The 63,257-nt window shown below is 33.8% G+C and overlaps 3 protein-coding genes, 1 long non-coding RNA gene and 1 pseudogene across 6 annotated transcripts; 3 read left to right on the top strand and 2 right to left on the bottom strand.

The window, feature by feature from the left end:
- The first annotated feature begins 6,957 nt into the window (after nucleotides 1–6,957).
- On the top strand, nucleotides 6,958–18,910 carry LOC132617907 (uncharacterized; annotated as a pseudogene).
- A 3,372-nt stretch (nucleotides 18,911–22,282) lies between these two features.
- Nucleotides 22,283–22,893, top strand: LOC132620194 (uncharacterized). The gene is made up of 2 exons (XM_060334886.1): nucleotides 22,283–22,288; nucleotides 22,525–22,893. The coding sequence occupies exons 1-2, from the start codon at nucleotides 22,283–22,285 to the stop codon at nucleotides 22,891–22,893; spliced, it is 375 nt and encodes a 124-aa protein (XP_060190869.1).
- Nucleotides 22,894–23,270: 377 nt separating this feature from the next.
- Nucleotides 23,271–31,258, bottom strand: LOC132618147 (sulfite exporter TauE/SafE family protein 2-like). The gene is made up of 8 exons (XM_060333210.1): nucleotides 30,879–31,258; nucleotides 29,620–30,051; nucleotides 28,669–28,803; nucleotides 28,193–28,342; nucleotides 24,873–27,161; nucleotides 24,726–24,783; nucleotides 24,432–24,644; nucleotides 23,271–23,629 (listed from the first exon to the last, which is right to left on the bottom strand). The coding sequence occupies exons 1-5, from the start codon at nucleotides 31,221–31,223 to the stop codon at nucleotides 26,853–26,855; spliced, it is 1,371 nt and encodes a 456-aa protein (XP_060189193.1). The 5' UTR covers nucleotides 31,224–31,258; the 3' UTR covers nucleotides 23,271–23,629; nucleotides 24,432–24,644; nucleotides 24,726–24,783; nucleotides 24,873–26,852.
- Nucleotides 31,259–46,482: 15,224 nt separating this feature from the next.
- On the bottom strand, nucleotides 46,483–57,058 carry LOC132617153 (cysteine-rich receptor-like protein kinase 10). Of its 3 annotated transcripts, none has more exons than XM_060332100.1 (8): nucleotides 56,521–57,058; nucleotides 55,798–56,208; nucleotides 55,055–55,192; nucleotides 54,840–54,961; nucleotides 54,058–54,268; nucleotides 53,151–53,379; nucleotides 52,205–52,355; nucleotides 46,483–47,103 (listed from the first exon to the last, which is right to left on the bottom strand). In XM_060332100.1, the coding sequence occupies exons 1-8, from the start codon at nucleotides 56,939–56,941 to the stop codon at nucleotides 46,771–46,773; spliced, it is 2,016 nt and encodes a 671-aa protein (XP_060188083.1). In that variant the 5' UTR covers nucleotides 56,942–57,058; the 3' UTR covers nucleotides 46,483–46,770. The 3 variants fall into 3 exon arrangements, with proteins under 3 accessions (XP_060188083.1, XP_060188082.1, XP_060188081.1); XM_060332099.1 differs by having other exon boundaries at nucleotides 53,151–53,385; nucleotides 54,840–54,955; nucleotides 56,521–57,056; XM_060332098.1 differs by having other exon boundaries at nucleotides 53,151–53,385; nucleotides 56,521–57,054.
- An 891-nt stretch (nucleotides 57,059–57,949) lies between these two features.
- LOC132617158 (uncharacterized) lies at nucleotides 57,950–60,906 on the top strand. The gene is made up of 3 exons (XR_009573639.1): nucleotides 57,950–58,282; nucleotides 59,229–59,279; nucleotides 60,631–60,906. It is a non-coding gene; the product is annotated as an uncharacterized LOC132617158 (long non-coding RNA).
- Nucleotides 60,907–63,257: the final 2,351 nt, after the last annotated feature.

The following is a 63,257-nucleotide window of genomic DNA, read 5'->3' as shown; positions in this document are numbered from 1 at the left end:
CTATTGTAACTATTGTGGCAACTATGGACACAAGAAGGTGGAGTGTCGAAAGCTTAAACGGGAGCAGCCTCAAACTAACCAGAGTTCGAGCAAGGAAGATGGTGAGACCATGGTCACCGTGTCACCAGACATTGCACTTGTTACATGCGGAGAGGAAGCATGCCTACACGTGGGCACAAATGATATTGAGTGGGTGATTGATACTGCTGCATCATTCCATGCCACTCCACACCGGGATTTGTTCAGTACTTATAAATCTGGAGACCACGGCGTTGTGAAGATGGGCAACACCAGTTTCTCGAGCATTGTTGGCATTGGTGATGTGCACATAAAAACCAGCAATGGAAGCTCACTTGTGTTAAAAGAGGTTCGTCATGTTCCGGATCTGAGATTGAATCTGATCTCAGGAGTAGCTCTGGATCGACAGGGGTATGGAAATCTGTTCAAGGATGGTACGTGGAAGCTGTCCAAAGGCTCTATGGTTATTGCTAGAGGACATATTTGTGGTACTCTTTACAAAACCAATGTAAAGTTGTATCGACCGAGTCTCAATGCAGTTGAAGAAGAGACATCGCCAAATTTGTGGCATAGACGATTGGGCCACATGAGTCTGAAGGGATTGACGACTCTTGCAAAGAAAGAAGCCATCTCAATAGATAAGACGTAACTTTGGATCCCTGTGATCACTGTTTATTCAGGAAACAACATAGAGTTTCTTTCAGTTCCACCAGAAAGAATAGTTCCGAGTTGCTGAGCCTTGTCCACTCTGACGTGTGTGGACCCATTGAAGAAGAATCTCTTGGTGGTAGCAAATACTTCGTGACATTCATCGACGATGCATCACGGAAGGTTTGGGCTTATTGTCTCAAATCGAAGGATCAAGTATTCGATCGTTTCAATACATTCCATGCTATGGTAGAAAGGGAGACTGGAAAGAAGCTGAAATGCCTCCAATCCGACAATGGAGGCGAGTACACTTCCCGGGAGTTTTTGGCATATTGTGCTGAACATGGGATCAGACATGAGAAAACGGTGCCACGAACACCACAACATAACGGTGTAGTTGAAAGAATGAACCGCACTATTGTTGAGAAAATCCGATGCATGCTCAGTATGGCTAAACTGCCAAAGCCATTCTGGGGCGAAGCTGTTCTGACAGCTTGTTATCTTATAAACAGGTCACCTTCAGTCCCATTAAACTTTGAAGTTCCAGAAAAGATATGGTCTGGGAAAGATATTTCATATTCTCACTTGAAAGTGTTCGGCTGCAAGGCATTTGTGCATGTATCCAAGGAGTTGAGGCAGAAGCTTGATCTCAGATCAACTCCGTGTATCTTTATCGGCTATAGAGATCAAGAGTTCGGATACAGGCTGTGGGATCCCGAAATGAAGAAAGTGATTCGAAGTAGAGACGTCGTGTTCTATGAAAACCAGTTTCATGAGTGTGCTCCAACAGTCAACAAGCAATGAAGTTATCATGCTCCAGATGATGTCCCTGAATCACCACACATTCCTCTCAACAACGAGGAACTTCATGATAATGTCCATGATGAACAAGAAAACATTGATCCGGCAGATGTTGATGATGATCAAAACGAAGAAATTCTTGAGCAGGGGGAGCCTTCACCCCAAGACGCAGCTGGAAATAATCAAGTTCGACATTCTGCACGAGGGTTAATCCCTCAAAGGTCATACTCGCCAACAGAATGGATCCTTCTTACCAGCGAGGGGGAGCCAGAGAGCTTTCAAGAAGCTCAATCTCATCGTGAAAAAATCCAATTGGTGACAGGCCATGGAGGAAGAAATGAATTCTTTACAAAAGAATAAAACATATGAGTTGGTGAAACTTCCTCCGGGAAAGAAGGCCTTGAAGAACAAATGGGTTTTCAAGCTCAAGAAAGATGCTAGCGGAAATATCGTGAAGTACAAGGCAAGGCTCGTAGTCAAAGGTTTCCAACAGAAGGATGGAATCGACTTTGATGAGATTTTTTTGACGGTTGTGAAGATGATGTCTATCCGAGTGGTTCTCGGATTGGTGGCAAGTATGGATCTTGAACTTGAGCAGATGGACGTGAAAACAGCTTTTCTGCATGGTGATTTGGAGGAATAAATATACATGGAGCAGCCCGATGGTTTCCGAATCCCAAAGAAAGAGCATCTTGTTTGCAAGTTAAGGAAGAGTCTCTACGGTCTCAAACAAGCCCCAAGGCAATGGTACAAAAAGTTCGACTCATTCATGCTGAAACATCAATACAAAAGAACAACTGCAAATCATTGTGTGTACTTGAAGAAGTTCCCCGATGGAAAATTTATCATCTTTCTGCTCTATGTGGATGATATGCTGATAGTAGGCCAGGATGCAACTATGATCAACAACTTGAAGAAAGATTTGTATAAGTTCTTTGATATGAACGACTTAGGCCCTGCACAACATATCTTGGGCATGAAAATCATTCGTGATCGAAAGGCAAAGAAGTTGTTCTTGTCACAAGAGGAATACGTTGAACGCGTGATCAAAAGGTTCAACATGAAAAATACCAAGCCTGTTGGTACTCCACTAGCAAATCACTTCAAGTTGAGCAAGGAAAGTTGTCCTTCTTCCAAAGAAGAAAAGAAGAAGATGAAAGCAGTGCCCTACTCTTCAGCAGTTGGAAGTTTGATGTATGCAATGGTGTGCACAAGGCCAGACATTGCTCATGTTGTCGGTGTTGTGAGCAGACCTATCAAATCCAGGAAGAAAACATTGGGAAGCTGTCAAGTGGATACTACGATACCTGAAGGGTACATCCAGACTATGTTTGTGCTATGGGGGAGCTAAGCCGATTTTGGAAGGTTACACTGATGATGACATGGCAGGAGATTATGATAGCAGGAAATCAACTTCGAGTTATATATTCACATTTGCAGGGGGAGCTGTGTCATGGAAATCCAAGTTACAAAAGTGTGTAGCACTATCAACCACAGAAGCCGAATACATTGTCGCAGTTGAAGCTGGGAAAGAGCTTATGTGGCTGAAACGTTTCCTTCAAGAACTGGGTTTCCAACAAGAAGAATACACAATTCATTGTGATAGTCAAAGCGCTATGGATCTCAGCAAAAACTCGAGGTACCACTCACGCACAAAACATATTGACGTTCGATATCACTGGCTCAGAGAAGCAGTCGAGCAACATGAACTGAAGCTCTCCAAGATCAACACAAACGACAATCCTGCAGACATGCTGACCAAGGTGGTACCGAGAGACAAGTTCGAATTGTGCAAAGAACTTGTCGGCATACACTCAAACTAAAAGCCAGTGTACCCTCCTTCAGGTGTATGGGACTGGAGAGGGAGATTTGTTGGGTCCATCCCATAATTTGAGGAAGGAAACATCTCCCTCATTTTAAGAAAGAAAACAAGGAAGAAAGCATTTCCCTTCTTTTGAGGAGAAAACATATTCCTTGTTTTAAGGAAGAAAACATCTTCCTTGTATGTGGCAAATTGTCAAGTGCTTGCTTGAGTCACAAATGACATCAATAGGTTCATTTCATCCCTATAAATAGGGAAACCTTCTATCATTTGTAGCATCACCAAGAGCAAGAGAGAAAAACAGTAAGGAAAACACTTGAGTGAGATATAGGTATTAAGTTTAGGATTGGTTTTTTGTAATAGTTGAGTGTGAGAGTTGCTCCTCCTATTGTAATTCTGTTCCGGTTATGAATAGAAGACTTTTCCAATCCTAACATTGTTGAAGGTCTCATAGAGCCTACAACCATGCATGGAGTTATTTCAGGTATTTAATTCGAGTTGCAATAACTTAGAAAATGGTGGTGACTTTTAACCTGAATAGACCAATAATTGCAGATTAGTATGAAATCAAATAGTAACCTCAATTGACATCATAAACATGCTTTGTTAAGATCCACTATAGCCAAATTTTGATTTACATATGGAAGGATGTCCACGGTAACTTTTGTGTTGGAAAATCAGTTTCATACCTCTCTACTTTTGCATTTGGATCTTCTTGCAGGATGGGCATGAAGACAGAGATAATACAAACAAAGCACCGTTGATATGACTGTATTTGTGAGTTTCTTTTAACTATTCTGAATTTGTTTGATTGATGTTAAACATTTTGAAATTTTCCTGTTAGAGAGACTTAAATGCCAGTACAAAATATAGAGAACTCTGGTGCTCTTTATTCTTATCTTCAATTTTATTTTATATAATATTAAATGGAGTGACATGGACGGTGATGCAGATGTGGTGTGACCCCGAACTGACAGGTTCTTCTTGGTACTGCATCGCTGTCGAAGTTGAGTGAGATAACACACTAACAAGTAACAAGTCTAGTAAAATAAATCATTATTATTAATGTAGAAAATAATTTTTTTAATAGTTATGTAAGAAAAGGTACATGATATTATGTTCCAACATAATTACTCATACCTAATGCATAACGAACCAGAACAAAAAAAAGTTATATATCATCATTTTTTATTTATTAAAGTAGGAAGTATTTATACTACTTGTCTTCTTAGAATTAGTTAAAAGTGCTTATTTTTTATGTCATCATTCTAAGCACTAACATGCTTTGTGAGTATGAACTGTAATTTTGTATGAGAAATACATTAAACTTGGTGACCAGAAGGGCCTGCAACATTCCGTGATTGATGCGGCTTAATTACTTTTCTTCCCACTGTACCATGCTAATGTTATCACCATCTGTGCTTTCTGGAATTTGTTTGATTGCAAGTCTAGATTCTTTTTAAACAAATTGATCCTTGATCAAATGCAAACTAAAATTCAAAGGGTGGTAAATATACTGACGATGAAGCTAAAAGCTTCATATTGATGACTGGATGTTGTAGGAGATAGATTATAGAGAAATTAAAGAGAATATGCTCGCACTTCACGTTGTTAGTGACATTTGCTTTCATTTTAGATTTTATAGTAGTGAGTTCAACAAAAAAAATCATAACAACGTGAAGTGCGAGCATATTCACTAGTATGTGTTGAGGCCTATTTTTTTGGGGCCTAAAACAAGGGCTTTAATTACCTTGGCATTGAGACTATCCTGGGCTAAACATGTCTTACTGGAAAAGACACTAGTATATTTTAGTAATAGTGGTACCGTGCTAACTCTCATGCATGCTAAATAGTTCGCTGTGATATGCATATCTTACATGCATCGATCAGATGTCTCCATTCATCATATATTATTCCTATCAGTCAATAAGGACAGATTTATCTCATTCTTACGACGCAAGACGACAAGAGTAGATCTCACCCTATCTATCAAGGGAGGACAAGTTTAAACTATTTCATATAGTTCATATGTAAATTTGGACATTTACTCTTGAATAATTACACTCTGAGCTCTTACTCGAAACGAAAATTTATCTTCATCCATTTCTTAACAATTCAAAAGGCACATAAAAATTCAACAAGTCGATCAATATATTGTTAGATAACTAACTTATGAAGAAATAGTTTCTATGCTGGCCGATTTATAAACTAATAACATAAATAACAAGTTTACAAATTGCAATTTCCAATAATTACACAAAAATAATGAATCACGTTGTGCAAGTACTCTTCATATTCATTAGTGATAAAACGATAAACACCGATCTCCTTTCCAAAGCTTTCCATGGCCCCCACAAAATCCAGCAGACTATTACACACAATTAGGACCCCTTATTGATCACGAACTCTAAAATCCAGCGAATTGCAATCTTCAATCTCTGTAAATTATTCTTTTTTTTTTGCAGTGAAGTCTAACAATTTGATCCATGGTTTCAATTTGTATGTAAAAATATTTTAATATATATAAATAATATATTCAAAACCCAACAAGCTACACTTTGTAAAATCGAAAAACTTAAAATTCTAGCTATGCATTTTCACCTTATAATAAATTAGATGAAGACAACAAAGGTCATTCTCAGTTGAGCACTCCCTTGTGATATCCTTCATAAAGAAGTATTTACGAGTTACGACAGTAGCTAGAGTTTCACTTTAAAAAATTTCGAACTTCAGACTCTTAAATGGAGTCTTAATTGTAGGGAATTTTGAACTCTGTATAATGTGATGAAGTTTCACTTGTAAAAGCTTCGAATTCTAATAGATTATCTTGGAATTTTGTTGTGTTTTAAGAAGGACATTTTTGTCCAATCACTTTTGAGATGATCGACTAAATTTTTATTATTGGTATAATAGTGGCTATTCTATTACCCATTTCACCCGTAAAGCAATAATAGAGAGTAAGCTGAAGTTGTTAGAACAATTCTTGTTTGTCATGTGTCTATATCTGTATCCTTTTCTCCTTATCTCCCTTCTCGATTCTTCTAAATTAATCTCAATTATTTATGTTAATTACATATTATGGTGAACGAATTCTGAATAAAGTTCAATATATCTTTCATCCACATGCAATTTAATTAGAGCTGCCCCACCACTACAAGAAAAACTATATTTGGCAACAAACCATAAATTGATTATTGTTGCAAAAAGTACTTTTGGCAAAAAAAAAAAAAATGTTGCATAAACTTCTCCCAACGGCTGTTATTGCAACAACGTGCAACAACTTATTTTTTGTTTGTTGCCAAAAGTACTTTTTACAACAATAATCAATACTATGGCAACAAAAAAATCATTTGCCAACAATAAAACTAAGTTGTTGCCGAATATAAAAAATTTTGTTGCGATTTCTATACTTTCTTGTAGTGCACAATGATATGTACTTTGATTATACATTATCATCTTAGATGGCATAACTTCTAAATTTTTTTATGTCCCACGACATTATATTCAATAGAATGGGGAATAGCCAACCATTCACAAAGTTATCAACAAGTCTCAATACTTGCTAATTTAGGCCTATAAATACAACCTTCCATGAAGGAAGGAAAGCATCAATATTTACACAAATTCTTCTATTTTACATCTTTGAGCCAAATTAAAGTAGCATTAAGATGGCCTCATTTAAGCAAAGCTTTTCTCTTGATTGCTCTCTTTGTTGCAATTTCAGGTTCAAAACATTATCACTCTTCTCTCCTTTTATAGTAGTAAAAATTATGCATGCAAGAGATATCTATCAATACAACAATATGCATACAGTCAAACAACCTCTGGTCATCCTTTATACATTTCACTATAATATTCAAATTCTTTTTTGGAACTGATTTTCATGTTGTGTTATATTATATGTTCTCTCTAGCAGCATTTCGTTATAGCAGTCAAGAACAAATGACGCCCTTATAGAGATGTTTAATTGTATATAGTTATGAATTCTTAGCTACAGATGTAAAATTTGTGGCTAGCGAATACTTGAAGCCACAAAAATTACAACTCCATGGCTACTTAGGGGTGTTTGATTCGCGGACTAAGTTATCCCGAGATTATAGTCCTGAGATTATAATATATCCTTGGACTAATTTATTCCACCTTCTAGGTGAGATAAAATAACACCAAGTTTGATGGGATAAGGTAGGATATCGCAGGATTAAGTTTGGGTAAAATTTGTATTTTGTTTAGTTGAAGGTATAAATTTATCCTGGGATTAGTTATAAACCAAACAAATTATAAATTTACTTCTAAACTTAATCATGAGATATCCCACAGTTCTGTAAAATTTCTTAGCCCCAAAAACTAAATAATGAGTGAAGCTAATTAATTCCTCATTGTTCCTATAGTTGCCAAGTGTCGTGGCAGTAGTTATCAAAACAACTACAAAAATATTGCAATGGAACTCCATAGCATAATGATAAGTTTTTTGCGACATTGTTAAAAGTTACGGTAGCAATACTAACCTTTTGGCCACTATAAAATATTTTAATATAAAATTATTATTCTAATACTCATAATGTTTTGCAATGTGCAGTTAATCTCTCTCAAGTAATGGCATTACGAGAGTTACCAGTTGATGTTGCAGAGATGAAAGAAAAATTACTTCCACTTGGTGACATTATAACTTGCTTTAAATATTGCAATGTCGAAAGTGATTGCGGTGATGGTGTTGAGTTTAAAGTCCACAAATGCATTAAGTGAGGGACTTTAAAGGTGAAGTATGAATTGGGAAATGGATGGAAACAAAAGTGGAGGGAAATGAAAAGTTGAAAAATAACCACTCAAGTAAGCACTTCTCCCACATTGATGGTTGAAAGTGTTATCTGTGTGCTTATATTAAGCAACACATTCTCTAGCTCATAAAGGGTTGAGATGAGGACCACTTGCGCTGTCGTCGCTCGGATTCGGATTTGATTGATAATGTTTTTGGACCAAATTTATTTTATTTCCATTTTCGTTATTTAATATTTCCAATCCTGACATTAATTAATTCACGCGGAATTTAACTTAATTAATTAAATTCGCGGAATTAATTTTTCCAACAATATTAATTTTTTTTTCCAACGGAATTATTTCCCAACAGACATAACGATGACCAACGATCATCTCCTTCACCGAACAGGCAATTTCACACATGTTCAAATCAAAATAGCAGGCTATAAATTTTCAGAGGATTCGCCTCATTTTTCAAATACTGAAACGAAAAACTGAGATTTTTTTGCTTTCTAAAAGGAAAAAATAGATTTTCCCCCTCATACTGCATTGTTTTTAAAACTAGAAATCAGTAATTGTCGTGTGATTGCTACCATTCGTTGAGTTCGCTGAAATTCTACAATTTTCATTGCCAGTATTACAGAATAGAATTTCGTTCTATCCTGGGAAGAATAAAATCCAAAACATCAGCAATTGTGAGGGGATTAAATTTTTTAAGGAAACACAGTTTTCTGTGGGCTCGTAATAAACATATTGTTCTTTAGTTTCTGTAAACAGATTATAATTTGATTAACAGGAATCACAAACTTAAAGAATTTAATAATTATATTTCTGTTTCATCTAATATTCTGTTCTGGTTGGAGGCTAAAATCCTCGGATTTTCTACTCCAGTAATCTACTCGATTTGAAGATATAAAAACTTCATCGAGATTATTACTTTGTGTGTTCGATTAGAAGAATATAAAAACTTCATCGACATTATTACTTTGTGCGTTCTATTTATTGATTTTTTTTCTGTTTTGTTGTCAAACAGAAAATGGTTGATATCACTGCCGATAACGCTACTGGTTCTGGTGCAACGACCGTCGCCTCTTCCAGTCGCAGCACAATTGTCCCTGCAATGGCTGCGGCAGAGAAGCTTGGAAATTTTTCTGGCATCGACTTTAAACGCTGGCAACAGAAAATGTTCTTCTACTTAACAACTCTCAGTTTGCAAAAAATTATTACTGAGGAAGTTCCTGTTCTACCAGAAAAGACTCCGAACAACGAGCGTTTTATCGTGACGGAGGCATGGAATCATTCTAAATTTTTGTGTAAAAACTATATTCTCAATGGGCTAGATGATGGTCTATATAATGTCTATAGTGGCTATAAGACGTCTAAGGAATTATGGAATGCTTTGGACAAGAAATATAAGACCGAGGATGCTGGGTTGAAGAAGTTTGTTACTGCGAAGTTCTTGGACTTTAAAATGGTAGATAATAAATCTGCCATGTCGCAGGTGCAGGAACTACAAGTGATTACACATGATCTGCTTGCGGAATGAATGGTAGTCAATGAAGCTTTTCAGGTTGCGGCCTTTATTGAAAAATTACCTCCTTTGTGGAAGATTTTAAAAACTACTTAAAGCACAAACATAAGGAAATGACATTAGAAGATCTAATTGTCCGGCTTAGAATTGAGGAAGACAACAGATCTGCTGAGAAGAAGGAGAATGGCAAACAAGCAATAATGGGGGAAAATATCGTTGAAATTGCTCCTACAAGTTCAAAGAAAAGGAAGCGGGCTTCTGAAGGGAAGAAGGTTCCAAGCAAAAAGAAATTCAAAGGAAGTTACTACAATTGCGGCAAATTTGGACACATGGCTTCAGACTGTGGTGCTCCGGAAAATGATAAGGAGAAGAAAAAAGGTCAAGCCAACATGGCAAAAAAGAATGAAGAAATGGACAATTTATGTGCCATGTTGTCAGAATGCAACTTGGTAGGTAACCTGCGAGAGTGGTGGATAGACTCGAGCGCTGATCTCCACGTATGTTCTAACAAGGAATTCTTTTCTTCTTATGATGCAGCTGGCCCCAACGAGACGATCTTCATGGCCAATTCTGCTACTCCCAAAATTGAGGTAACATGCAACATTGCCTTGAAGATGACGTCTGGAAAGATTGTGACGCTCAAGAATGTCCTTCATTGCCTTTAAATGTATTTTTATTTTTGATAAGGTTGTTGTTAGTAAAAACGATATGTATGTTGGAAAGGGCTACCTCACAAAGGGCCTTTTCAAACTCAATGTAATCTCAGTTGATATGAATAAAATTTCTCCTTCATCTTATTTACTTGAGTCAAATAGTTTATGGCATGCGCGTTCGGGACATGTTAATTATAAAACCTTGCGAAAAATGATTAACTTGGAAATGCTTCCTAAGTTTGAATGCAATAAGTCCAAATGTCAAGTATGTGTTGAATCCAAGTATGCTAAGCATCCTTATAAGTCTATTGAAAGGAATTCCAGTCCTTTAGACTTAATTTGTACCGACATTTGTGACATGAAGTCAACACCATCACGCGGTGGGAAAAAGTACTTTATAGCTTTTATTGACGATAGCACTCAATATTGCTATGTGTATTTACTTAATAGCAAAGATAAAGCTATTAATGCATTTAAACAATACAAAAATGAAGTCGAAACACAATTGAACAAGAAAATCAAAATGATTAGAAGTGATAGGGGTGGAGAATATGAATCTCCCTTTGAAGAAATATGCTTAGAATATGAAATTATTCATCAAACTACTGCCCCATACACCCCACAATCCAATGGAATTGGGAAAGAAAGAATCGAACATTGAAGGAAATGATGAATGCCTTATTGATAAGTTTTGGTTTACCGCAAAAGTTGTGGGGGGAAGCTATCCTTACAGTAAGCCGAATACTCAACCGAGTGCCCCATAGCAAAACAAAGTCCATTCCATATGAAAAATGGAAAAGTAGAAAGTCTAGCTTAAAATATTTCAAAGTGTGGGGGTGTTTAGCCAAGGTGCAAGTTCCTAAGCCCAAAAGGGTAAAAATTGGACTAAAAACCATTGATTGTGTTTTTATAGGATACACCACTAACAATAAAGCGTATCGTTTTCTGGATCATAAATCAGAAAACCCCGACATTCATGTTAATGCGGTAATGGAATCTGATAATGATGAATTTTTTTAGAATATTTATTCGTATAAAATAGAATGTGAGTCATCTGGTGAAAGACCTAAATGACCTCAGGAAGAAACAAAGGAAAATATGCCTAACGAAGAGAATCCAAGACGTAGCAAACGTCAAAGAACATCGACTTCCTTTAGTCTAGATTTTTTGACATTCTTAGTAGAGAATGAGCCCCAAACTTTGGAATACTTGGGAATTAGTTGATCTTCCTCCGGGAAACAAATCTTTAGGCTCCAAATGGATTTTCAAGAAGAAAATGAAAGATGATGGCACGATTGATAAATATAAGGCAAGACTCGTTGTCAAAGAAGGTACTTGAAAAAATCAAGTAATTGGAGTTTAAAGTAGCAAAAACTCCGATTGACATAAACCTTGCTTTTATAAAGAATCAAGGTCAAATCAAATCCCAGTTGGACTATGCTCGAGCGTTGCGAAGTTTGATGTATATAATGAATTGTACTGTCACGCGCCGAACCTGGGCCTGGACGTAACACGACACCCGATGCCTGACTGCATGTGACCGAGCGAACCAACTAGCTGGCTAAATCAACATGTGATATCAAAAACATAACTGAATGAGGAAATAACTAAACACATGCTGATATACTAAAGGTATGACTGAAATCATAATGCAGAAATACTTAGACAATCTGAAATATATCTGAAAGTAGCCAACATAGCTAAACCAAAACAACTGAACGACTAAGTATAACTGTCTACAAGGCTAACATAACAAATATCTGACTATCTGAACTGTGTCTATGAAGCCTCTAAGAGTACTGAATAATAGAGCTGTCTATAAACTGAAATAACTGGATAGCTGACAACGCCCCGAAGGAATTTGGGGCTCACCAGTAGCTGATACGTGCACTCCTAAATAGCTGAGTCGTCAACCTGTATATCGTTGCCTGCATCGCAAGATGCAGGCCCCCAAGCAATAAAAAGGGACATCAGTACATTTGAATTGTACTAGTACGTAAAGCAACTGAAGCAATAAAATACTGGAACTGAAACTGAAATTGAACTAAACAGGAAAGCAAGAAGCTGAAGTACTCCCTGTTCTGGATGAAGAATCACCTGTAAAACTGTAAATATAACTGTGTCCTAGGGCCCAAATAATGTGCACAAACACTGTGGCCTCTGGCCCAAGCAATACGTATGCATAAACTGTGGCCTAGGGCCCAAAAATACAGATACAGGTGTTCAACATTAACAATTTACAAAACTGAGACTTGCTATAGCTGATAGCATGATAACTGTTTCTGATTATGGGACTCATGCAAATAACTGGTTATACACTGACTGAGACTCATGTGATAACAATGCATAAGTGTGTAAAGATTACATGCTGAGTTCATGATGTTCAAAGTGACAACCATGAACGAATTCTGTAACTGCAACCCTAGAAGATAACAATTCTATATCATATCATGAAAACTAGGGCTAAACTGTATTCTGAGTCAAATTACTGACAAGTATGAAGAATGAGACGTAGGGAGAATCATGAACATTCCCTAACGTAGATAGTTAGCCTCACATACCTTAATTCTAGCCTTTGAGCGTAATACAATGTTCGTCAACCCTTTCAACTTTGATCCATAACAACACAAGTCAAAGGGATTCTATATTAGCAATAATATTCATGCTTTGGTCATCTAAGCATTTTATCAAACACTTAGTGGGCATAAAGCTCCACAATCTCCATTAATGGTGTTTCTTCACCCAATTCCCATTCTATTACTTCTAGGTGATTCTACAATCTCAATTAGATGTAATTAACATCATTCTCCATCACCCATATCATTATAACAATCTCAAGTCAATAATTCAAAACCCTACTATAATTCGTGTAATTCTCTTTACTAAACTCATTTACTATTCTCCCAAGAACTCATCAATTCACTATTATGAATGATTAGAGTATAGAAACATTACCTTTTTGACGTTCAATCCTCTTGAATTCAAGTTCTAGGGTTTCCACACCCAACAATAATGTTCCACTCACAACTCTATTGATTAAAAGGGTTTACTCAAGTTAGAAAGAGATTAGGGACTTGAAGTCAACCTAGAATCATGATAACACTTACCTTGTATGGTTCTTGAGTCTTGGGACTTGTTCTTATTGACTTTAGGGTAATATTTCGTGAATGGGGTGCTGGGGAAATAAACCCCAAACCATAAAAATAATACCGACTTTTTGACCCGAATCGGACCAGATTCTCGCTGGGTCCATGATGCGGGACCATTGCTCAATGTTCTGCAGCTCAATACTCAGACTTGCGCGATCGGCCCGCGATGCGGGGACATCACACGCACCCCACGCGCCATAAATAGTGACAGGTGTCGGTTCTGCACAGTGTTCGGTAAAATGGACATAACTTCTTGTACAGAGCTCTGTTTGGGCTCCACAATATACTGTTGGAAAGATATTTCAAAGGGATACAACTTTCATGTTTTAAGTTTCCTCAAATTCCCAACGGATGTTCACCAAATTTGACTGAAAGACAGACATAACGAAAATTTAGTTGATTCTATCGAATTTTAAGTGCCTTACTATTAGCCATATTGAGACGATCATATCTCCTTGCTCCGATCTCTGATTGGATTGGTCCTTATATTGTTAGAAAGGTATTTCTACATACTACAACTTTCATTAAGGGTACTTTCCCAAATTCCCAACTAATCAAGGAGTTATCACTGCCCGAAGTAGGCCTATCAACCATTTTCGCAAAACGTTCAAATCTTTAGTTTTTCCACTAAAAATCTAATGATATGAGTCTAACCTTAGTTCCAAGATACAGGGTGTTACATTATCTCCCCCTTGGGATCATTCGTCCTCGAATGATGGATTCTGATAAAGAGTGACTGCCGAGACATGTGCACACTAACTGACATGAGCACATGAAAACTGGAATGAAAAGGGTATGAACTGAATTATCTGTTGAACTGGACAACTACTAAGCTGACTGTCTAACATGCTGAATACTGATAATGTAGAAAATGTAGAAGGAACGATCTGAGAGGGGAAGGTACAATACCTTCACCAGTTTCTGCTGATTCTTCAAAGAGATAGGGATAGCTGGACTTCATGGCTTCTTCTGTTTCCCATGTAGCCTTTTCATCTTTCTAACTTCGCCACAAAACCTTTACTAGGGCTACCTCCTCAGTCCTTAACTTGCGACATGGCGATCAAGGATTTTCACTGGTACTTCTTCATAAGTCAAATTATTATTGACTGTTATGCTATCAGTCGGGACAACCAATGACGGGTCTCCTACACACTTTCTCAACATGGACACATGAAACACTAGATGCACAATAATCAAGTCATGTGGAAACTCAAGCTCATAAGCCAATTGACCAACCTTTCGTTGGATTCTGTATGGTCCATTATGGAGGGACTATGCTTCCCCTTCTCTCATGCCACCCTTCATAGGTGAGAGCTTAAGAAATACCCAGTCATTAACTTCAACCTCTAAATCTCTCTATCTCACATTTGTGTAAAACTTCTGGCAATTCTGAGCCATTTTCAAACGCTTCTAAATCAACTTGACCTTCTCTATAGCCTGATAGACCAAATCTGGTCCTAACAACTCTGCTTTCCCAACTTTAAACTAATCAATCGGTGATCTACACCTTCGCTCAAAAAGGGTTTCAAACGGTGCCATCCCAATTACCTTGAAATCAAGGACACAAGCTTACTGAACTGAATGAATACAAGATTACTAAACTGTTGAGATACTAAACTGAATGTCTATTGAACTGACTGGAGACTTAGCTGACTGAATACTGAGCTAACTGAATACTGGATTAACTGAATACTGAGCTGACTGAATACTGGATTAACTGAATACTGAGCTGACTGAATACTGGATTAACTGAATATAGAACTAGCACACTAACTGAGTACTGGACTGGCATGAATGCATGAGTACTGGACTGACATCTGAGTACTAAGTTGACATGAATATTATAACATGAGATCTGAATAGCGTATCTGTCTGATCATTGGTCTGCGGTTGAAAAGTTGTGCTGAGTTTAACCCTCGTACCCAATCCTTTCTGAAATGATCTCTAGAAGTTTGTTATGAACTGGGCACCACAATCTGAAATGATGGACGCTGGGTCCCATGAAGTCGAAAAATTTCTCGAATAACAACTTGGCATAGTTTGGTGCTGAATCTGTCATCTTAACGGGCAAAAAGTGTGTCGACTTCATAAGTCTGTCCATAATCACCCAAATCGGAACGTGTCTCCCGATTGAATGAGGTAACCCATTATAAAGTCCATATTTATCATCGCCCATTCTCAAAACAGGAATATTTATATTCTGAGACAAGTCGCAGGGCCTCTAGGATTCAGCTTTCACTTGCAAAAATTTGGGCCACTTAGCCACAAACCCCTGCCACATTTTGGAATTATAATCCTCTGACATAATCCGCTCTCTGAGTCCATCTACATCTAGAATGTATAATTTGCCTCGGTATCTCATGGTACCGCCATCTCCCCCTTGTTCAAAAGCTGACGTTTTATGTTCGTGAATCCCCTTTTTCATCTGCAGCAAGTAGGAATCACCAAACTGCTTCTCTCTAATTATGATGACTAAGGAGGAATAAGCCACGTCCTGGGCAACAACTCCACCCACTTCGGAGTCCGAAAGTCGAATTCCTAGCTTGGATAAGCGGTGAACTTTTTTCACTATAGTTCTCTTGTTTGCCTAAATCATGAGCTGTATTTCCCATACTTGATTTCTTTTTTCTGAGATACTTCCTAAAATACTCATAGTACTGTTGTGCGCTAAGTCTTTGACTAGCACCTTAAAGATTAGAGTCTCATGCAATGGCACTACCATTGTGACACATTACTGGGCATGATCTTATAGCTTTTCTGTGATCGGCTAATCGATAGTAATTGAAATTGACACAATTCAATCGACAATCATTCTACTCACTTCGGGTTTCTTCTAAATTAAGGTATATTGTTTGTGAAGACTATCTCATTATGCCAACCTAACTGAACTGAGGTTCTTCATATCTCATGCTAACCCTTTGGGTCTTCAGTTATCTCACTGGACTTACTGACTCTTTATGCATCTCCCCCTTTGACCAAGGCTAATGTCTTATACTTGCAAATTCTTCTATTTTGTTAGGATCCAATTAACTTTCTTTATCTTTTGTAATTCCTTTGTACTCTACAACACTGATGACTTTTTTTTTACTCACATCTGAGCAATTTCTCATGGGGAAAAACTAAATTTACTTACATGAACGGGTTGCTACTGTATTCATAACTGGCATACTCCATCTTAACGACTTAACTCTACTCACACTGTAAATCTTAGGACAACCCCTTTTGACAACTCTTAAAGGCTATTCTTCTGTAGTTTGCTCTCTTACGGCTTAACTGATTTCTTCTTCCACTAATCACTCTACTCTGAACTTAACTTAAGCCATTGGTTTCTAACACACATTCGGATGTATCCGAACTGTCACCCACTTAAGATGTTCATCTAATTATGGAAATCAAATCATACTTCTACTAGTTCTGCTGATATTGCTAATGCATTGTATCTACTCAAAACTTACTTACTATTTTTCTGTTAATCACCTGCTAGCTTCATATTTTCTTATTTTGCTCTGAATAACCTAAGTTATTTCTAACTCTCCCTCATCATGTGACGCTATTCTATGGTTATATACTATCTTTTCTGAACTATGGATCACACTTAACAAACTGTCATCTATCTTATACGAAAGATTAGAACAACTAAACCCAAACTTTCAATACACTTCAAAATGGAAGATATTCCGTTTTGGCCTAAACCAGCGGCACCTATATGCATACATTGTGATAATCAAGCTGCAATAGGAAGGGCTGGAAGCGTTATGTACAACGGAAAATCTCGTAAGTTATGACGAAGACATAACACCGTTAGACAATTACTCTTTAGTGGAATTATCACAATTAACTATGTAAAGTTAAAGGACAATATGTCGGATCCACTTACGAAAGGCCTAACTAGAGAGGCGTTGATAAATCATCAAAGGGAATGGGATTATAGCCAAGAACAAGTAATGATAATGGTAACTCCACCTAGGTCACTGGAAATCCCAAGATATAGGTTCAAGGAGATCAAACAAAGTCATGAATGACGGTTCAACATTGTCGTCAAGCTCAATCCATTCTCATAATAAGACAATGTTCAGGAACAAGGATAAAGCTCAAAGGCTTTTTGATGGTTTCTAAGTTTGATATGGAGTATATCAAATCTTGTATCTACAAGATGACACATTTAGGAATCACCTATGTGAGTGTGAAGTGGAAGCCGCTTTAAGGCGAATTAGAGTAAGGCCAGTTCTCTACACACTCATGAAAGCAGGCGGTGCTTAAGGCTGAAACGAACACAACAATGACACAACAATGAGAACCCAGAATGGTTAAGGGTTAAGTGTGTGACATATGTTGTCTAGATATACATTAAAGCTCGACGGTTCAAAGATATCAAATCTATCAATTGATCAAGTATATCTGATGTATGTTCACTACGGAAAGTTCAAAGGGAAACCTACTTACCCAGATGCGGTTAATCCTTACTTGTAATCACACAAGATTTTTTTTCATGCATGTTTTATGTATAGCCATTCCCCATTCAAGTCCACAATGCATTAAGTGAGGGACTTTAAAGTTGAAGTATGAATTGGGAAATGGAGGGAAACAAAAGTGGAGGGAAATGAAAGGTTGAAAAATAACTTTTCAAGTGAGCACTTCTCCCACATTAGTGGTTGAAATTGTTATGTGTGTGCTTATATTAAGCAACACATTCTCTAGCTCATAAAGGGTTGAGAAGAGGACCACCCCTCGCGCCGTCGTCGTCGCTCGGCTTCGGATTTGGATTTGGTCAAATGATCTGATTGATTGATAATCTTTTTTGACCAAATTTATTTTATTTCCATTTTTGTTATTTAATATTTTCAATCCTGACATTAATTAATTCACGCGGAATTTATCTTAATTAATTAAATTCGTGGAAGTAATTTTTCCAACGGAATTAATTTTTTTTTCCAACGGAATTATTTCCCAACAGACATAACGATGACCAACGGTCATCTCCTTCACCGAACAGGCACTTTCACACCTGTTCAGATCAAAATAGCAGGCTATAAATTTTCAAAGGCTTCGCCTCATTTTTCAAACACTGAAACGAAAAACTGAGAAATTTTTGCTTTCTGAAAAAAAAAAAAAAAAAAAAAAAAAAAAAACAGATATTCTTCCCCCTCATGTTGCATTTTCTTCAAAACCAGAAATCAATAAGTGTCGTGTGATTGCTACCATTTGTTGAGTTCGCTGAAATTCTGCAATTTCCATTGCTGGTATTGCAGAATAGAATTTCGTTCTATCCTAGAAAGAATTAATCCAAACCTTCGCCAACTGTGGGGGGATTAAATTCTTTAAGGAAACACAATTTTCTGTGGGCTCGAAATAAACATTTCTTTAGTTTCTATAAACAGATTATAATTTGATTAACAGGAATCACATATGGTTGGCTCTGTTCAAACTGTGTTCCATCTGCGGTTGAAGGGTTGGATCTCAATGTGACAAACACACTGTTACTGGTGAAGGTTATTTTGGAACTCTCCTTCGAGCGAAGCGAAACAAAATATAGATCATTATTGAATGAAATGAATATAGATCATTATTGAATGAAATGTACTATTTAAATGCTTGATATAAATAATATTGTGTTACCTACTAGTTGTCCAAGTTTGTGTAAGAAAGTAAATGAGTAACTTCCTTTTGGGAACTATTATACTAGGTTACAACTTAAATGATTGCATGCAGTGTATCTTGATGTTGTCATCCTTTATGTAATTCATTGTGAAATATATTTTCTCTATTAAAGTGGTGTGAAACTAAAATGCGAGACATTTTTACTGTATATGTCACGCGCCCAAACTGGAGTGAGACGTAAAGTAAATGACACTCAACCTGCATTATCTGTTGAGTAGACCCTGTTTTTACTGGCTGAAAATCACTACCGAGTTACCATATCAATAAAGGCCTAACTAAGTTTTTGAGGAATATATTCAGCTAATAGGTATAAAAAGTCTAATGTAATAACATCGTGAAATTAAATCCACCGACAAATCTTGCTGCAAAATATAGATTGCTCTGAATGTTGCTTCAATGAATGAACTATTAAATGCTTTATATATCTTCGTGTTTATTCAAGCATTTTAAATAATGTTGTTTTTCTTATTACTCGTCCAATTTCTTAGTACTCGTCCAAGTTTGTGTAAGAAAATAAATAACCAAGTTTTCCTTTTGGAAAACTACTATAATAGGTTACAACTTAAATGTTTGCAGTGTTTCTTGAGGTTGTGATCATCCTTTATGTAATTTATTGTGAAATATATTTTCTCTATTTGCTAGCTCTATTATAGTTGGAGGGAACAGAGATCACAGTATTTGGCTAATGGCTAATGTTTTAACTCAACTCGATATTTTCATACAAAAGATATTGTTGAAAAGATAAGTAAGTAAACAAATGTGTGCTTTCTTAAACAACTTAAACTTTTATACTATTCAGTCACACTTTTTAACTTGGTAACAAGCAGATAGAGGTTCTGATTCGAGTCTCACCGACCCGATATCAAAAGAAAGATCAATAGTTTTAAAGATATTACAATCATTTTAATAGAAAAAGTGATTATCAATTCTAAAATCACTAATAACTTATTATCAGTTTCAGCAATTCTATGCAAACACATAATTGTTTATTCAAACAACTTCAACTTGAACACCAGAAAGTACTTTTCAGCTACATTTAATCAGTTAGCACAAACATACTCTATATATATATATATAACCTACAGCAAGCTCGCCATGCATACAGGAAAAATAGAGTGAGCTAAAGCTCATGAGTGAGGCTTATGACTTATGAGTGTGTGAGAATGCAACTTCAAATATAATGTTATATATACATATTTCTCCTCTGTTTCAATATATGTGTCTTAGTTTGACTGGACACGAAGTTTAAGAAAATAAAAAAAATCTTTTGAATTTTATGGTTTTAAACAAAAGTTGTGAGGTAGTTGGTACGACGGAGGACAATTCCAAAGAAAGATTTTATCGGAAAAAAAAATTCACATCATTTTCAAGGTTATTGCGTGTAATTTCCTGATAACTTTCTATTTTTGTACTTTCTGAAAATAAATAAGAAGTTGGGCCTTTCTGAAAATGGGCTAATATTGTCGAAAGCCCAAGTTCTTCCATACTTCACTATAAGACACTATACTTGTGCTTTCTTGGGTCCAAATAGTCTCAGGTCTATCAATTTAACCAATTCCTCTTTCAATTTAGGCAAACTTACAGGAATGACTACCTTATTATAGGTGCTTACCATTAGTAACTATCATTTTATTTATTACATTTCGTAGCTACCTTTTTAGTTAATTACCATATGTATTGCGTGTAGTTACGGTGTAGTAAATAGGCTCAGAAGCTGTATCTTTAAAAACAGATCCCTTAAGAATAGGCATTTAATTTGGTCTTAAATGGGAAAATATAATTCATAATAATATCTTTCATAATCTGCTCCACAAATTTAGCTTCCATTTCCATATTCTTCACGATTCTCCTTCTCTCCACCCTTCTTTTTCAAATGCAACGTAAAAATCAATATCTAATATCTGGCAATCTGCAATTGTTCTAAAAATAAAAAAATACAAGAAGCTCAAAACCCATAATTATCAGCAAGCAACGGGAGTAAGGAAATCCTAAGGTTACATCTACAGATTAGCTAATACAGAAATGCCTATCTTACAACTATCCTATTGAGGCCACTATCTGCATACCTTCAGCTAACAGTATACCTTCTCACTTACATGTCTATACAGAGGACAACGTGCAAATCAGAACAATTAACAAGCTTGTATCGGTAGCAAATCTTTCTACTTGACTCGTAAATCAAGCATCACTGTCATCACCTTCGGATTTTTCTGCATCGTCATCACCTTCCGATTTTTCTGCATCGCCATCACCCTGTGGTTCCTCATCATCTTCTTCCTCATCACTCATGCTATTTGTTGTGTTGTTGTTTTCCCATCCCAAATATATGAATACATACGATATCTCTATATGTATTTTTGTATTTGAGACAGTGTATTGTATATCTCTTATGTTTGTCACGAGTGTTAATATATTTGGCATACTATATAGAATGGATTGTTGTATATATAATTCTGTAGGTATTTATGTATTTGGTAGACTATTTCATGTGTTCATTATCATATGTACTAGTGTATTTGAAAGTATGTGCGTATTTGATGAACACATTTTCTGCTTGAAATATGTTTCAGATATATACATATATGTCTGTGTGTATTTATGTATCTGAGATAGTGTTTTCATAACCTATCTCAGATACATAAATATTAATGTATTTGGCATACTATATAGAATGGATTGCTATATATATAATTCTATAGGTATTTATGTATTTGGTAGACTGTTTCATGTGTTCATTATCATATGTACTAGTGTATTTGAAAGTATGTGCGTATTTGATGAACACATTTTCAGCTTGAAATATGTTTCAGATATATACATATATGTCTGTGTGTATTTATGTATCTGAGATAGTGTTTTCATAAGCTATCTCAGATACATAAATGTTAATGTATTTGGCATACTGTATAGAATGGATTGCTGTATATATAATTCTGTAGGTATTTATGTATTTGGTAGACTGTTTCATGTGTTCATTATCATGTGTACTAGTATATTTGAAAGTATGTGCGTATTTGATAAACACAATTTCTGCTTGAAATATGTTTCAGATATACATCTGTGTGTATTTATGTATCTGAGATAGTGTTTTCATAAGCTATCTCAGATACATGACTTTCTCGAAGAAGTTAGAAGGATGTCAGGGAGATGGAATTAAAATAACCGGAGAAATGGAACTTACACATTCACTACACTCGGTAAAAAGTTTCAGGAGATGCTATCAATCAACGAGTATCTATGTCTACGAATGACGGTATGTTTCAATTTAATGCTTATTATAATTTATTTGACAAACTTGTACTTGTACTTGTACTAATCTGGTGTTTCTACACATTATATAGATGTGTGTTTGGTATCCATGAACAATTAGTATTAATGTAAATTATATGATTCTTTGAAAATTGATATGTATTTGTTTAATGGTTTGTTCATTTATTTTAAAATTCTGATTGGTTCAATAACAAATACATGTAATATTTACTTTTTCAGGTAGAACCGTCAACCGAATTCGTGTACACAGTACATGATAGAGGAAGGCGATTCATTCTTAATTTGAATTGCAAAACTTGCAGTTGTCGTATGTTTCAACCAGATGAAATCCCCTGCCCGCATGCATGGGCTGTCATTAAAAAGGAAAATCTGGTTGCTAATGATTATTGCTCTGATTTGTTCAAATCGGAGACCGCGTTGAAGACATATGATGTACCTGTGGATTCTTTACCAGACGAGCGTGAATGGAACATTCCCAAAAACATCTTGAAGGATGTGATTTTTCCACCAAAATACAAAAGACCGCCTGGTAGGCCAAAGAAGAGGCCTACCCATACAAGAGACCGCCTGGTGTTCATGTATTTTTAACACAAAAAAAGGCAACCCATGTTCCGGTTAGAAAATGGTGTTGTCTATTCAACCTCATAACACTGCATATGTTGTATAAAAACGTACGTATTGTTTCTGAAACTGATGAAGTTGGTTTATGTTTTGTATTTTTTTTTATTGAAATCATATAGTTGTGTTGGTCATGTCAAATACGCAAGATGTGTTTATTAAACTAAAACAAAAATAAATAAACTTTACTAAAACATACGTATTTTGTGAACCTGGTAAATTAAACATACATATTTTGTGAACCTGGTGAATAAATGTATTTGTAGATTCATGATGTCACATTTTACTGTATTTTTCCAAACTTCAGATATATTTGACAATATATGGAACTAAGTACATCAAACATATGGAACATAAACCCCCTGAGATTTCTTTGGTTAAATGATAATTATCCAACATCAGTCAAAATACATCTAAAAACATCAGATTGTTTGCTCTAATGAAAAAAAGGACAAAAAATATCGAATGCACGAATAGTATTTATCAAACATCAATTGCATCTACATTGTCGTAATCGATTGCTGGCCTGATCGGTCTTGGTGGAACTTCATTATCACTTTCGGCTTTGTCAGCAACCTTGCGTTCAGCGTAGTCCCATAAGAGTGCACCGTATCTCATACGCTACATGTGTGCATCAATGACATCTGGAATCCTTTCACCCGATTTCAAATACTTAGCATACACTGCCACGAAGACACCATAATCCCTAAAAAAAAAAAAAAACAGATAAGAACTTATATTAGAAAATATATGTTTCAAGTTCTAAATAAAGTATTTCAAGTTCAAACAACTCATGTATTTTAGAAGAATAATAAATTGATAGGATATATCATGTATTTGATACACTATGATATTTTTAAAAATATATGTTTACTACTTACGTGCTACCAGCAGTTTGATGCGGCAGATTTTCAACATAGACAACTTCAAGGATATCGATCTGTCCCTTATCCGCATATGATGGGTCTTTCACCAAATCTATGCTTTTTTGATTTACATAGAATCCAGCCAGATGTAGGAATAAACATACAAGTGTGTGCAAATACATATAATTCGTATATTCAAATACATGATAATCAGTTAACCATTTGTTAAAATACACAGTTAGGTGTAACAAAACATACAAAAAAGTGTTCAAATACATAATAATCAGTTCTTCATTTGTTCAAATACACAGTTAGTTGTAACAGAAACATACAAGAGTGTGCAAATACATATAATTCATATGTTCAAATACATGATAATTAGTTAATCATTTGTTCAAATACACAGTTAGGTGTAACAGAACATACAAAAAAAAAATCAAAATATATATAACACATGTGTTCAAATACATGATTAGCAGTCCTCGCTTGTTCAAGAACACATCTATACATGTGTCAAAACACATGATTCGTTAAAAGATCAAAGTCCCAGGAATTGAACATCAGTAATAGTAGAGATTGAAATACATTTTAGCTACACATACATTTATTAACATAAAAAACTACATATATTCAAAGAAATACCTGTTTCTTCGCAGGTAATTGCTTTTCTTCCGGTTCAGCCTCTACAACTTGTTTTCCCTTGCTGCCCGGAACAATATCAGTAGTTTTTCTCCTCTTCATGACTGTAGCCGAATCTATTTTCTTTGAAGATTTTGCAATTGGGGGATTTTGAACTCTTCGAGGATCATGAATATTCTTGGAACGCCTTTCAGCAGCCATTTTATACATATTTTGCTACAACAACATCATGTTGTTGTTGAGAAATCCCCAAATCAAAAGAAGGAAAATCTATATTTTGAACCGTAAATGGTATACCTCGAGTAGCCCTATTAGGTGTTGTTCCATCTGCCATTAATGGATGTTCTTCAAAAACCTAACAAATGGAAGTTGAATACGCTTCAAAATCTGAAAAATATGAAGTAATTATGAACAAACTACACTAATAGAATGTAAAAAACTTACCCAAACACAACTTTCCCCAATTTCTGCAACAATGATTTGAAGATGAAGAATCATGAAGGAAGATATTGGAGAAGAAAAAGGAAATGATTGGAAGTTGAATACACTTCAAAATCTTTGAAAACAGGAAGTTATTACGAACAAAAATACACTAATAGAATGTAAAAATCTATCCAAATACAACTTCCCCAATTTTCGCAACAATGGTTAGAAGATGATGAAACGTGAAGAAAGGTAGTGGAGAAAAAAAAGGCAAGGATTAATATTGCTAGAGAGAGAATCTGGCGAATTTAATTGACTAACCGTTAAACGTGGGATTTGGGGATATGAGGGAGGGTTTTACGTGTGTATTTGGCCTCAGTAACTAAAAGTTACTGATATAGCTATGTGTGGTAAATATAAAAAGTATTTTAGTTATTATTTATAATTAAATTAAAGGATAGTTTTTATTAATAAATATGTCTTAAGAGAAGCTACAACCAGTAAAAAATTCTTCAATTTATAGCTATTGACGGCAATTAGCAACTTAATTCAAGTTTCTCTATGTTGATACTGTATTTAGGTTCTTGGCATTTGCTACGTTGAGTCTATTTTTATTTTTATTATGCCATTGATGATTCTATTTTGACAATCTTCTAGGTAAATTCAAGTAAGATAGTAACATTCACACTATCTCTATATATGTAGTTAAAAATTTCATTGAAAAATATACAATGCAATGTTATTCGGCACCAGTTATTTTAAAATTTTGGGCAATCTCTATAGTGATTATACGTTCCGTTTTTTAAATCACTCTGCTATTTATTGTTTTTTAATTTAAATAAGGAAATAACTTCTTTTTTTAGAAATCCATTGAGACGATAGATCTGAATTCACTTAAGATAGGTTCATTAAAAAAAGTAACCGCTCCAATCCCTATTAGAAAGTTCTTAATCATATTCTCCACTGACTATTTCTTTATATCTATTTGCTAACATGCAATTCACATTAAGGATTAAAATTTAAAAGAAATGGTCATCATGTTTAACGTCCTCATTTAATTAAGCATAATCTAGTGACATGCTTTCTTGATTTTTCAATTGTGATCCTTCATTTCTTGATCCAATTTCTTCTCAACTAACAACTCCATAAAAGATTTGGAGTCATTAATTTATTTCAACAGGACCCCGGTGACTTGAGTAAATTCTTAAGAGAGTAAATGATTTACAACAACATTTCAAGAGAAATAATAGTTCTCGCTCACATATTTTCAATTCTACAAATTCTTTTTTCAAGTAAATATAATGTCCAAACATAGTCAGTACCTCTAAACACTCTTTTTTAACTTCAGCTTCAAGTACTCTTTTTCCTCAATTCAACCAAATACTATCCAATCATCGTCTATACCGAAATTCGTCAATTCTAACACAAATATGCAAAACCTGAAACACGCTTCAACTAGCACAACTCTCAATATTATTTCCCTGCATACTTCAACAAGAGGCTTTAATCCCATGTATTTCCCACTTGTGTGATATTTCAAGAAAGTATATGAGTAGCATTTCAAGAGAAATAGTATTTTTTACTCACAAATCTCCAATTTCTATAAACTCTTTTACCAAGAAGATCATGTCCAAACATAGTCAATACTCCAAATACTTTTTTCCGACTTCAACTTCTAATACATTTTTTTCTTCCAATTCAACCAAATATTGTCCAACGCCTATTGATATTCGTTAATTAATTAGAGCACAAATACGCAAATCCTGGAGTGCGCACGCTTCAACTAGCACAACTCTAACACTTACGAATCTTCAATTTCTACAAACTCTTTTTCCGAATCAAAATCATGTTCAAACACACTTACTTCCAAATACTCTTTTTCAATTCAACCAAAAATATTCTCCATATGTCGTCTACTGATATTCATTAATTGGAGCACAAATATGCAAAATCAGGGAACGCTTCAAACGAGTACAACTCTCAATATTTTTCTTCTTATTTTCAACAAGGGGACTTGAACCCCATGTACTTGCCACTAGTGTAATCCCTCCAAACATCTACAGCTCCAAAACTTGTAATAAGAACAGTACTTAAAGCCATGACAATACCAACAGAGAAAACAATAAGTGATGCTCTCCCATGATGTTCTATGGCTCTTTGTACCACCACCAATCCAATAAGTGAGGCAATTAAACAAACAAGTGCAAAGATGAGGGCAGTATTGACATGTTCCATGCCTAGAAATAAGTATTGTACTGCTGACATAGTAGAGGAGAAAAATACCATGAATGAACAAGTTGCTGCTGTTATCTGTTAGAAAAGAAAAAGTCATTAGTCCTACTAAGAGAAAAAAAAATTAACCTAAATAGATGCTAAACCCAATTGCTTAAACTAAAAGTAGCCGGATGACTTTTAATATATGTAATATGATCCATGTATAATATGTGTATAATCCTGTATAACTAATATGTACTCTATGTATACCGGCTAAGAAAAGTAAATAGCGGATTAAGTATATGTCAGGTATGACTGAAGTCATTTTTCTGAAAAGTACTTTTCGGTGTTTGATTGGTTGAATAGAAAATATCTTTTGACAAATTAAGATATTTATTAAAAATTGATAAGAATTTTAGCAAATCAGAGAGTGTTTTGATGGAACTCTTGAGTACCAAAAGTAAATAATAGTGTGTCCAAGTATTAGTTGAAAGTTGAAATAAGTAAATAATAGTGTCCAAGTATAACTTGAAGTTATTAAGTTGGGATAGTTGTAAGGAATATGACTCCTCTGATAAGTGAGAGAAATCATGAGTTAATTTCATAGATGACCACTCAACTTTCACTTTATGTATTAAAGTCACTAATTATTTTTTGTAATAAAAAAATTATTCAACTTTACCTAAGTGTAACATATGTCAATAAACTGTTTTTTGTAGAGCCAAGGTCATTCAACTTTGCTTAAGAATTACAAAAAGTCATTAGGAGGAAATTACTTAACAAAGTTGAATGATATTTTGGTTAGAAAGAAATTGTTTAGTGACCTTATATGATACTCAGGCAAAGTTTAGTATTTTTCTTTTATTTGGTTGTGAAAAATAGTTTTTGGACTTCCGGTCATACTTAAGCAAAATTGAGTGATAATTTTGTACAAAAAAATAATTTAGTAACTTTGGTGCAATAAAATAAAAATCAAGTGGCCATCCGTGAAATGGTAAGGATATACCCGAAAATAAAAAATATTTTTCTAAAAACTAGCTTTTGTCTGACCAAACACACCTTAATGTGAAATCAGAGGAAGTTCTAAAATGGAAAAATAACAAAATAGAAGAGTAATGGATAATTACTTCAGGTGTTATTCCAACTTGAATTAGAAGAGGACTAATAAGCATTCCACCACCAATTCCAAATACACCACCCAAAATTCCTGCTAGCAATGCCATTAAGGGGAATATGAACATTCCTGAAGGTCCATTCTTAGTTTCACAGGCTACGTCCTTCATAAATAAGGCAATTTAAAATGTTAATTAAGAAATTAATCAATAAAAATTGTACTTAGAAGTTAATTAACTACACAAACATGAGTTGTGGTGGGATGATTGGGGTCCCTCCACCCTTAACCAGAGGTCTCGGATTCGAGCCTCTGGGAATGGAAAAAATCTGTTGGGAGCGTTGGCCCCAGAGATGGGCCTTGCAGTGCGCGATCCGCATTTAGCCGGGCCCCAATTCGGATACCGGTCACCGGTGAGAAAAAAAGAATAAAAAGTTAATTAACTTCACATATGATAGGTAGAAAATTAGAATATTATCTTCTTGTTAATACCTTCTGATTGGAAGGCAAATTCTGCTTATTTTCTCTCTTGTATAAGATCCATGATGTGAAAATTATCGCCAGAGGAAATTGAACTGATGAAATGATCCAGTATACCAAACCACATGCCTCCATTTGAATCATGCCCTGCACAAGATTTAATAGTTCCAATTAACAATGGAAAAACAGGTTCCGTTGCATCCTAAATATTCATAGGATTTGGATTATTACCTAAAATTCATGGATACTGTAATAAACTTTTCACATTATTTAGTTTAATCTGTCTATTTTTCATGTTACTAATTCTACTGTTATGACTAATTATAATAACCTTTTAAATTACCTGGCCGTGTGTAATACACTATGAGTATATAGAATTTACTCCCTCTGCCCAATTTATGTGGAGAGATACGGATGACGGGAATCAAAGTACCTATTCTCGGTGTGAATTAGGGCATAAATTTTTCAAATTTCATAAAATAAAATTTACATTCTCACTTTGTTAAATTACATAACTATACATGATCAATCAATATATATTCTCACTTTATTAAATTACATAAAAATACTAAATTATTACTCCCTCCGTTTCAAAATGTTTGTCTGATTTTTTACTCGGCATGGAGTTTAAAAAAGTAAAGAAGATTTTTAAATCTTGTCATTATTTACTAAAGATATGTAGCATATAACAAAATTTTCTTTAATCTTGTGATCTTAAATGTTAAACATACCAAAAAAAGAAAGAAACGTTTTTTTTAAGCGGACCAAAAAGTAAAGTACGATAGACATTTTGAAACGGAGGGAGCATAACTTAATTTCAACACCTTAATAATGCTAATAAGTTTTTAACTTGATTTACGTCTCATTCAATCTCACTCACAAGAGTCCAAATCAACTTTAAAAAAATATGAAAAATGTTAAAAGTAAAAAGCAATTAATAAAGACAAGACAAAGGAGACGTACTTGTCCATATTGATTTCCACGAAGAAGATACAGGAAAAAGAAAGAAAACCAAATCATAATCAATACTCCCATTTTCATCCATGGTATACTCCTTATTCCCTTTTCTTCTTTTTTCAACAAAGGCCCCTCAATTCCTTCAAAATTCTCAATTTCACCCAAACTTTTTCTCATCACTTCTTCGGATTCAGTTTTCCAATAATAAACTCCTGATTTAAATGTCTTGAAAGTGCACCAAGCAAGAAATATTGCAAAAAGAATAGTGATGAGCCATTCTGGGAAAACAAGATTGCAAATTACTCCAATACTGACTCCTAACAGAATACTTGGCTGTGAGAGTAAAGCTATGTCAAAATCAACCAATATTCTTCCATCATGTTTGGGACTTGGTAAGAACATGCTGCAAACAACGTTGGCTATCGAGCCTCCCGTTACCTGTTGAGACATAATTTAATTAAATAAATTTAAAAAGTAATCTATTTCTGATAACTTGAATTTTGGATGAAATGTCACAAATTTCAATATGATTTTGGAATATGCAAGAAATTCTGGGTTCAAATCTTGCCGCTATAAAAGAAGAACATTTTGATGTGTTTGCCATTTGTAAAGGTAGCAGCTCACAAGTGAAGGGACATTTCGAGAGATACTATAATTAAGTAATTAAAATTGTGCTCTTTAGAGCAGATTAAACTTTTAAATGAAATGAACAGACAGTTCAATATGGTATCAGATAATACAAGAATTAATAAGTTTAATAGCTTGTTTGACCAAACTTCCAAGATTTGCTTATTTTGAAAAACGGTTTTAGATGGTTTTCTTTTCTTCTCTTTTCTTTTTTAAAAAATACTTTTAAAGAGTAGTAGTTTGTATTTAAATAGTCAATTTAAAAAATACTTTCATCAACATTAGAGTGACAATTTATGATAGACTAAAGCCAAAAAGTGCTTTGGGAAAATTTACATTTTCTATTTCTGCTATTACTTAAAAACACTTACACTATTTTTTTCTAAATTATTGATCAAGCATCTTTAACTTTTCTAAAATAATTATTACTATCAGCACTTTTGGCTCAGAAACTTGGCCAAAGGGCAATATATCTCTTTGCTACCTAGAAAAAGGATAGAAATATTTGGATGAGTTTGGCATATGAAGAGGAATCAAACGACATGTAAAGGTGTGTTAAAACATAATTAAGTAAATAAAAATACACTCAATAAACATATCAAAATTTGAAATGAAATAATCATGCAATTCAACATTACCATGAAAGCAGAGAAACTTGAGGCTGTTTTAAGGTCAACACCAGCAACAATGGTTAAAATAGGTACATATAGTCCACCACCTCCAATTCCACCAGCACTGGAAATAGAAGCTGCAATAAAACAAAAAATTCCTGCTAACACAGTGGGTGTTCCAAGTTTCAGATTATTATTGGCATCTATTAATTGTTTTTGTTGCTGACTTCTCCATTCATATATTGAATTCAAGAATTGATGAAAATTAAGGTTTTTTGAGGTGGGGTTTGCTTGTTTTGCAAAGGAAAATCCAAAGGTTGTTAGAATGACAAGGAAGAACAAACATAGTAGGTAGCTGTTGTGGCAATTCATTTTCTTGAAACTATAGAATACAGTATGATTTTGGAGAGGATATATATATATATATATATATATATATATATGTATATATATATATAAGATGATAAGTGGAAAGAGGAGGAAGAAAAGTGTTTTTTAAATATGGTACTTTATGAACAGTATTAAAAAAAACGGAAATTAGCGATAGATAAATTCTGTAGTTAAAAAGTAAAATTTCTTCATAGTATTCCATTTAAAAATGGATTAGCGACAAATTATGAAATTTTTTGTTAGCTATGATTGTAAACGATTTAACCAGATTAATGATTAAGTTCGTAACTAATGATTTTTTTGGTGCGGCAAAAGTACAATACAGAGAGGAGAAAGTACATTGGATTACTTTTTAACTCAAGTTATCCATAAGTTTGAGACTAAGTCTATTTTTGACTTTATTGTATTACCATGAGTAGATATGTTTTCTTAAGTTTACAAGTTAATTTTGAGCATTTTTTGTCCAATTGACGGCACTCTCAAATGGATCACTTAAGAGTAACGAAAATTTAATATATTCATTTTTTTACAAATTGCGATTTCGGTCTTGACAAACATTCTGCTTATAATAGTGATTCTCATGTCTGGACCTTTTTATTTTTTTATGACTAGTGGTATAATTGGAGGAAAAAGAAATGCTAGTGGGAAAGAAGATTTTATTAGGATCTTATTTTACTATAGTCACGTGAAAAGTCCATGGCCTCTTTTTGGACCCGCAGAAAAGCTTAATTTTTACAAACTTAGAATATCATATATGCTTAATATAATACAATAGGGACGAAAACAGAGTTACCTTCAAATTTAAGGTATCAATGAGTTAAAATACACTAGAATATATTACTCCTTTCAATTTAATTTAAGTATCTTACTTTCTTTTTTAATTGCGCCTTACTTCTATATAAGGATCGGAGGTCATTATGATGAATACAAAGCATAAAGAATTCTCTCATTATATAAAAGTAAGTTTTTTCTTCTCCTAGTCTAATGCGGTAACTCTATTATGATACTATAACCATAATTACAATTGTGTTTCTTCTATACTCAATAACTCTCCAGTTCCCAAATTTTACATGGCATGTTTAAGACAAAAAAATTCAAAAATAATTTTCGTACATGACACATCTTCAGTTTAAAACATAAAATTGAATAAAATTGAAAAACTTATCAACATGGGTTGTAGTGAACTGGTTGGGATCACTCTATTTTTAACCAGAAGTCTCGGGTTTGAGCACATAAGAATGGAAAAAATCTTGTTGGGAGCGGCGCCCCAAAAAGTGGACCCTGCAATGTTAAATCCGAATTTAATTGGGCCCTAAAAAAAAAAGGGAATATTTACTTTTTGTTGTTATCGTCTATCTTTCAACCACTATGCAGGTCAACATCCACGCATGGTTGCTTCTTGAAATGAATATACGTTTCAAGTTTCAACCATCGTCAATGTCAGGAAATAACTTAAATGCAGAAGATGTGAATGACTGACTTGAACTGGGGAAATTAAAAAAATATTTAAATAAATAAATAAAATAAAAAACTGGGCAAATTAATAATGCTAATACTATATGTAACATTATCGATCAGATAATCTTGATGTCAATAGCAAGCCTTGAAAAAACAAATATAAAAGCTTAATAATTGAAAAGAACTTGGTGAGAGATTGAACCAATTCTATTTGCTTAAATGAGTTTCATATTTAAAATCGTGATATATATTCGTACAATCGAAAGGACGAGTTAAAGACATTGGACCAACATTGCTTCAATTTTCTCATAGCTGCCAAATTTTTTATGTGTTAGTTGATGTATTACGATTGGGGGCAATAAAATTAGCTCATAAAAATATGATCCCTTTACTTTGATTCATTCAATTTGAATCATTTAAATATTGGGCTGATACGTATTTCAAATTAACCCATGAGAAACCTTATCAAAATATTTTCAAAAAGATAATTTTCTTGTTTGATATGTTATATAGCCTTAATAAAGAAGAAAAAAGTTTTATTAACTACTTAAAAAATAATAAAATAACAAAAAAATAATTAATAGCTCATTTTAATTCAATGTCCACCATCATTTATTAACGCAGTGTATCGTATTTTAACCCGCCCAAAATCAACATGCCCATCTTACATCCCTAATAATCATCATTTTTCTTCTTGTAAGGTTTACTTTGGTCATTCATCTCTCTTAAAAAATAGTAATATTACTATGATCATTTAACCTTAAACTGCAGCTAAGATTTAATTTGATTCACCCATATAATGGGTTCATTAATTCACTCTCTTCTCGTTCCTTGATCTCTTCTTCCTCCCTCATTAAATAATTATAGGATAGGATATGCTATACACGACACCTAAAATGACAAGTTGATCAAATTGCTAGATAAATATTATATTTTTGAAATAAACAAAATGAACAACCCCATTTTGTCAGAATGTCCTTTTCCCACCGCAACCGCCCCCCCCCCCCCCCCCCCCCCCCCCCCAAAAAAAAGGTAAAATATACAAATAAATCACTTACAAAAATTATAATTGAGCTATTTTTCTGTTACAAACATTATTTTTATCACCACTTACAGAAATTTCTGTTGCCATCACATGATGAAGGACATCCGATATATTGAATAATTAACTGGATTGGCAACCCATATTAGCTATAAACTCAAAATAAACTTGCTTTATTTTTTCAACTCATTTTAAACAACTAGTCTTTATGAACATGTCTCGCATGTTATTACCTGTTAATCATAATTTTGGTACATATCCTTTATATTTTTATCTATGTGGATATATATATCCTTTAAAAAAAAAAAAGGGCAGTCGAGTGTACAAACATCCGACTTTAACGGGGTCAGGAGAATATGTTAGGACTAAAGTTATCCAACTTAATTGAAAAACAGTAGTAATAATTTAGAAGAAAAATGCAACCTGACATTCAATAGAGAAGAAGGAAGTACTGGAATCCTACCTAGTCGGACGTAATTTGGTGCTTTGCATTGATATGCTCGTCTAGCATGTATTTGTGCTCACCCCATGAATAGTACTTAAATTTCTTTTAACTATGATATTTAACAGACTTCTAAAGCCTACAAATATTATGAATCCTAATGGAAATTAACTTTAATAAAAGAATATGAGTCCAGGTAGGTATCAGAATACAATTATCTCTTTTGAAGAAATACTTTAATTATTGAAGAGTTGTGATTAGGATTTCAATTGAATTTGAAGTCCTAGTATATTACAAAAAAGATTAATATTACAATATTATCCTATATGAAATTATCTTTTAGATAAAATTTCAACTTAAAAGGGTATAAAGTTCGTTCAATATGTGAAGGATATTTTGGTCAACTAACATTTATATTAATGCTTTTAAAATAGTATAGATATAAATTAGAATTCATATTTTCTGTTTTAGCCCGCTAACCAATATATTTGGTCCGGGTTGGTCGTGGGAATAAGACTACAATTTAGGAATTTTCTATTCAGTTACCCAAATTAAGCAAATATCTTTCATTCTCTCTTCGATAATATTCTATACCAACTACCTAATCTCTATTTTGAAGGAATTGCAATAAGTACTGTCACACCCCATTTTTACCCGCGGAGAGTTAAAGTAGAAGTATGACGTATTGGAGATTCCTGTTTTTTGTTGTTTTTAAGGAGTCGCCACCTAATTATTTACGGTGAATTAGGACACCTAAAGTTTATTAAAGTCATGTTTAAAGTTAACTCTGTTTAAGATCTGCGAAACTTAAAATTCTAGGTAAGGGTTCAATTAGTCTAAAGGGAAGGTATTAGGCATCCTTTAAGACCCATTAACAATGGTTAACCGACCGGACTAAAATTTAATTAGGCTAAGTGTAAATATAGTATTATAGAAAAAGAAAGTAGTTTTGTAAATATGACTGAAGTTATAGATAGACATATAAGAATGTCATTTAAAATAGAACTTGTAGAAAATAATAATTTGTATAAAAGAGTACTTTTAATGCTATTTTGAAATACGACTTATAAATGTTATTAAGATTTTAAAACGAAAGTATAATAGCATTGTTTAAAGTAATACTTGTAGAAAATAGCAATTGCATAAAAGGGTTTAGTCAAGAATAAAAAGAAAGCGGGTCGTGTAATATTTATATGTGGAGGAAATGACTAAAATTTAAAAGAGTCATTTAATAAAGTTTTAAAAGTTGTTCTAGATAAATATGTGTTTCAATGTGTATTTCTAAGTGTTCTAAGATAAAAAGAGTAAATGTTGATTCTTTTAACTCAAATATATAGTCATGCTATTTAAAAATTAGTTACTCTAAATAAATGTTATAGACACTGTATAAGTAGTTTTAAAATAGAAGTGAATGTAATTTGTGGAATTAACTACCCATAACTAAACTAAAACCCTTAATGTCACTAAGGTTTATCTAAATTAACAAACAACAAAATGTTAGTCATACAAGGTAAACAAGAAATACAACAAAATAAGATAGGAGGAAAGAAGAGCAAATGGAACAGTCCATTTATGGACTGCTGCTGCAGCCTATTTTGCTATTGGGCTTCAGCCCAGAAAGTCCCTTTTTTGTTGTTGTTGTTGTTGTGGGCAGGCTGGACAAGAAGAGGCCATGTTGGGCTTTTATCCCAACACCAAACACGGAGGAAGACGAGTCCGAGGGACTCGTATGCGATAGTCATGCATAAACACGAAAGAAAAATGATTAGTATACAATCAATAAACAAGGTTTAAACATGTAAAATATAACTCAAAACAAATCGATAGATTATGTATACACTGTGTATAGTCGAGTATATCTCATGTATACACATTCATGAAGAAAAGATTAAGGAAAGCACATGAATATACATTCAGTCATATGCCCAAACCGCCTTGACCAATTTTAAGGAAAGCACTTAATGTTCAGCGGACATAGTCAACGAACAACAACATGGATCAAGTAGAGCATTATGAATCTGATTAAGCATATAGCAAGAAAAAGCAAGCTCTTAGAGAAATCGTAGACATTTGTGGAAGCACTTTCAGGATGCAAGAAAGCAAATACCAATTGTAGAAGGACATAGCAGTTCTATATAACATTTAGACAGTAAGGCAAACAGATTGAACTACTATGGATGGGTCTTAAGTACAGAATCTAGACAGTCAAACAACCTCTCCAGGTGCTAGTTAACCCATCAAGCATGCTGCCTAAGTGTTCTCGGCAGCTCTGACTAAACAAGATATCCAACCAGCGCAATGTAATCAAACTAATCACTCACACAAGTACACAGATTCCTGCTAGTGCAGGAGTGTAAATAACATACCCTTCTATACTTTACATGAGCTCACATAAATCCAAACAGGCATAATCATGAATTAAACAACTTGATGACCAGCTTACCCTTTTCGGACTCAACAGAAACAGCTGTCATATAAAGTAATACCAAATGAAAAGATTTCACATTATCAAAGGACTTGGATACAACACAAAGGGAAAATGACATGTGTTTCAACCATAGGGGACTGATTCATCATACGAATTTAAACACAAAGATCAATTAGAGTGACATATGCAAATGAGCTTACTAGCACATGAGCAGGCCTAAGTATGCAAGAGAGATGCAGGAGGAAATGCATAAGTGCATACATATGAAATTCATATCAAAGACCTTAATGACACCAAACAATAATAACCAAATCAAACACATACTCCTTTGAAGGGCAAAGAAGAGTAGTAACAGCAGCTGTAGGCAAAGCAAAAGGGAAGAGGTAACAAACAGCAGTGACAGAATTAGTGCAGGGGGGTTGATAAATTTGGGCTGTTAGCAGGGCAAGGCACAAATAGCAATTATAACATGTGAATTGGCAGAAATTTGCGAGTATAACATGATCTTAAGGTTAAATATAAACTGTAACAATCAAGCAACAAGATTACAGATAACTCCTATTGGTCCTTATGAAAGTTAACTTAAATAATTTTTAAGCATGATATTGTATCATATCAGTTTCGCAACAGAACAAAGAGAATGAGATCTTGAATCAAACTATAAGTGGAAAATAAGGCAGGCTTTAAGCATAATTCATCATAGAGTGCATCTGAGAACACATTTAGACTATAAACTAGGAAGGAAGAGTCCTATTCTATTCCAAACTAACCCATCACAAATGTCAAAAAAGTGAATCATCTAATGTCTTTAAAAGATCACACGAACTATCATTTATTTCTTTGAACAGAAGGGTAAGGAGAAGACGACAAATGAGCATATTGCAGTCACTTGACTAAAAAAATGAAGGCTAGAAAGATTCAAATGAAACAGCAAAGTAGAGATTAAAGAGAATGTTTTGGAAATGTGCTCATTTGTTCACTTATAAACAGCAAGGTAAAGCAAAGTAAAACCTTTATCAAAGTAAAGCATTTCTCATTTGATCACACGACAAAAGGGGGAAAAGTAAACAGCGAATTAAGCATATTGATCCAGATCATTCAATCGTGACTCAACCTGAAACTAAACATGATGAAGGCAAACTAACAACAAACAGCTCTGTAAGACAGTGAAACTACGTCACATAAGCACTTAAGCGCGTCCTAGTGGCATGTTAAACTAAATAGCAGATTAGGCATAGAACCACACCACACAAAGGTTCAATTATACAGAGGCGGGAACATTCAATATACTTAAATGCACTACATACAGGCATAAACATGCTAATAAAAACTTAAAATTAGCTGAACTGAATTAAGGAATGAGTAGACAGATTCTACTGGTAGCTAAGCTGGAAACTAAACTATATTAAAACACGAATATCATTCAAGTAAGATGCTGGACAACATCTACAAACACATAATCAAACAATACTCAAACTAAACAAATTTGCAAACACCACTGCTTCACTAACTAAAAAAAAACTGACACAATCATCTATTAATATTAACAAATATCAAACCAACCTAACAGCTAACTATCGAACCAACGAAACACTTCGACATATGAAACAAACAGAAAGTACTGAAGCTGCTAATAAACAGATAACGAAGGGAGATTTACCGACCTTTTGTGGGTACAGTGAAGTGGGGCGTCGACGTCGTCGAATCTACGCTCGAACTCGAACGAAATAAACGATGCTTTCGATTAAAACCCAGAATTGATTGTGTGAAAATATGGTGATTTAGAGTAATCCGGCTAAAGTTCACCGGAAAAGTGAAAACTATGGTTGGAAAGTGGTGAGTGTCCCTAAACACTGAATCAATCCCTAAACTCCAAAAAATCCCCTTTATACTCGAACTCGAAATAAAAGAAACCAAACAGAAATAATGTTTTGAGATTACAAACTGAGGTCAAGAAAAACGAAAAATGGTATTCCCCCTTTCCCAAAACTAAAAAAAATCAGTAGAGATAGCACAAAGATAAGACTAAAACGTAGTGGAAAGGTGAAGAATCCCCCCTTTTCGATTCGACTTCCCAATCCCATTTATAGGGTTTTGTTTGTATTAAATAAAGGGGAGGAGCGTATGAGAGAGACGAAACGGACAGGCGTGAGGGGACAGTGGCGAGTGGAAGTGGCAGGTGCGTGGGGAGACAACAGTGAGTGGAGGTGCAGAGGCGTGGTGGAGACGATGGTGAGTGGGAGTGTGAAGATGACGATGAAGGAGAGGTGGGTAGAGAGAGGGAGGTGAGGGAGGCGGAGAAAGGGAAAAAGAAAGAGAAAGAGAAAGGGATTGGATTTAGGGGGAAAAATGGGGGATTGGGCCGGACCGGGTCGGGTAAAAAATGGGATTGGGCTGGGCGTTGTGGGCTATAATTTGGGCTGAAAATGTGGGTTAAAAATGTGGGTTGTTTATTTGGGTAGGGAAATAATATTGTATTTGTATTTCGGGTCATTAATTTGGCTGAAAATTGTTGATCCTTCCTCCTTTATTTAATTATTGTTGGGCTTATAATTTAATAACTAAAATATATTAGGTGAAGACAAATAGTAATTAACATGTAGAAAAGTAAGGATTTTACAAAGTGTTGTTTTTGTAATTAAATTTAACGAATCCGAACCCAAAAAATGAAACGATGACGAATCGTTAAAGTTTGTGATAAAGTAATGCTCATAATGTTGAAAATAAAAGTAGTGATATTAATAGTAGTAGCAATAAAATATTGTGAAAAAAATAAAGTATTTAGCTCGTCAGTAAATTTAGAAACCCGAGTAAATTAAATAAAAGAGGGACAAAATTGGGTGTCAACAAGTACCATTTTTACTCCAGTGGTTTTGTTTCTATTTCTCTGTAATGACCTGCATTTTTATGATTTTTCATTGAACCTCCACTAAATCGATCTATAGAGCCTTCTAACTTGGTTTCAATATGTATAATTTTTGTATTAAGGGTTTATAACTGAGCATAATACTAATATACATATTGTTACATTTCATTTGTGTATATGATGTTGAATATTATATCTGTTGATATTTCTTTTTTGGTTTTCCACCCAGTATCCGGTATCCGCATTACAGCCCGACTATATCCAGATTCACACCCCGTAGGGCCCCATTCGGAGGGAACACTCCCTACCAATAATTTTTCCATACATATGCGTTGATCTTTTTATTATATTGTCTAGTTTCTTATTTCCACAAAGTATGTATAATTATTGTATATCAAGTACGTAACATGTGTATAATTTATGAAACTGATGTTTTTCGTTTCATATATAATGTGTGTATAAACAATATACAGTAATGATATAATTGTGTATGATTCTTTTCTTTCATGTATAGTGTGTGTGTAAATGTATATAGCTCAGGTATAAATTTTCATTTCATGTATAATGTGTGTATAAATGTATATAACTCATGTATAATGTGAACTCATGTATAAATGCTACTGCTGTATATCCAATAAAAATTGCAGATTTATTATTGGTTTATATTTTTTTAATAACTGTACACTTGAATAGAACTGGAATAATGATCGATTCATTTGTTAGAGAAACTCGTGAGATCTTTTGTTGGGAAATTGTCAATAAAATCACACTTCTGTGATTTGAGCAAACGGCAGGCATGGTAATTCCTTTCTATTCTTGTTTGCAAGTCCTTGCTACCTACAAAAAAAAAAAAAACCCTTGCTAACAAAGTTTATGGCTACACGCAGTCTAGGGCTAAAACAAGTAAATTGTATCATTGGGCCAGCTGATAATTGTTTTTTCCCAATATTGAATAAAAAATGAGGTTTTTTGTTTTTTCAAGTTGTGTCACGTAGATAAGGAGGTAGTCGTAGTATTTCTCCTGGAGTTCCTTATCCGTCGATTTATGTTACCGACCATTGCTTTGTCTTGTTCACTTAACATTTTATTTTATTGTAGTTATTGTTTCTTTTTCTTTTTGACCCACTTTGATATTGCTTCATCTTTTTTCCGAATTGCTTTGAATTGTTTTTCCTGAGCCGATGCTCTATCGATTGGAAACAGTTTCTCTACCTTCCAAGGTAGGAGTTAGTCTCTTATTTGAGTTATGGGTTCATAGTTCAATACTAGTTAATTTGTCCGCGCTTCGCGCTGTTAGATACATTTATACATTCTTTTGTAAATTGTCTTGATATAAAGGGATTAAAAAAATGTAATTAAAAATAAACATACATATAAAAATATTATAAGACCAAGGCAAATGTATAAAAATATACTAAAGCAACCATGCATGTGAAGAACATTATATAAATTCTTACTAACCTTTTTTCACTTTTGTTTGTAAATCATCCAAATGCTTTTCCAATTTGTGTGTTGAATCATCCAAATGAAAATAAATTAGAAATTATATCAGAATAATAATCTATGCACCAAATGTCAAATCAAGAAAAACTTTTAAAAATTTGTGCAACTATTTTCTTTTTCTTTCTTTGACAATCCATACCAAAAACCATACATCAGAGTAATAAACCATTTAGTTTGATTTTAAAGAGATGGAACCTCGGCATTATAATTTTTGTCTCAGTGCATCAAGAAGAGAAAGAAATTTGCTGTAATCCCCTGGAATAAAATTGACCATTTCTTACTATCATCCAAGTGATTAGTTATTTCACTTGTGTGCAATTTTTTCTTTAGCACGTTTGAGATACATTTTCCAAATAAATAGAATAATCGCAGCCTCATAATATTATATTTTAGATAAATTTCAAGTGACACTTCTTTCTATAATTGAACAAATAAGAAGGTTAGACCACTTTGTTACCCCTATAGAATCGGGGTGAGCGTTCGGGTTATCGGATTGAATATGGAATTTTCGGTTTGGATATTCGGTTCGGATTGAAGAAATTACAATCCAAATCCAATCCAATAAGTTCGGATTGGATTGGATATTTTAAGTTCTGTTTCAGATTATTCGGTCTGGATACTTTGGATTTCGGATTCGACTCTTGAGACTTAAGGCAAACTTATTAGGAACAAAATTCATGTGTTAGTTCCACAGAGGTAAATCTAAATCTTAATTGCTCAATAAAAAACCCTTCTAGTTCAAATTAGGATTAACAAATCCAAGTCATATCCAACATAGTAATAAATCCATACCAAATAAAACCATTCTGGAAAAGTGGAAATGAACAAAATAAAATATAAGTAGTCATTTGGCAAATTAACAAAGAACTTTGTCGTGAGTGACACAAACGTGAGACTTTTGAGTCTTGAGAAGTAAGAAAACCCTATATTATATTTGATTTAGTAAAAAATTGTATATTGGACTTAATATTTTAATGGGTCGGGCCTTAGGTACTAATCTATTGGACCTTTAGAAACTAGACCTATTAGTACTGGGCACATATGATACAGGTAAGGCTAGATATAAGGTATAAAAATTTCGGATTTTCGAATATCCAAAAATCTGTAGTACTAAATCCATATCCAATCCAAAATCCATAAATTTTAAAATAAAATTCGAAGTCCAATTCATAATCCAAATATCCAAACCAAATATTTAAAAAGTTCAGATTTCAGTTTGGATTTCGGGTTGGCCCAAACTGTGCCCACCCCTAGAGTTAGATCTGCATACATTCTATCCTTCCCAGGTCCCACTTTATTGGATTATAGGAGTATGTTGTTGTCAAGGGCGGATCTACCTTATGAGGTAGGAGTGCCATGCCATCCGCACACTTCGGCGGAATTCCGAATATGTATGCAAATAACTGTGAAGAACCTATAAATCAATTAAATGACTAAACAAACAGCCTCTGGTGCCAATACTCTGTGCGGGCCACTTAAGTTCTTAAATTCTCTATGTGCCCGAGTTCGATTCCTTTTCTTTTCTTTTTTTCTTTATTTATACTCTTCATTGTTGCTAAAAAAAAAAGAAATTCTCCCTCATCCTCCTCCTTCATCAGCATTTTTTTCCTCCAATTTATTTACAATAACCATTATTTTGTTTCTATAATGAAAGCTTCCTTTATTTGATATATTGAAAATTTGAATATTTTGTTATGCAAACAATTGCAATAAAACTTGATAATTGAGACGGAAAAACTAACTCAAAAATATGAGGTAAATTAATGTAGTCAAATAAAGAATATAATAATATTATGCTACATATTCAACAAATTATCTAATTGGGTGCGCTCGTTCAAGAGTTTATTTGTTTTTGTTTTTATCATTTTCTTCTAGACTAAAATTTTAAATTTTAAATCAAGTGTGAAAAAATTGAACTTAGCCGAACTTATTTGCGAATAAAAGACTCAACCGAATTAACCCAAATTAATTTAACGACCTGTCCTCCTACTTTTATGGTTAGTGGTATGTATTGCCTATATAAAATAGTGACACCCACAACCTCCAAATCCTGAATCCACGGCTGGTTATTGTTGTTGTTCACGTGGATAAGGTCAGTTGTTAAATTAAAGTAACTATATATACTTACATGACAATTTTATACACGTGGAGGTCTACTTATCGTTTCCGAGACTAGATTCATCATTTTTCCATATTTTCTATTTTTGCGATGCATAGACATAATTGAATTATTTTATCGTTACAAATATTAAGTTTATGATTGTGATGTAACAACTCAAAGTTGGATGGTCATCTGTGACATTATTCTTTTTCTGAAATGAAGTCATTTTGAAGCATCAGGTCCTCCTTCAATTGGGTTCACGAATTTATGGAAATTTCAAGAATAATCTATGTCATTTTTGTTATCTTGTTGAAGATATTACTAGGCCACATGAGTCCAATAAGTTGGTATATTTCGATGTCAAAGTTGGGAGAATTAGGCACATACATAGTGCAGAGAATGAAAAGAACGAAAATGAGATAAAGGCGAAAATAACATTGGCCTTTATAAGCCATTCTTGGTGCGCATTTACCTCCATGATTGATCACACTTTGAGCTACATAGTCAATGACGAAGCCAGGAATCTGAATCTGATCACGAGTGTTCAAATTTTAAAAATAAATATTTTTTAATGAGTGGATGCATCAAATTTTTTAAAGCAAAACTGTATACTCCCTCCGTCCAATTTTATAAGAAGGTGTTTGACTGGACACAGATTTTAAGAAAGAAGGAAGATTTTTGAACTTTGTGATCTAAAATAAGACATTGAGAAATCTGTGGCTACAAACCATTTCATTAAGGGTAAAATTTGATATCTAAATTTACATTGTTACTAAATATAGAAATGTGTCATTATTTTTTGGACTGACTAAAAACAAGTGTCATATAAATATTTAGTTTTGACACTTTATAGTTTGTAACCAAAACATTATCCAAGCAGCACTAAATTTGAAATGTATTTTTGGGTTTCTATTGAAAATTTTAGTTGAACAAACAAAGTCACTGCAAGGGTGTCTGGCAAAGAAACACCAATAAAGAAAAAAAGAGTTGGAAGCTAACAAGGTTCGCTTTTGAACGTCCTTCGCCACTGAGTTTCAGCATTCATTCAGTTGTTTCAAGGGTATTCAATGTTCAATATTTATCTTAAACTACAATCTACCACAATATATCAATTAATAAAGAGGGACTAATGAAACATCACATAATTGAGATAATATTTTTCTTTGCCATAATAGTCTTCCATTTGAATTGACATGTCTGAATTAACATGCAAGAATTTAAGGAGGGTTTCCCGTGTAAATGTCGGGAATTGATTTGATTTCTTGTTTTGGTACATTGATTATCCTTCCAAGAGGCTTCTAGCTTTCTTCTTTGCTTTGATGATTATTTTATTATATTTAGAGTTAATGGTAGAAGAACACATCTAAACTATATCTTTTCGCGAACTTCATATCTTAATTATCTTTTATTCTCTTTACCTATCTAAATTATATCCTTTGTTCCTTTTATCTATCTAAACTACAACAACAATATACTCAGCGTAATCTCACAACGTGGAGTCTGGAGAGGGTAAGCTGTACGCAGACCTTACCCCTACTTTTATGGCGTAGAGAGTTTGTTTTTGATGGACTCACTCTCGACTCAAAAAAAGTATAAACAAAACAGGGGAGAAAGGCAACACTCAAGCGCGTGAAGGCCTAACTATCACTCCCGTTTTGTGAAAATACAGTCGAGTTGGTCAAATATTTTAAATCAATCGACAACAAGCGCATAAAGGCCAACGCAGCATCGAGATGAGTTTTAATACAAAAGTGTGATACTTTAGGTAGGTAAATGGAATAATAGATAGTTGAGGTATGAAACTCGCAAAAATGTAATAGTTTAGATGTGATTTTGAACATTTAACTCTTTATGTATGTGTTCTAACAATACAAATAACCACAAAGTGATTGTAGTTTAGTGGTTAGGTGAAAATTTAGTGTAATTGACAGAGTGTAATTACACTCTCCAATTCTCAAGGGGGGGGGGGGGGGGGGGGGGGGGGCTGAGAATTTGGTGTAATTACACCCTGTAATTACAGAGTTACTTTTTAGTTTATTTCTTTTTTTTAATTTTATTTCTTTTCTTTTTTAATTTATATTATTTAATTTATTTTTTATTTTATTTTATTTTAATTTCTTTGCTTTTCTAATTTATTTTTCTTTGCTTTTCTAATTTATTTTTTTATTTCTATTAATTAATTATTTTTTATTTTTACTTTTTAATTATTTTTATTTTTTAAAAATGTATTTTCTTTTTATATTTCATTTCCTTTCTTCTCATTCCCAACTTTTACTTCATGTGGTTCCATGTAATTGCTCGTATTTTTTATTTTATTTATTTTATTCATTTAGCATAACCGTATTATTATTATTCTAATTTTGGAAACTACATCTCTTAATATTAGAAAGAATGAGTTATTAACAAATTTGGCATATAATGAGTGACGTTATTAAAGTAGAATTTTGTTGTGAATGTGGTTATAGACTTATATTTTCCCTTTCTTTTTGAATTATAGGAGTATTTACTTATGCTACGTTGGAACTTACTTATGTAATATTGGAATTTGGCATAAGAGTATTATGTTAAAAAAATTCTTTTGGATTTTGAATTTAAGTTATATTTTCGACTTTAATTTTTTTGCTTTAGTACTATTGACTTGTTATTTCACATTGCTTGTTGTTTATTTTTCACTTATAGTTGATGTAATTTTTGTTAAACATTTGAATAATATTGTGACATTATATTTATAAATATTTTTTTTTTCAAACATCAAATCCCATGATGTTCTCACAAAAAAAGTATGCTTTTAAGTTTTATAATCAATTAAAATAAAAATATTATTAATTTGAAATTATATATCAACTATTTTTTACAATATTAGTTACAAATATATGATTATTAATTAACATATTTTCAAGAAATAATGTGTTATTAAACAGCTAATTTAATATCATTTATAAAGGCACATATTTTTTAAATATTAATTTTAAATTTTTTATAGTTAAGTTTTATTTTTAAATTAAACTAACTGTGTAATTACACTTGTGCAACCAAATAGCACGGTTGTAATTACACTGTAATTACATTATAACAAACAAACATGTCACTGTAATTACAATACTGTGTAATTACTAGACTGTGTAATTACTAGGGCAGTAATTACACCAATTCCAATTACCAGGTGGCTATCCAAACTGACCCTAATTAAACATCTAATTCTGAGACAATATCAGTATGCTTTGAACAACTAACATAGATTTAAGTTTTAGCACTTCAATTATGGCAGGCCATCAAGTTGAAAGAACAAATATCCAGATATCATTCTTTGCCAGCAAATATGAAGATTTAATTTTTATAGGAGTCTAATTAGATCAATGCAGCCAACAATTTCACATTCAGATTTAACTGAGTCGAATTGATATCTTAAATTTTCATCTTCTTATAAAGTCAGGAAAAAAAGTACCAAAGGTTTAGATACAACTATGAATTTGAAAAAGGATTCTGTATGAATAGGGACCAAAATTAAAGTCCATACCACATAACATGGTACACCTGAAATGATGAAATACACTTTTAAGTTGTAACATAGTTTACCCCCTTATTCCTCAATATAACATATAAAGTTTTATGATAGTACATAGATTTTTTTACACCATCAGGTTAAGCTGACTTGTAACGGGCAGGTGTTCGTTCATCATTGTATCCATCTATCTTGGCTCCAATTCTGTAATGGATAAATCATTCGTGGACAATAATGGTATCGATTTGCTAGTTGAATATTGATCCGACTCTAGCTCCTTTGGAAACATCTCTGATCGACTATGAAAAAAGAATGCAGGTTGTTGAGGTGCCGGCTTGGTGACAGAGTAACTATTAAGCATGATCACCACAGATGCCATTGTAGGTCTTTCATCAACATCTTCTTGAACACATAACAACCCAATATGTATACATTGTACGACTTCATTTCTTGAATATGAGCCTCCAAATGTTGGATCCATTATGTTCAATGGCGTCCCGTCCCTCCAATTCTTCCAAACCTACAAGATTTATCCATTAATGATTCAAAATTAGCATCAGCAAGAGTTGCATTTATAATGAGGGAAAGGTCCAAGTATACGTCTTATCCTATATATGCCCTCCATTTAACTTTGGACTCATAAGAGTCGCACCATTACTTTTGTCTCAAATATGCCCCTCCTAGTAACAATTTTCCATTGTGGAGAGATTGACATGAGCTGCTGAAGCGCAACCAGAATTTAAAGTTTATGAATTTTGGATTCTGATCTTATAAAGTTATTGGGTTCTAAATTAATAATCTGTACATATTCAGTAAATTTTTAAGATAGGATACAAAGGTTTGAACCAAAGTTAATGGGTACGACCGAACCTGTAGCCGATACTCTAGCTCCGTCCTTGTTGATTTGGCTAGTATTGTGAAAGTCATATAGGGGTATATTTGGACTTTATTCAATATTTTAGGGGTATATATGAACCTCAAATTATTGTTGAGAGTATATATAGAACAAGTAGACAATTTATGGGTAAATTTAGATCTTTTGTCTGTTTGCGTGGCTCCCCCATGACAAGTACCAGAGCCAAGCAAGACAACCGTTAGAGGGAGGGACAAATATGAGACAAAATTAGCGATGAGGGCTTTGATAATCATCATATATTATTAAAAGTGGAAAGCTCTTAAGTGAAAAGTCAGATTACCATAATGCCCATAGAATGTTAAACAACCTTTTTACCCTTCAATCAAACACTATTCCTATTAGACTAATGTAAAAAGTCGTAAAAAGGCTTCACAATAAATATAGTATTAGGAATCATAACCAGCACGCCCTTTATCAAACATTGCTCTATAATTAAATCTAATTCCTACACGACCTTAATTGTATAGTCATGCTTTTTTTTTTTCCAATGAAAACTGAAAAGAATACAAATAGGTAAATGACCAGTTAGAAGTTAAAACCCAAGAAAGTCTAGATACAGTGTATTAAGACAAATTAAGCTAATGTTATTTAGTGATGATGCTTAGAATTCTAAGTAAATGAGCGTACGTTTTGGGAGTCCAATTTAACGGAGGTAGCAAAAATAATTGGTTGCACTAAAATAATAAGAATCGGATGTAGTCACTGCAATATTTGAAGGGAACAACAATTAATGATGAACTCCATGATTCAAAACTTTCAGTTTACCTTTTTGAGATCTTATCCTTTTATTTTGTACAGAGGTACTGATCTACACCAAATATTTCTATGCTAGGTATGTCCCCTAAATCCTGTATTACATCTCTAAGAATTTTGAAGGTCTACATATCATATATTATTAAAAGTGGGAAGCTCCTTAGTGTAAAGTTGGATTACCATTTCGCCCCTGTAGTAAATTAAAATCTAATTAAATTTATAATCAAATAGTAAAATTTTAATGCAGCAAATCAAAATCTGATTAAGTACTCTAATTAGCAATAGAGACTCTGGTTACATTGGGTCATATTAAATGATGAGTTATTAATACAATCGAACGTGTTCCTTGAATTATTTCACAGCCTATTCACCTCCTAGCTTAATTTTGATGGACTTAATTTAATTCCCTTTAGAAAACTACATTATCCCTTCATAATTTGGTACATGAACCAGTTTTTCTCCTACATAAATTTTGTATACCTATCCATTATTCTAAGTAGAAAAGAATTCAAAACAGTAAATGACTTCCTTGAATTAATTCAATAAAGTAAATACATCGTATTAAGACTACTGCAAACCTTAGTGATGCTTGGAATTCTGACCCTTCTATTTTATAGTTCCACCGAACGTTTATGTACAATTTTAAAGCTAGATGTTGGGATGAAGACGCGTCCCCTTATATTGCTGATTTCTTCCATTCCTACTTTTTCTTAGGATTCTTATATATTGGTTATATTGCATCTTTGTTTTCAGGGGAAAATTGATGAATATACCCGAATAATATTCTCACAATCTCATCTTTTTAGTTCATGAAGTTCTTTTTTCCCATGTTTTTCTTAAAGCTTTTCTTACAGTTCTTTATTCCTGACAATGTTGTTGTTTGATTACTATATTTTTTTCAGGATATAGAGATTGTGATCTTTGTACTTCCCGCAACCTGTAAGTTCAGTTTTCATATATTGTTACTGGTTTTGTTGTAGTTGAATCTAATTTTTAATTACTGGCTGAGCAGTACTGTCAATATGTTGTTTTTAAATTAAAAGAATTAAGATTGCACTGTTTATATACGCCGTGAAGAGCAGCTTTCTTTCGGTAGTCTTTTGTGTGAATGCAGGGGCGGATCTAGGGGGACCGAGGGTGTTCACCTGAACCCCCTCGGCAAAAAAATTGCACTGTATATATATGGTAATATGTACATTTATAGCTTTTGAACCCCCTAAACACAAGACTAAAGGTTGGTTCAATGTTTTCGGGTTCAAAATTCACCTTGAGGTTTCATGTTTAATTCCTAGACACAAACATTTTTATTTTTCGAACACCCTAAGTGAAAACCTTGAATCCGCCACGGTGTGAATGGGCGCACAGATAAATGTTGCTACTACTTATTTGCATGAAATCTAAAGTATGTTTTTTAATCTTGATAATCTCAATTTTTGTCATGAAGTTATTTTTTCCCATGTTTTTCTTAAAGCTTTTTTTACAGTTCTTTATTCCTGACAATGATATTGTTTTCTTTAAACAAAAAAAGAGTATCTGCTTATTCTGGATGCTTTCAGCTATAAATTACATTTACTTTATAAAAAAAAGTACTCCTGCTAACTGATTGCTATATTTTTTTCAGGATATAGAGATTGTGATCTTTGTACTTCCCGCAACCTGTAAGTTCAGTTTTCATATATTGTTACTGGATTTGTTGTAGTTGAATCTAATTTTTAATTATTGGCTGAGCAGTACTGTCAATATGTAGTTTTTAAATTAAAAGAATTAAGATTGCACTATTTATATACGCCTTGAAGAGCAGCTTTCTTTCGGCAGTCTTTCGTGTGAATGCAGGGGCAGCTGCATCTAGGGTGGTCAGGGGTATTCACCTGAACCCTATTTTTAATTATTGGCTGAGCAGTACTGTCAATATGTAGTTTTTAAATTAAAAGAATTAAGATTGCACTATTTATATACGCCTTGAAGAGCAGCTTTCTTTCGGCAGTCTTTCGTGTGAATGCAGGGGCAGCTGCATCTAGGGTGGTCAGGGGTATTCACCTGAACCCTTCGGCAAAAAAATTGTACTGTATATATAAGGTAATATGCACATATATAGATTTTAAATTCCCTAAACACAAGACTAAAGGTTGGTTCTATGTTTTCGGATTCAAAATTTACCTTGAGGTTTCATATTTAATTCCGAGACACATACATTTTTATTTTTCGAACACCCTAAGTGAAAATCTTGAATCCTCCACTGTGTGAATGGGCGCACAAATAAGTATTGCTCCTACTTATTTGCATGAAATCTAAAGTATGTTGTTTAATCTTTGATAATCTCAATTTTTGCATGCTACCGAATTAAAATTACCACCAGTTCGGTTTAATAATATTTGTTTCTTAAAAAGTACTTCGACATATATTTTCGTCGTCTCATTACAGCTCAGTTTGCACAACCATTTATGTCAAACCATTCTGATTCACGTGGGACCATCAGAATTTGCAATGAGATTAATTTTTGCGACTTACAAGTTTTAATCTTTGGGAAAAATTTGAATTTGCCTAAACTCTAAGATGTTTACCATCTTACTGTTCTATTAAAAGATCTCAATCGGATCATTGCCATAAGAGATTTAGAAAAAAGAATTTTAATATAGGCAGTTCTAATCTCTTTCTTTTTTCTTCAGCTTTTAAGCATTTTATATATAGATTAATTAAATCATGTAATTAACTAAATTTTATTGTCCAATTATACATACTTTGGACAATATTCAATCATGTTGAACTCAACTACCAAGTTTCTGATAAAGTATATGTAACATTCATCATTTTCATGAGTTTATACTCTACTCGTTTGTTTATCTTTTGTCACTCAAAAATATGTTCTAATGATCTTATATGGTTATATAAAACATCGTACTAAATAATCTAAGATACACGTGCAACGCACGTGCCGAGAACTAGTATATATATATGCTCAAACCCCATTTAAATATTTCATCTTGAGTAGTTTAAACTTTAATTAAATTGCTATTTTCTTCCCTTTTTTTCCCATCTTTTGTTGGGCGTTTTTTTATGATTTCTGGTTACGTTGTATCTTTGTGTTAAGGGTAAGAATTAATGAATATACTCAACACTACTTTCAAAATATAATACGTGGTTTTTTAAGTTCATGTAATCTTTACCTTACTTTTTTAATTTTACCTTTTTTTTTTTTTTTTTTTTTTTTTTTTAAATCAATCCACTAGGCAGTGCCTAGGGCTAATTTTTATTAATCAATAAAAACAAACCTCAAAGAGAAGAGTAAAAGCAAGAAGGGATATAAAATATTTTGGGGAGGGAAAATAATTTTTCTTTCATTTGGGATATAAAATGCAAAAAATTTTCTCAAAACAAAGAAATGTGATAAATAAGTGGATATTAAAGAAAAGGTGGGTACTTTTTTTGAAATTCTTTTTTTAGTTCGATATAAATAGTTAATTGAGATTGATATACTAATACATCACAGAGAGCAGCTTTAATTATTTGATAATGAAGCAAAGCTCAACACTCTTGGCCAGCCAAGAAGGAATTTGTGGAGGGCAAAAGACAGGAAGAACAATAAACAAAAGAACTTTTATCATAAATTTCTATTATATGTCGTTGAAACATTAAAAGAAAAAAGCAAGAACATTGTTAAGTATTTGCTATAACAATCTTATTTTGATAACAAATTTTAGGTGTTCAAACGATATCTAATCATTTTACGTTCAACAACTAAGTTGGTCGAATAAACTCACAATTAATCAATTCGAGCTTGTAGATCTCTCCCTTCAAATGTAGTGTATCTCATCACAAACATATTCCAATATTACTTGTATAATTTTAAAATATTTGTACTATTATCATAGGATACACATGCAATGCACGTGACGAGAAACTAGTGGGACTAATATGATAAAAATAGTAGCTGTATTTATGAATGTGAACTCACATAGCTAAGAAGGTCTTGAGCTCCATCTGATTGGTAAAATGAACTATTCTTCTTTCCACTTATGATCTCCAGAAGTAGAACACCAAAGCTGAAAACATCGGATTTAACAGAGTATTGTCCGTGCATAGCATACTCCGGTGCCATGTAACCACTACATATATAGCACAACAAACAAGTAGGAAGGTTAGCTAGAAAAAGGATAACTTCTAACGAAAATGACATTTAACCGCTTTCAGATTCTAAGTAGAAGCCGCAAGTGTGACCATATTGAGTGATTCAATGGACAATTTGTAATAGTGGAGGCGCAACTATCAAGGTATTGTCCACTCTGACTTGACATTTAAAGTCTCAGTTTTATTTCCTTCGACTTTTACCTTATAAGACACCTCAACTTTTGAATACTGAGCTTACCCTTATAGCTCCTAACTTTCTCCTCCCTTTTCGATGTAAAATTCGCCTAAGGCAAGCTTCATAGAGAATTCCCTTTCAAGTTCAATCGCTAATGTTGTGTGAGCAGTTACACTCACCCTTCCTTAAGGACTCAACGTTCTTGATTAGGGGAAATACTGGCTCTGCTACCACTTGTAATGGTCTCGGTCCAACCACCAAGGTACTGTCTGCTCTATCCAACATTTGAGGTCTCACGGTTTTGTCTCACTGGGACTTTAACCCAAAAGGCGTCTCGATAGTTGAATCCTGAACTCATTCTTTTGTGGCCCCTAACTTCCCCTTTCCATTCCGATGTAGAGTTTGCCTAGGGTAGCTTCACAGTCAAGTTCATCCCAATGGTCCGTAGACTAATACACAATTAGAACGTAAATGTGTATAGGTGACAATGTGGAACAAGAAAGAGGAAAAGGGGGACAACAAACATCAGCACAATCTATCTAGCTAAGGTCAACTAAGACAAGAAACTAAGATATATCAACATGTATTCAAAACTTACTATGTCCCAACAATCCTGTTAGTAATTTCTGCAGTTTGATCACCAAATATTCTTGCCATTCCAAAATCTGATATTTTGGCGTTCATTTCTTCATCTAAGAGTATATTGCTTGCTTTGAGATCACGGTGTATTATTCTTAGACGAGAATCCTCATGAAGGTAAAGTAGTCCGCGTGCAATCCCTCCTATAATCTTGTAACGTCTCGACCAATCCAGTAATTGCTGCATATCTGGATCTAAAAGTTTATCAACAACAGAGTTTTATTTAGGCAAAATGGATGTAAAATCCAACTGTATAAATGAAAATTAAGAAACAGCCAATGACAACTTAGACTAAGGGTGTGTTTGGTACGAAGGAAAATGTTCTCTTGAAAAATGTTTTCCCGCTAAATAAGTGATTTCTTACTTATATTCTTGTGTTTGTTATGTAAGCAGAAAATATTATTCCAATAACATTATATATAATCTAGACAAATACTATGGGAGGAGGAGTGGGGGGTGGTGGGAATGGGGGCTACAAGGATTGTGAAATGCCATTTGTGGAATTTGTTTTTCATACTTCCACTAGGGAAGTTATTTTGCACATTTTTAAAGAACTCCTTTTCCTAGAGAAAATTCCAAAAATTTTGACCAACCAAACATGGGAAAATTGAAAAGCATTTTCCGGAAAATGTATTCCTCAATACTAAACACACCCTAAGAAAATGCATTTTTCTGATAGGCCCAAAAAAAATGCAGCCCGGTGTACTAAACTCGCATTATGCACATGCTCCTAATAAGGGCCGGACCACATTGGTTCTATTGTACTCAGCCTTACAGCTTGCATTTCTGCAAGAGGTTGTTTCCACATAGACAATTGTAGCAACACAAACGATAAAATGAATTAATTTTAGCAGATTGAAACCAACCAAATAAGAAATAGTCGAGGCTTTTGTTGGGGACAAATTCATAGACAAGTATCTTTTCCTCTCCTTCAAAGCAATATCCCAAAAGTCTCACTAAATTTCTGTGTTGAAGCTTCGCAATCAATACGATCTCATTCTTAAATTCTTCTGCACCTTGACCTGAGCTCCCTGATAGCCTCTTCACAGCTATTTCTTGTCCATCAGGAAGTTTACCCTGAGATTGTAATAAGATATTTGCAAGTTAACAAGACATGGTAAAGACTAAAAATGTACAACATCAATTTTTTTTAATTTTTTTTTGACAACTGAGAAATGCCGTGACCAGTAGCGCACGGTTAAGAACTATCGATACTGATCCGTGTTATGATTTTTTTGAGAGAGATGTAAGCAATGGGTAGAAATATGAATGAAAATCCGTCATAAATTTCATTTATTATAGGCCTTTATATAGCTACATAAACCAAATATTGGAATCCTCGTGCAACTAAAGTATTAGACGCTTACTTAAACTAAGAAACAAATATTCTACTAAATCAACTATTAGACTCCTCCTACAACTAAACAACTAATTATCCAAGAAAAGGTAGCAGTAACAGATGCAATATTCAACAGTCCGACAGTCTCCTTCTACCCTTCACACTTAAAACTAGGCTTTTGTCTGTGGCAGGGTTCGAACCTGTGACATGCAGCTTACCGGCACACCTCATTGTTGCCCTCTTACCGCTAGACAAAGTCCTGGGGACAAAAATGTGCAACATCTTGCATTCTTTTAAATTAAACTTTACCTTGTATACAACACCAAATCCACCTTCACCAATTCTATTATCGGCTGAGAAGTTAGTTGTGGCAACTCGAATAGTGTTCAAGTGATATTGCAAGGATTCAGCAGTTGAAATGTCATCTGCATCTAGACAACAAAGAAAAGTCCGAAAGTTTCAACAATGACTTATAAGTATTCAACTCGAATATTGTTCAGCCTATGGAACTTTACAGTCTCTACCTGTTATCTCTTCTACACCATTGAATTCTTGCGATGCTCTACTTCTTATCCAACAGAAACCAAAAATGAATAGTAGAATTAAAATAGCAATTGGAACAACTATGGCAATGATTACTCCAGATGAAATTCCCCCTTTTCCTGCATCAGTTGAACAATGTGTTGTTCAAAAACAATAAACTTAAAGTGGGAATATATTTTCTAGTTATTTTGATTTTATCCAAATATAGGGATAGTTGACATAATTTTTTGTTTACAAAATTTAGTTTCATAATTTTGCTGTAATAGACCCCTAGTTAGATGACTATCCGTGAAATTAACTGTGGATCCAGTTCCTCAGCATACTCACTGCTTTCCCTTTGAATACATATTTGCATATGAATTTATAACAAATGTGTTGTTGAAAAAAAGTAGTGGATATATGGTACTCGCCAGTGGCATAGCTACATAGACTGAAGAGTGGTTAGTTGAACTCTTTTCATTAGAAAACAATATTGCGTATACAGATTAACAATTACGGTTTATAGAGATATATCAGATTTTGAACACCTTTAACGAAGTTCGTGGCTTCGCCACTACTTGCCTATTAGATTTTAAAAAATCAACCTATGAGAACAAAACTATTATCCAACCAAGGGAACTCACTGAAAACAAGTTACCTTCTTTGCTGTCCTGTTCCGAATGGAAATTGAGCTCAATCAAGTAACTCAACCAGTCAATTAAAGAACAGTGTGTGAAGAAATTACCTCTATCGCTGCTTGTAGCATTGGACACTGGAGGAGGAGGAGGAGAGCGGCTAACTGGTGCCGGAGGTGGTTGCGCAACAGCAGTAACGTTGTAAAAAGAGTACGTCTCATACCTAACGAAACAGCTTGGTAAAATAACTTGACCGCCTTTCTTGCCATCACTCGGCATCTTCCCAATAGCATTGCTTAGGCAATTACCACAAGAAGATTCAGACAGATCTGGGGTGCACTGCGCAAGTGAATAAACTGTCTCAAGTGATGAAAAACTGGCTTCTTTAGTAGCAAACTTTTTCCCCGACCGATCATTTTCCTTTGCAGCCACAGTTGCTATTTCTTTCATCGTGTTTCCGAGTACTGACAAGAACCTTTTCGGTTCACTAACATTTTGCGTATTGAACAAAATGAGTCCACCTGATTCATCCACAGTGCAAGAAATAGATCAATTTCAGAAAGGTTAAATATGTAACAAACTCTGACAGGTGGATTTAGTAAGAGCTACGGCCAAAAAAAGATTTAACCAAAAACATCAAGAAAGTCGCGTCAAATCATAGAAACTGCAACATCAAAAATGTATAGACACCGGAAATTCACGAAAAATAACAAAAATTGCACCTCTAAAAGCTATGCCGGACATAAAAAAATAGGCAATAGACAACAAAAACTGCACCAAACGGCAGAAATAGACAAATAATAGCAAAACGAAACTGTGCAAAATGGATCCACCTGATAGATCCTCTGTGGCAAAGATGGATTGATTCGAGTAACGCAACAAGCATTCGTCGTACCAGATGGAAGCAACTTTTTCTTTTGGACACTTTTCCAAGATTTCTTTACAGGCTGTTGATACACAATTTTGACAATTATTAGGTGAAACATCTCCTCTGCATAAAAACAAGCCATAAGCTATATCGGACCCCGTGTGACCAGCTGTGAAGTTGTAAAATCCACTAGGCCTAGAAGCATTAGAGGACAAAGATGATAAGAGAACTTTGAGATTAGAGCTGTAGGTGCTGTTGGGACTGTAAGAAGTTGTGTTCGGGCAGACATATGTAAGAGGAGCAGAACTAATAACTTGGCTGAAAATCAAGAAGATGTTGCCACATAGTACTAGAAGAAATCGGATAATATTGAAGTTCATCATCATGATATGTTAGTATAATTAGGGGACAAGCTCGGATTATTTATTTATTTATTATTTGACAGAGCCATGTGAAGATACAGTAATGACAAGGTTGTTGGTGTGTTGATTGTATTTATGAATTATGAGGCGGCTATATTTTTTAATGTACTGATGATGACTGAAGTGAGATGGTGACCATTACTTGGGTGAGGTTCTATCCTGAGTGAGGCACAACTATTACTAGTTGGGTGCATCATAATTGTTTAAGATATTGTTGAGTGTCACTGTCTAATTTTTTAATTCTTTCATGATTTGGTTAAAACCCGATTCAAATCGAAAATGGAATCAAATCGATTAAATAAGTGATATTTTTTTCAGTTTGATTTGGATGACTTTTAATTTTTGAAAATGAGAATATTTGATTTGGCTCATTTTATTGAAAACAAACTGAATAAAAAATTAAACTAAATTGTCAAATTATTATATATATAATTTTTATAATTATTTACATGTAATATATTTCAGTAATTTTTATAAATAATTTTAAGTATTTTATACTCCCTCCGTTTCAATTTATGTGAACCCATTTGAATGTGTTATATCCCGTATATTTTTTACGTCGGATTATTTGTAAGCTGAGGTGGGGCCCACACATCGAGATTTTTTTTTGGACATCTGAAAAGTCATATGAATCACATATGTGAAGTTAAACACAACTCAAGAAGGACCCTTGGGCCAAATCAAAGTGGAAGTCCTCCAAACGAATATTTTTAAGAAAACGTTTTCGGGTGATCTGACTTGTAGGGGCAAAAACGGTATTATAAGTTTGGAATTTGGAAAAATATCAAGAAATAGAAGTTGTAGATAATTGAATTAGCTTTCCAACCATAGGTTGTGGGTTCCCAGGTGACATCGGTACAAGGAGATATGGATTTTTTAAGGTCGAAAGGTCAGTGGGCTAAGCCCAACTCGGGATCAACCGAGTTGGCCCAAAAAAATGAAGAAAAAAAAAATTAGGCCCAAAAGAGGGGTGGCCGGCCATACAATGGCCCAAGCCCATGGATTCTAATTAATTTCCATGTGATAATTAAATAAAAGGGGTCATTTAGTTGTCTTGAAACATATAGAAGTTTCAAGAACATTAGAAGAGGAGAAAAACAAAACAAATGAAGAGCAAAGGAGACATGGCATACGGCCATGCTCTCCAATTTTTGTCCCTTTGAAATCTTCTCCCAAAAATTATTTTCTTGTGGTATTCCTACTAATTCAAGGGTCCTTTACAACTTGGTGTAATTATTTTGGAAGAAAGAACACTTGTTTCTTCAAGTTGACAACTTGGTCAAGTGAAGAAGATTGTAGAAAAAGGTAAGAATTAATCCCTTTTTATTATGTTATGAAGGTTGGTTTATGTTGTAGTATGTAGAAATGAGTAGAATTTATGGAAATATGGAAGTTTACAAAGTGGGTGTGCATATATGTAAGCGGACATATATGTATATTGTTGTATAAATAATATGAGTTGAATTTTATGTTGTATTCTAGTTGTGGTTATGGTGAAATTTATATTAGAAATGGAAGAAAATGGTTCAAGTTGGCATGGAAAATTATTGGAAATAGTTATAGGAAATTATATGATTTTAATGAAGTTTTTATGTAATTATAGAAGTGGAGTTTTAAATGTGAATTATTATATTAGTTGGTGAATTTGGAAGGATAATAGTCCATATTGGCATGAAAGATTGGTTGTTAAGTGGTTATGAGAAGTTTTGTGATTTTATGGTAGATTTATGTAATTATGAAAATGAAATTATTAAGGTGCAAATTATGATTATGGTTGATGAAATTGGAAGATGGAAATATGTTAGGAATATGTAGATTGAAGATTAGAAGTTTTGGATGGATTATGATTTTGGTGGAAAGTTTGTATATTTTGTATATCTTGTGAATATTTGGTAGAAATGATATGAAATGCTTCCGAATTATATTGTAATGATCTTGATTAGTAATGAATGTAAAAACATTGAGATTGGTTTTGGAAATGTGAAGTTGGAATGAAAGCTATTGCATTATGTTGGAAAGAAGACTAGTTGTGTTATATTGTGTTTTGTAGTCATGGTTGTTGTCATTGTGTTGATAGTTTGGCCGGGTTGAATTCCCGGATTGTTGTTGATAAAAAAATTGGCTAAGTTGAATTTTGGGGATGGTGTATTTATAGGGGAGATGTTGCCCAAATTTTTGTAGACAAGTATTGGTTAAGATTGAAATCTTAAAGCCTTACAATTAACATTTGGTAATTGTGACCAAATTGTAGATTTTGGCGAACTTGAAACTTGATTTTGGAGACGTGTATGAAGCGGAAAAGGTATGTAAGGCTTCACCCTTCCTTCTATGGCATGTCTTAAACGTAATAAGTTGGGTACGAGCCTCGGGGACAACTCTATTTCCCGGGATCCGCACTTAAAGTTTTCCCTTTTTCATTCAGTAGAATTGAATTAGAAATTATGTAAAATATTGGAGAAACTTCCTAAACATCTAGAACTGGCATAAATATGACCCGACTACCTTAAAACCCTCACAAGTGACGTCATGAAATATAATGTACGTAAATTTGGTACGCCGCCTCATTTGACCCGAGGTGGGCCCATTGTTCCCGGATTTTCCCTATTGCTCCGTTTGACTTATTTTGGAGTAGAATCCAAAGGAAACTTTTGATCCTCGTTCCGATTATCAAACGATAAGTACTGTACCATTCTAATGGAAATATGTATATGTTTATAAAATATGTACATGATACACGTATATGTATATGATAAAAGATCCAGAGCGCTATAGTCGCTGATATGCGTACATGATACCAGTATATGTATATGATAAAAGATTCAGAGCGCTATAGACGCTGATATATGTACATGATGTATGCATATGTATACGGGGAAGATGGGAATAAGGGCAGAGCGTTATACACGCATATCCACCTGATCAGTTGGCATTACATGACATGATATCGTCCCGGACGCGGGATGCCCGGACGCGGGATGTGTATTTATGGCTAAATGGATCGGCTGCCGACGCCTCGGCAATATGACATGTTCTATTTTTATATATATATGAACAAGAAAAGATTTTCAACGGAAAGCTAAGCTATGATATGATACGCTATGATACGCTATGCCATGATATGATACGCTACGACAAGCTATGATATGATATGATAAGCTATGCTATGATATGACAAGTTACGCTATGGCATGATACACTATGACACACTATACTATGACATTGACATGATATAACCCGACACGACATGTTGTAGTAAGACATGACATTACACGATATAATATGCCATGATAAGACACGATAGGATACGACCTGATATGCCACGATAGGATACGACCCGATATGCCACGATAGGATACGATAGGGCACGATAGGACACGATACGACAAGATACGACATAATATAAGTTCTATTTTCTACGTTCATGGAGGGGAAACGTTTTTAAAAGGGAAAGACAAGCCATGCATGATAGCCGCCCAAAAAGGGGCCTTCCTATGTACAGGTTACTTTCTTGCCTCGTTATATGTCCTGTGACTCCATGATATTATTAATCGCACTCTATGTTATTGCTTGCATTGTCTTCCATGCCTTACATACTCGGTACACTATTCGTACTGACGTCCCTTCTTGTGGACGCTGCGTTTCATGCCGCGCAGGTCAGCAGACAGGTGGACTTGATCCTTAGGAGCTCTACCAGCGATACTCTACAGTGCTCCAGTTGTTCCGGAGCCTCACTTCCGCGGTACTATTTTGTGTATGTATATTCGGGCACGGCAGTACCCGGCCCTTTCTATGTATAAGTGTACTATGTCTAGAGGCTCGTAGACAGATATGCCCAGTCAGTCAAGTACAGTTAGATATATGGTGTGTTGGCATTTTAATGTTGTTGTATAAAGTGATAACGAAGTTTACTAGTCTATGTTCATAATGATGCTGCTAATGTTAATGTTAAAAATATATATATATATATATATATATATATATATATGGCACAGTTCCTACGGCCCGCTGAGAAGTAAAGGTAAAACGATAGATAAGGGGTGCTCGGTACAAGTATCGGGTACTCGTCACGGCCCCTAGTCGGGTCGTGACAGAATGAGCACGACATTTAATAAAGAGTGAAGACTTTTGAAACTTGTGGTTCAAAATAAGTGTTGAATATTTGTGTGGCTGTAAATCATTTCATAAAATGAATTTGTTTCCAAATTAGGAAAGAGGTCATTCATTTTGGCACAGACTAAAAAGGAAACAGGTTCACATAAATTGAAACAAAGAGACTATAAATTTTCATCAAAATTTTATTTTTACTATTAATTTTATCTCTAATAGACTAATAGATTTTAGGCCTTAAGCCCATTTCTTAAAAGAAAAAACATAAATCAAAATTAATTTATGAAAAAAAAATGAGATTTTTATTTAGATTCTTTTTTTATATTTCTTATAAAAATTAGTCACCTAATTAAATGCTCATTGATCTCAAGACATTCTTCATAATCCAAGGAAATTATAGCTACTATAATAAAAGGGCAGTAAATGATTATTGTTAGCAAATAATGAAAAATTGTTTTCTAGTTGTAGGAAAAAGAATAAAACTAACTAATGTCATTAGATTTTTAAAAATTAAAAAGATCGGCCCAAACCAACAACAATCAAACCCGATAAATGTGTATATATTTGCTTTGGTTTGGTTTTAATAATTAAAAATTGACTAAATTAATTTGATTTTAATTTTAACCAAAAACCGACCCAAAGCAAACAATGTACAACCCTAATCAAAACTTATATATTGATCACAAAAAAATCTACCCAAAATTCACTACAAGAACAAATAAAAAGGCCTAAAACTAATTAGATTGGCTAACTAAAAACCTCAAAAACCATTCTTCAATAATAAACCTTTGAAGAACGAAAATGTTCTAAATTATGTTGCAAAAATGATCCATGAACAGTTTTTGTAGAATTTTTAGAAAGCATTCAATAAAATGGAGAAATAAGATACTATGGAAGAGGAGTGAAAAAGGAAATTAATAGAATAAGGAAAAAGGGAGGTTAGTTGGGGAGAAAAGAGAGGACATGGTCTTTGATTGCTAGGAAAGTGGGACCTACATCAGCCATTTGTCAATAAAACAATGCCTCACACAAGTATGACTTGTCATTCCTCACACATAATAAAAATTTTCATTACTTGGAACTTTTCTTCGGTACTTTTCTGAGTCCGGAACCAAAATAACCAAAAAAAAAAAAAGGTATGAACTAAAATATCCCAGGAAAAAAAAGGGTACACAAGTATCTTTAACGCATGAAAATCATGCATTAAAGGACTTAACCGAGATGGACCCGTTAAGTCCTTTAACGCATGATTTTCATGCGTTAAAGGTATGCCTTATTTTATTTTTTTTCTTTCTTTCTTCCTTCCTTCCTTTCTTTCACACTTTTTTACATACTTTAGCCATAGATTAATCATGCTTCGAGATTCTAAAACTTAAATATTTTATATAGAACCCTATTTATTTTTGTGCGATTAATAAGGTAGGCTCAACACATCGAGGATACACAAAACTTTGGATTGTCGTTTTAGTGGTTGAAAAGTGCTCGAACTCCATTTTTGTTTGAAGACTTGTTATCATTAGTTTTAAGTTATTTATGTTTTAGGGTTTCACGTTATTTTTATATTAATGCGTAATTTTATTTTTAGTATTTCACAAATAAATAAATTAACAATAAATAAAAAATTAACAAATTAATAATTCATAATCAATTAACAAAATATTAATTCACAATAAATTATTTCTGTGTAATTTTTTTTTTTTGGCGTTATACCCTTCAACGCCCAACTAATTGGATTCCGCAACTTAAACAACTTCAAAAGTGGGTTTGGGTACCAAAATAATCCATTAACGAATAACGAACAATAAGCTAAATCCCGAATAACGAATAATAAACTAAATCTCGAATAACGAACGATAAACTAAATCCTGAATAACAAACGATAAGCTAACATTAACAGAATTTCCGAAAAGGATTAGTTAGTTAACATAATTTTTTGACGAAGGATTAGTTAGTTAATATAAAATTTTGTTCGTTATTACTTTAACTACATGAGTTAAGTAAATTATAATCAACAATAAAATATCATGGATTATTCAAAATAACTAATTAAATCCTCCATAACTTATCCTAGTTAAGAAAGTTCTAATTACAGAATTTTTTTTAGTTAATTTCAAGAATAACGAATAATTTAGTATTTACAAATACGACACCTCCATGGATCTCCGTTAATTAT

Source organism: Lycium barbarum, chromosome 11, assembly GCF_019175385.1.
Source record: "Lycium barbarum isolate Lr01 chromosome 11, ASM1917538v2, whole genome shotgun sequence".
Lineage (NCBI taxonomy): Eukaryota > Viridiplantae > Streptophyta > Magnoliopsida > Solanales > Solanaceae > Lycium > Lycium barbarum.
Note: the sequence above shows the minus strand (reverse complement) of the source record. Positions and strands in the feature narration are given on the sequence as shown.

Bases quoted from the DNA above. Each gene is read 5' to 3' on its own strand.
- LOC132618147 (XM_060333210.1), bottom strand. From the start codon at position 31,223: ATGAATTGCCACAACAGCTACCTACTATGTTTGTTCTTCCTTGTCATT. The intron at 30,052-30,878 runs GTAATGTTGAAT...ATGTCTCAACAG, and splicing joins CAAGTTTCTCTGCTTTCATG to GTAACGGGAGGCTCGATAGC. The intron at 27,162-28,192 runs GTAATTATCCAT...CTTTTCTAACAG, and splicing joins AAGTTGGAATAACACCTGAA to ATAACAGCAGCAACTTGTTC.
- LOC132617153 (XM_060332098.1), bottom strand. From the start codon at position 56,941: ATGATGATGAACTTCAATATTATCCGATTTCTTCTAGTACTATGTGGC. The intron at 56,209-56,520 runs GTGGATCCATTT...TGGATGAATCAG, and splicing joins TGCCACAGAGGATCTATCAG to GTGGACTCATTTTGTTCAAT. The intron at 54,962-55,054 runs GTAGAGACTGTA...TTTGTTGTCTAG, and splicing joins TGGTGTAGAAGAGATAACAG to ATGCAGATGACATTTCAACT.